At 38.3% G+C, this 64,979-nt stretch overlaps 3 protein-coding genes across 3 annotated transcripts; 2 read left to right on the forward strand and 1 right to left on the reverse strand.

The window, feature by feature from the left end:
• The first annotated feature begins 18,539 nt into the window (after nt 1-18,539).
• On the forward strand, nt 18,540-29,389 carry kbtbd3 (kelch repeat and BTB (POZ) domain containing 3). Its single transcript, XM_053647621.1, has 3 exons — nt 18,540-19,011; nt 25,188-25,353; nt 27,707-29,389. The coding sequence occupies exons 1-3, from the start codon at nt 18,785-18,787 to the stop codon at nt 29,141-29,143; spliced, it is 1,830 nt and encodes a 609-aa protein (XP_053503596.1). The 5' UTR covers nt 18,540-18,784; the 3' UTR covers nt 29,144-29,389.
• A 5,469-nt stretch (nt 29,390-34,858) lies between these two features.
• LOC128621675 (sarcolipin) lies at nt 34,859-36,404 on the reverse strand. The gene is made up of 2 exons (XM_053647624.1): nt 36,274-36,404; nt 34,859-35,266 (listed from the first exon to the last, which is right to left on the reverse strand). Exon 2 carries the CDS (start codon nt 35,219-35,221, stop codon nt 35,123-35,125), a length of 99 nt encoding a protein of 32 aa, XP_053503599.1. The 5' UTR covers nt 35,222-35,266; nt 36,274-36,404; the 3' UTR covers nt 34,859-35,122.
• A 7,369-nt stretch (nt 36,405-43,773) lies between these two features.
• On the forward strand, nt 43,774-58,743 carry tomt (transmembrane O-methyltransferase). The gene is made up of 6 exons (XM_053647622.1): nt 43,774-44,221; nt 44,404-44,484; nt 52,580-54,281; nt 56,151-56,415; nt 57,114-57,310; nt 58,270-58,743. The coding sequence occupies exons 4-6, from the start codon at nt 56,154-56,156 to the stop codon at nt 58,588-58,590; spliced, it is 780 nt and encodes a 259-aa protein (XP_053503597.1). The 5' UTR covers nt 43,774-44,221; nt 44,404-44,484; nt 52,580-54,281; nt 56,151-56,153; the 3' UTR covers nt 58,591-58,743.
• The last annotated feature ends 6,236 nt before the right edge of the window (nt 58,744-64,979 follow it).

Here is a 64,979-nt window from a genome sequence, read left to right on the forward strand (position 1 = left end):
GGAAAGGGGGTCAGACTCATAACATCAACATCTTTCTTGCTGCTTTTACAACCACTCACACGCGTCTAGAGCTGTATGAGTTGATGGACAAATTGGGTGATTGTACAGTGACACAGACAGCGTGATCTTTATGTCTAGAGAGGGTGACTGGGAACCACCGTTGGGCCCCTATCTCGGCAATTTAACTGATGAGGTTGGAGAGGGTGATCACATTATCGAACTTTGTTCAGGGGGCCCGAAAAAATACGGTTACCACACTGCTAAGGGCAAGGTTTGTATGAAAGCCAAAGGTATCACACTCAACATGGTAAATTCAAAAGCCATTAGATTAGAAACACTGACTGGACTTGTTGACCACTACGTCGTGGGGGCAGATAATAGTTGTCATATACTGGCATACACAGACACTACTGTATGTAATAAGCATTTCACACTACACAATAGGTCAGTCCTTAAAAAGTTTAAGGTTGTGTACAACAAACGCGTGCTGCTCCCTGATTTCACAACGCTCCCATATGGCTTCTGACAATCTTTTTGGACATAGGGGTGTGCGAGACACAGATGGTTTTGATTTCAGATTACAACACCAGTTTTCATGTGTTATAAGCGGACCTTCAAACTCGGGAAAGTCATTTTTTGTAAAAATGTTGTTGCAAAATGCTGTACAGTTGATTTCTAAAAAAAATGAAAATATTGTGTATATTTATGATTGTTGGCAACTGTTGTATGATAAATTGTTGAAAATGTACAAAATAAAATTTGTTGAAGGATTAGACTCAGACTCTGAATGATGATGCTCTGTTTCCAGCCAACACGGTTAATTTGTTGATCCTTGACGATCTGATGAAAGAGGCCAGCGGGAGCAGCGAGGTGGGAAAAGTGTTCAGCCAGTATGTACATCATAGAAATCTTAGTGCTATTTATATAGTGCAGAATTTATTTTGCCAAGGGAAATACAGCAGGACCATCAGTTTAAAAACAAATGATCTGATGTTGTTTAAAAACCCCAGAGACGCCAATCAAGTCCGTGTTCTAGGAAGACAAATGTATCCCGGTAACACAAAATTTTTTATGGAATGTTATCAAGACGCAACCAGCAAGCCTTTCGGGTATCTGCTGATTGATTATAAAAGAAAAACACCCGAACACTATCGGCTCAGAACAGATTTACTTTCACCACACCCTGTGGTATATCTCCAGAAAAGAAGAGAGCGAAAATGTTGGTCAGACTTTGTAGAAACCTGCCGCTTTTAAAAATATTATTAAAAGCAGCACCTAAACAAAGATGGATTATTTTACAAACTGCCACAGACGAGCTCATTGCGACATTGTGTGAAGTAGCTCTTAATGTTCTCTATGGTAATATACCTCTCACATCTCAACAATACCAGAAACTCAGAAAAAGGAAAAGTGTAATCAAATTTTAGCGGATAAGACGGTTGGTGTTAAAAGAAAGAGACGTGTAATAAACCAGCAGGGGGGCTTTCTTCTACCGCTCTTAAGCGTGGCTATTCCTTTCATCTCCAGCCTGATTGCTTCTAGATAACAGGGATGGAGTATGCAGAGAAGATGTTTTTAGTCCTGCAGCATCAGTTGGATAAACTAAAGACTAGTGCCCCCGTGATTCTATTCAGCAGGTTGTGGAGAATAATTTGGACATAGCTATAAGAAATATTATGCAACGATCTGTCTTAGACAATTATGAAAAGCCGAAGCTGTACACAAGCGTTTTACAGCAATTTTTAACAGTCGCTAGACAAGGGGACCGTGAAAACAGCACACTGACATTAACACTTCTGCAGACTGAGCATCCCGAAAAAGAAAAGCTGTCTGCGCCGCTCGGCGTAAACAACCACGACGGTTTAGATAATGTAGTGGACGATATTTTGAAGAATATTTCGCAGAGAACTGTAAAAAACGCTCGCTACATTTTAGATAAAATATCGAAAATGAAAGCTGTCACATCTTGGGCCAAGTCAGATAAGTTGTGTTTAAAGGTAGAACAATCCCTGGTTCACATATGCTCGATTTAGTTAAAAGCATCACGGCTTTCTGATTTCTGATTTCTGATGGCCGAAGATCTGTCGGCTGGCTCGAATTTCCGGAGGCTTTTGCTCCTTTTAACATACCAAACACAACGGTACCAAACCATTCTGTCAGACACGCAATTAACTCTTTCAAAACTAAATCAACATCGCCTATAACCAACTCGTCTAAGAAGCGTAAAAAAAAGAAAATTCTGCCGAGCACACCATCAGCACAATCAAATTATTCAGATGGCCCTGTATTCAAATCACCCACTCTTGACACGAGTCAGTGGCTACGTTTTTAATCCACGAGTTTCTAATGTTTATGATCTTGTTATTATCTGTATTGCTTGATGGGACGTATGTATAATAATAATAAAGAGTCAAAAGAAGAACTCTCTGTTCTTTGTTTTTATTGAAAAAATCTAGTGTAAACATTACACCTGTCTGAACACAACGAATAAATCTGAAAACATTTTCATTACAAAGACCTTTTTTTAGTTTTAGTTTTTTCATAAATGCTGACACCATCTTGTCATTTTTAATAAAATCGCCGGTATACATCTTCAACACACGGTCATAATCATGCCCCTTCACCATGTGATAGAGAAAAAACACACAATGCTGCCCGCAGGTCTCTGATGAAAAATCTTGGACTTGTACTGCTGAATGTTGAATCACTCTAGAATTGCGGTTTAGAAAGTTTTGGATATTCTGTGGAAAACGATTGTCATCTGGTTTATTACCAAAGCTGTCAAAAAAACAACCCACGCCGACCTCGTTTATGCAGATGGCTAGCCAGTGTTCACCCGGGAGTCCTGAAGGATGCGTGTTGATTATCACCATGGATGGTAATTTTCTTAAGGGGGCTTTTGGTAGGTGGTCACATGGGAGTACGCAGAGAAAATGGGTATTACACGAGATCTTATCCATTATAGCCGTAAGCTGGATGGTGTCCATTTTGCCTATTAATAGTAATCAACCAGGATCTGTCTGCGATTTGACACTTCGATGATGCTGTCAAATAGGCATAAACAATGAAGTTAATCGTTCGGGGTAGAAGCTGTCTAAAACGTGCTTCTAGTCTAATATTTCCAGACTTGATAAGTGATACGTGTTGACTGCAGTCTTCGTCCGGCATGAGATTAAATGCATAAAGGGTATAACCATGTAGAAAATCCGCCCTATCAATAGATATTTACAGAAGCCAGCGCTAACTGGTAAAATTCGCGCACTGCAGATCCACTTCCATATTCAGACTGCAGAGGTTTAGCGGGGTGCTGCTGCCCATCCAGATAAACGGCCAAAAGTTCTAGGTCGTAAATTTTAAATGCGAACGGATTTTTATTATAGGAGCCTGTAAACGCATCATTATCAACCATAGCCAGAACCACAGATTTTAGTGGAGTTCCTAAAAATAAGTTTTCTTGATTACAAACATGTGAGCCTACAGGGATTGAGAAGTTTTTCACATATACTCTGTCGATGGGGTATTTGGCCAGCGTTGAGAGCAATGCTTGTGCGTGCCCCAATCTCACACCTGGTGATACAGATGCTTTTTTCACAAACAGCAAAGCTGATATGATTTTTAGTTTATAGGCCACAGCGTCGCTCCTCATCAAACACAATTCATCTTTTTCCACGTCATGCGAATTTTAATGTCCACACTGTTAAGCATTAGTTTTTCTTGAAAGAATATGTCGCTGTGAATGGGGGCCAGGAGTTCAACAACACTGCTGGCATTGGGAAATGCAGCTCGTTTGGTCAAACCTCTATTGCCACCAGCGGGGTCCGTTACGTCCATGTGGCCAGCTGTGTCTTTGTAAAAGAGCCCTGCGGAGAAAAGCGTTTCAAGAGCGTCTTTACCATAATTGGTGAGACACTCTATTATGCATCGATAAGAATATGTGTTGGAGCTTTGTGATATGAGACGGTCTCCAAGCGACACGTCACTTGTGAAAATATTGTAGGTCTGGCATAGTGGCTCCCACAGTGGCTCTGTCTGCAATGTCTGTACCATCTGCATTAGTGAATTTGACTTGTAAAAAAACAAGGGTGTTGTTTAGGTCTTCATAATCCTCTCCAGTCCCTGCTATAAAAAACTCCAGAGGTGATGTTTATGATACAGCTGACAACAGGGGTACTTCTATATATGAATTTTTTTCAATAACGGTTTGAGTCAACAGCACTGTGAATAGATCCAGTTCGGGTTTTAAGCATTCTTCTCCCATGTTTTGTAGTAAAGACATGGTCTAAAATATTGTTTTAACGCAGGTCTTTGGTCTTTTTGCTGTAGAGCTGATTGCTGTGTTCTTGTGTTTGCGTTTTACAACTGACGATTTCTTGGTGTTATGTTTTCTTTTCTTCATCGTTTGGCCACTCCTCCAAACCCCTGGCGGTCTAGATGCTCTTCTGCGAGCCATCAGCACTAGTCTGGACTTGTCTTGAGTGATGTTATTATTATTATTATTATTATTATTATTATTATTATTAAGCGTATGCGATAATGTGTTGCTAATGTCACTTAGTATGTTTTTTGCAGCTGATTTAAGATGCGGCTTGGCTCTGCTAAAACCACATTTAGCAACGGAATAGCCATCCTAAGAGGCCTCTAAACACACCCCCTAACCCAAATCCATACTTTAAATTAAATGTAAACTCAGATTAAATGTAGGCATTAGGCCTATCAACCGGAGTTAGGAAAACTGTGGTTTCTGCTATTTGAGCCTGGGTCATGCTCTTAGAGACACACAGGCAGCAACAGCAAAACATGACATAAATTAACAGAAGGGTGACAAAGAACAGTAGAGTTTTCCAGCTATATCACCACCAGGAGCCTAGCCATGCAACTATCCAATCACTCTTAACTTGATCAATAGCGTTAACCTGATCATGTAACTCACCTAGGTCATTAATGTATCGTGTCAAATTTAGACTAGGGTCAAAAACGTTGTTGTGCTAAGATATAATCTAAAGCGACCCGATTCTGCAAAATCATCATTTAACGTGATTGCAGTGTGTTGGATATGATGCCTAAGGATTATTAGCCAATTTCTCGACTTCATGAGATACAGTATCTCACAAAAGTGAGTACACCCCTCACATTTTTGTAAATATTTGATGATATCTTTTCATGTGACAACACTGAAGAAATGACACTTTGCTACAATGTAAAGTAGTGAGTGTACAGCTTGTGGAACAGTGTAAATTTGCTGTCCCCTCAAAATAACTCAACACACAGCCATTAATGTCTAAACCGCTGGCAACAAAGTATCAGCAGGATCACTGAGGTGTAAAGAATGCTAGGTGGGTTCCAAAATCGGCAGCACCTTGCGTAAGTCAGATTTCAAACCATCAGCCCACTGACTAACGGGCGCACGGCTTCCAAGAACATCAGAAATGGAAGTCATTTCATATCCCCCATACAGCATGAATAACAGAGCATAACGCTTAGTGTATTCCATTACAAACTTGGTTTTATCTTGTTGACACTCAAAAATTTAACAGCAACACTCAGTACTGTCCACAAAACCACGAATGCGCTCAATGATACCCTTCATACATTTCTGTACCCCACTGACCGACGCGACTGACTGTTTTCCTTCACATACCTCGTAAAAATCAGTCAACTTGTCCACTTCAATAGACAGAAATATTTGAGAGCATATAGCAATAACATCCAGTGTGTCCCTGTCTCTCTCTCTCTCTCTCTCTCTCTCTCTCTCTCTCTCTCTCTCTGACCCCAGCTATCTCTCTCCCTGCCTTTCTAACTAGATCTCTCTCCTTGCATCTCTGACAACCAACCACATTTCATGTGTATAATGTTAGTGTATAATGCCTGCTTGCTTAGTGCTTATGTAAATTTATGGAATTTGAATTTTCTATTGGTGATTAATATGGTGCCCCGGGCACTTTCTCAATTGCCCATATGGTTAAGCCTCCTATGACCTTAGTCCAAGATAAGTTGATATTTTTTAGATGGATCTGATGTAGATGGACTCTGCTTGCTTCTGTTAACAAATTGGTTATCCTCTGGTTGAGCTTGGTTGAGCTTAAATTGGTTAAGCTCAGGCATTATCTGTTGCCACAGAAAATTCAGCTTAGCTAAAGCTGCAGAGAAAACTCAGCATATTGTGAAGCGCAAAATAAAGAACTGCAAGCCAGAGTATCTTCCTTAACAAAGTTGGACCATAATGAATCATCAAACAAAATTAAAGAGAGATAAGCTGTGCAGTCAAATAAGATTTATCTTGATTTGCAGTCTCTGTTTAGAACTCAGGGTGATGATTTGTCAGTCAATGACATTGTTGGACTAATTGATTAAACAATTAGTGCTGTTGAAGTGTGTGTAACAAAGAGAAAAGCTCAGGGTGGAATAGAAGATATTGAAAATAATTTCCACCGGATCTCCTGTTGTCCAGGTACAAACCGTCATCAAAGCCCTTGGCCCTGAGGCAATAGAGACACTCGCTCAGAATTTGCCATTGGCACGTGTTAACTTTTCTGAGTTTAGGAGAGCTTTAACTAAAAAAAATGCAACTCTATGACATGTCTTTAACTGAAATCACTCAACTTATGTCACAGATTTTGACTGAATCAGAGTTTTGAAACTGCTGTTGATATGCCTGAGTTCATGCATGCCAGCAAAGACGATTTGCGAGAGGGAGTTCTAAGATTACTAAAGAACATTATTGGACCAAAGGTTGACTGGTCTAGAGTCACTAGTTGTGTGCAAAAAAAGGAAGAAACCGTAAGTGAATACATAAAAAGATTCTGTCAGTTAGCTGTTGCATACAATGGAATAGCCAATAATCCTGAGAGGGTACTAGATGATAAGGGACCACTGGTCCAGCTCTGGTTTGATTGTCTTTCTTTAGAATATAGAAATGCACTGTTTATATTGAGTTTCTTAGATCTTCCTTGGTCTAATGAAACCCTGCAAAGCAACTTGGGCAGGTTGGCTACTTGGGAAAGAGACTCTGATGTTAAAGCAAAAGTAAAGATTGCAGCAGCATCCTTTGAGGTAAACACAGAGAATAAACAAATCTGTAAAACTACAATGCATTGCCTTAGACTTCATGACTGCAGCGCAAGACAGCACGTTCTGACCTATTGAATGATGCTCATGATGTTCTACAATAAAGAATCCTGCTGAAGATTTACCCGAACCTCCTGGTCTTCGCTTCTGAGTTTCCAACAGCAGCAAGACAAAATACCACTAAAAAAACAGGAGAGTTTGGGAAATCATACACCAAAGTACAGACGACGACATCACTGTGTTAGCTCAAAGACGATGCACAAGGGTAAGCTAACCTGTTATTTACAGTCATGGCCAAAAGTTTGCGATCACTTTACATATATAATATATAGTATAGTGATTGCAAACTTTTGCCCATGACTGTAGCTTATAGCAAGGGGTTTAGGGTCTCAATCGCTGTACGTACCTCTGTCACAAAGCATATAATGAAGTTAGCTGCCAATAATACATATTAAAATGTGTATTCTGTGTATTTCAGATCTCTCAATTTATGCAAAGTCGCCGCCACAGACGTCTGTTTGGGCCTTCAACCGAGCTTCTGAGTGGTGGGATTTGATTGTTCCCAGTTTCACACACTCAGTGGAGAACTTTTGAATGTCCGAAAAAACTTTAACCTACCTATGCAATGAACTGTGTCCAGCAATTGAGAGACAGGACACAAACTTCTGAGTGTGTACCTCTAAAGAAGAGAGTGGCCATCGCATTGTGGAAGCTTGCGACTGACTCTGAGTATGAGGGCATCTTTTTGGAGTAAGCATAACAACTGTGTGCTGGTGTGTTCAGGAGTTCTGCGCTGCAGCAGAGATGTTTAAAGAAATGGCTGCCTATGGGTGGGGGCTCCCACAGTGTATTGGTGCTATTGATGGATCACACATACACATCGCAGCAGCACAGGACTATCACTGTGACTATTTAAACCATAAAGGCTGGATCCACATCATCACCTTCAAGGTGATGTGGATGGAAAGGGACTTTTCTGGAATGTTTTCACAGGACTGCCTGGAAGCCTGCATGATGCTTGGGTTTTGATACTGTCCACACTGTGGGAGTTTGCAAGCAGTGGAATTCACATACCAGCTTACACCAAGAACACTGGTTGGGTGAATGTTGGCTATTATATCCTAGGAGACTCTGCCTATCCTTTGCAGAACTGGCTCTTAAATCTATTCCCTGACACTAGACAGCTGACAGCAGAACATCAGTTCTACAACATGAAAATCTGCAGAGCATGTGTAGTGGTTGAAAATGGTTTTGGTAGATTAAAAGGAAGATGGTGTTGCCTTATGAAAAGAAATGACTAATGTTAAACTGGTGAAATCTATGGTGCTGACATGCTGTGCTCTACATAACCTTTGTGAGAATCATGGAGAGGCCTATGAGAATGAATGGGATTCAGCTTCAGCAGCAGAGCCTGTGGTGGCACTGGCAGGAGGAGGGCAGGGATGTACATGAGGGTCTGAAGTGTTACTTGAATAGCTAAATATCCATATATTCTGTCCTGTCAAGTGTATTGATCATGACTAATAATCTTTCAAAGTATAAATGTCTCCCCTTGCATTTTTATCAAACAGGTTTTTATAATTTTGGTATTTATCATTTAGAGTTATCATTTGGTACATTACATGATTATGAAATATGAAATCATTAAGAAAGTACACATGTTTGACAAGTGGTATTTTTTATTGAACAAAATATATACACATATAAATACAAAGATATAAATGATAAAATGTAAACACAGCAAACTTAGAATGTGCAAATGTATGAAGTGCAAAAAAGTGTGCAAAACAAAAAAACTATTTATATAAGGCATGTAATAGGTGCGGGTCTCTCCGGAGGAAACCCTTGCAGCACGGGGAGGGGAGAGAACATGCAAACTCTGCACACACAGGGCCGCGGGGGGAATCAAACCCCCAAAGCTGGAGGTGTGAGGCGAACCTACTAACAACTAAGCCATTTTTTTTTCAATTCAATTCAATTTTATTTGTATAGTGCTTTTAAAATAGACATTGTCTCAAAGCAGCTTTACAGAAACATATAAACACAGTATACAGATTTTAAATGTGCGAATTTATCCCAATTGAGTGAGCCAGTGGCGACGGGGGCAAGGAAAAACTCCCTAAGATGTTAAGAGGAAGAAACCTTGACAGGAACCAGACTCAGAAGGGAACCCATCCTCATCTGGGTAACAACAGACAGTGTAAAAAAGTTCATGATGGATTTATATGCAGTCTGTTTGGCCTTAGAAGCAGCCAACAGCGAGAACCTCCATGTAGAATTGGAGTAATGAGAGCTCCATCCAGAGGTAGGACATCTAAAACGGATCAGGCCGGTCCGGAGAGCAGAAAAGATCAGGATCTCTGGTATCTCCATAAAATCGTGTGTGGCTTGACAGAAGGAGAGAGGGAGGGAAGAGATTGTTAGGACTGTGCTTAGTGTAACAGAAAGTCTAGTCAGGGTAGGCTTGAGTAAACAAATACGTTTTAAGCCTAGACTTAAACACTGAGATTGTGTCTGAGTCCCGAACACTAATAGGAAGACTGTTCCATAACAGTGGGGCTCTATAAGAGAAATCTCTTCCCCCTGCTGTAGCCTTTGCTATTCGAGGTACCGACAAATAGCCTGCATCTTTTGATCTAAGTAGGCGTGGCGGATCATATAAAACCAAAAAGTTTGCATAGATATTGTGGCGTGAGACCGTTTAGTGCTTTATAAGTTAATAAAAGTATTTTATAATTAATGCGTGATTTCACTGGGAGCCAATGCAGTGTGGATAAGATCGGGGTGATGTGGTCGTATCTTCTGGTTCTAGTTAGGACTCTAGCAGCTGCATTCTGGACTAACTGGAGTTAGAAATGGAGGTGACGAAAGCATGAACTAATATTTCTGCATCATGTAGTGACAATATATTTCTTATCTTAGAAATATTTCTGAGATGAAAGAAGGCTATCCTAGTAATATTATCTACATGAGCATCAAATGATAGACTGGAGTCAATAATCACACCAAGTTCTTTTAGATCAGAAAGATTACTTCTAGCTACACGTGGTCCTAGTACAAGTTCTTCTGTCTTATCAGAATTAAGTAAAAGGAAGTTAATAATCATCCAACGTCTAATGTCATTTACACAATCCTCAACTTTATTAAGCTGCTGTCTGTCCTCTGGCTTCGCTGAAACATACAGCTGTGTATCATCAGCATAACAGTGGAAGATAATTCCATGTTTATGAATAATTTGACCTAGAGGTAGCATATATAAAGTAAAAAGCAGTGGGCCTAAAACAGAACCTTGTGGAACACCAAATTTAACCTTTGTATGCGTAGAGAAGTCGCCATTTACATCTACGAACTGACAACGATCGGTTTAATAGGACCTGAGCCAGGAGAGGACTGTTCCCTTAATGCCAACAATATTTTCTAATCTATCAAGGAGAATAGTGTGATCTATAGTATCAAAAGCTGCACTAAGGTCGAGTAACACAAGCAGCGAGACACAACCCTGATCAGAGGCCAGTAGTAGGTCACTTACTACTTTAACTAACGCTGTCTCTGTGCTATGATGAGGTCTAAATCCTGACTGATACATTTCATGAATGTTATTCCTATGTAAGTACGAGCATAGCTGCTGTGTACAACCTTTTCTAAAATCTTGACCAATTGATATTGGTCTATACCTGGACAGTTGAGAGGGGTCAAGGTCAGGTTTTTTAATCAGGGGTTTGATATCTGCTAATTTAAGTGATTTAGGTACATAGCCAGTGCTAAGGGAAGAATTGATTATATTTAAAAGTGGTTCAATTACTCCTGGTCAAATCTGTTTAAAGAAACATGTAGGTACAGGATCGAGGATAGAAGTTGATAATTTTACTGAAGGGATTAATGAAGCTAGTTCGGTCTCTCTAAGGCGAGTAAAACATTCTAAACATTGATCTGATATTGCTACATTATCATATACAGGGTTAGTTATAAAACTGTCTGGCTTTAATTTAATAGCCTGAATTTCACATCTAATATTTTCAATCTTACTAGTGAAAAATTACATGAAATCTTCGTTGCTATGTAATGATTGAGTGTCTGTTTCTGTAGGGGTTTCATTCCTACTTAATTTTGCTACCGTGTTGAATAGAAATCTCGAATTGTTTGTGTTATCTCCTATTAAGGTGGAGAGAGAGACTTTTCTAGCATCACTAAGAGATTTTCTATAGTTCTGTATGCGCCCTACTTGATCACATATCAATCACATATGAAAGAATTGTAAATTAACATCCCCTAAATGATCTACAGTGTGTTCACACTGTAGTTGCAGGATATAGAAATAATGCATTTATGGTGGAATTCATGATATTTCTTATATTATTTCAGGCATTCAAACAGTCATGAGTGTTGACGGTGCTAGCACCAACGGGGAACTTGAGGCATCATTAAAAGGAGAAGGAGCTCTTATTAAAGAACCCTGATCACTTGTAGACAAGAAATCTGAAACAGAAAATTTGTCGCTTTTAAGTTTTTTAACTTCTCCCTACACTGTTGGTAGGTTGGGTGGTAGCCGTGTGCGGCCAACAGCTGAGACAGTTCCTGAAAGACTTTTTCATTTTGCGTCGCCCCATCCAGCTCTCGTTCGATCCTCTCCTCGGCTCAACCCAAAGAAAAGGGTTCTTCTAATAAAAGCAAATATGCAGGGCCAGTTAATCCATTAGGCGTCATAGGGTGTCACCATATACCACCGCCCTACTGCCGCCCCACTGAATCCGATTAACAGTACTGAGCCACATTTAAGGTCCTCATGTCTTTTACCTCAGAAAAGTTTTTGTTTGGTCAAACTGGTTTGTTAGCAATGCCGATGTAAATAAGCAGAATTGTGTGCAAGGCTGTATTAAGTGCAAAATGACACTCATCACCATGATTTTGTTTATTTTTTAATAAAATTTTAAAGTACATCATACTTATCAGTCATCACCGTTGGTGTGTGTGTGAGTGTCAGTGATGATGATTTAGTTTTTTTGCGGCATTATGGTTGATAATGATCAGTGTATAATTTTTATGCTAATGCTGCTGACGTATTACCGGCAGTAGCAATCAAGATTGTTAGTTGAGATGCAAAATAAAGTGACAAAACCATCGGGAGCTCAAGTTCGAAAAAAGAAGAGGTAAAGCATGAAAAAACAAACATAAGCTTATTACAATTTATAAGCTATATCATTTGTCATTTTTGTGGTGTTAAATTATTTAGATAATGGATTTACAATGAAGACTGGGATTGGTTGACGTCTGTCCAACTCATAAAAACGATAATGGTTAAGCACACCACGGACTGAATTTTGCTTCCATGATAAGATGCTGTTATAGATGTGCAGTATCTGAATGTTTGACTTTTGTTACTAAAAAGTTCAAACCTATTCAGATGGCTATTTATTTATTTATTTTACTTTATTTTATTATTTTTATTATTTAAGTAAATAAAATATTACTGAGTATGAGAAATGAGAGTATTTTGGGGGGGGGTGGGTGGGCGTGGTTGAGGATGAATCTCGCCTAGGGCAGCAACCGGGCTAGGGCCGGCACTGTATATATGCATTTGCATAAAGACATTTTTCACATTTATGATTTAATATGATATGAAATATTATTGTTTACATTAAAATGTAAAATATGATAATAAAGTGTGAAAAAGTGAAAATGAAACCCCAATTCCAAAAAAGTTGGGACAGTATAGAAAATGCTAATAAAAACAAAGAGGGGTGATGTGTAAATGTACTTTGACTTGTATTTAAACAAAAAATGTATGAAGACAAGGTATTTGATGTTTTACCTAATAAACTGCATTTTTTAAAGATAAACATTTATTTTGAAATTGATGCATGTAACATGTTCCAAAAAAGTTGGGACAGGGGCAATTTAGGGCTAATAGCGATGTGAGAAGGTGAAATAAGAAGTTGATGTGAAACAGGTGAGGCAATCGTCTAATCATAGTATATAAGGAGCCTCCAAAAAAGGCCTAGTCCTTCAAGAGCAAGGATGGGTCGAGGCTCACCAATCTGCCTACAGATGCGTCAGCGAATAATCCAACACTTTGAGAACAACATTCCCAAAAGACAAATTGGTAAGATTTTGGGCATCCGGTCAAATTTCGGTGCCAGAATCGAGAACAAGAAACCAGAAACAAGATCAAAGAACATGAAACAAATCGAGGAACAAGGTACAAACGCTTGGTATGGTGATAACACTCAATACTTTGCAAAGTCATTGTGTTCAAACAGTCTCTTTAAACTGTGGTTGTGAATGGTGTGAATTTGATGCAGGTGTGCGTGATTAGAATGAATGTGAGTGTTGTGGGAATTGCAGTCCAAGGCGGCCATGTTTGTAGGCCACAGTGCAGGATGGGAAATGTAGTCACTGGTTTGCTGTGATATGACAATAACGTGTTAATAATGTGTTTTCAATATAGTACAAGGTGAATTAAATTTTCAAATGACTTTTTTTTTTTTTTTTTTTTGCATTTTCCATACTGTCCCAACTTTTTCGGAATAGGGGTTGTAGGTGAGAGAGATATTTTTGGTCCTAAAATTACAGTGCTGTGAAAAAGTGTTTCCTGATTTCTTCTATTTTTGTGTTTATCTCATACTAAATAGTTTTAGATCTTCCAATGAAATGCAACACAAAACAAAGGCAAGCTGAGTGAACACATAATACAGTTTTAATTTTTCTATTGAAAGGAAAAAAGTTATCCAACACCAATCAGCAATGTGAAAAACTTATTGGCCCTTAAACTTAAAATCTGGTTGTGCCAACATTAGCAGCAATAACTGCAACCAAACACTTCCAATAACTGGAGATCAGTCTTTCACTTAACTAGGACTAGGACTTACTCCTATGCTTTGGATTATTGTCTTGCTGCACAATCCAGTTGTGCTTGAGTTTCAACTTATGGACTGAAGACCAGATATTCTCCTTTAGGATTTTCTGGTGTTTCCCTAAATTATTGCAAGTTGTCCAGGCCCTGAAGCAGCAAAGCATCCCCACACCAACACTCTTCCACTATCATGCTTGACTGTAGGTATGATGTTCTTTTTGTGGAAATAGGTGTTTGGTTTATGCCAGATGTAACGGGACTCCTGTTTTCCAAACAGATCCACTTTCTACTCATCAGTCCACAGAACATTCTCACAAAAAATTTGAGGATCATCAAGGTGTGTTTTGGTGAAATTCAGACGAGTCTTAATGTTCTTCTGGGTTAGCAGTGGTTTTCACTTCGCCATGTAAGCATGGATACCATTTTCCCCCAGTGTCTTTCTGATAGTCATGAACAGTGACCTTTATTGATGCAAGAGAGGCCTGTAGGTCCTTTGATGTTGTCCTTGGCTCTTTTGTGATTTCCGGTCAGACACTTCTGGGAAGGTTCACTACTGTACTGAGTTTTTCCATTCAGAGATAACGGCTCTCACTGTGGTTCTTTGGAGTCCCAGAGCCTTTGAAATAGTTTTGTAACCCTTCCCAGACTGATGTATTTCAATCACCTTCTTCCTCATCTTTTCTGGAATATTTTTTCATAGTTATAATTTCATAGTCATAATATTTGCCATACTGTGTTACTAGATAAGATCTTTTAACAAACTTCATGCTGTTGAAAAAGTTCTATTTAAGTGTAGATGTGATTGAACAGGGTTTGCAGTAATCAGGCCTGGTTGTGTCTAGTCCAGCTGAACACTATTATTAATGAAGTGTCATAGATTTTGGGAATTAGTAACTACATGGGCAAATACATTTTCACACAGGCCCAGTTGGTATTGGATAACTTTTTTGTTTCAATAAATAACATTAGCATTTAAAAACTGTATTTTGTGTTTACTCAGGTAGCCTTTGTTTTTATCTTAGATTTATTAATATGAGATATACAGTGCCCTCCACTAATATTGGCACCCTTGGTAAATATGAGCAAAGAAGGCTGTCTTCATTGTTTAAGCTTTTGATATTTTGTTAAAAAAATTCACAGAAATACTCTGCTCTTATGGATACCAAACAATTGCAAACACAACACAGGTTTATCCAAATAAAAAAATCTTTGTTAAATATAGGTGTGCAGAAATTATTGGCACCCCTATGAATTCATATGAGAAAAATATATTTGAAGTATATTCCTATTGATATTTTACATTTTTTACAACAGGGTGACTAGGAACAGGACATTCTTCAATGTGGTTAAACAAAATAGCACAAGCATTGAAAATGCCCATTTCCACCATCAGGGCAATAATGAAGACGTTCCAGTCAACTGGAAATGTTATGAATCAACCTGGAATTGGATGTGTGCCATCCCAGTCCCCTGACTTCAACCCCATAGAAAACCTGTGGGGTGAACTGAAGAGGAGAGTCCACGAGCATGGACCTCGAAATCTGAAGGATCTGGAGAGATTCTGTATGGAGGAACGGACTCAGATCCCTCGCCATGTATTCTCCAACCTCATCAGGCATTATAGGAGAAGACTGTTATCTTGGCAAAGGGAGGTAGCACAAAGCATTGACTAAAAGAGTGCCAATAATTGTTGCACACCTATATTTAACAAAGATTTTTTTGTTGATAAACCTGTGTTTTGTTTGCAATTGTTTTGTATCCATGAGAGCAGAGAATTTTAGTTTTTTTTTTTTTTTAACTAAATATCAAAAGATTAAACAATAAAGACAAATTTTCACAGCATTCTTTGCTCATATTTACCAAGGGTGCCAATAGTAGTGGAGGGTACTGTGCTCAGAAACAGAAGAACTCAGAATGGGGGCAAATACTTTTTCACAGCACTGTAATTAAGTACTGTATTTGTATAAAGGTGTGAGTGCCTAGTAAAGCTGATCCATTTCCTCTGACCACACACACACACACACACACACACACACACACACACACACACACACACACAGAGACACTTGTGCTTGTTCTTCCTCTTCTTCCTCAGGTTTACTTTTCAAAATACACACGCACCAGTTAGAAACAGAAGTTCAAATAAGCAAAGAGATGGGATTGGACTGCCATTTAGGCAATTTTAAATCACGTGATCAAATTAGGCACATCCCATTGGATATTATAACTCCCAGCCCTCTCTAAAATCAGGAAAGCATGGCTTTTAAATACCTTTTAAATACCATAGCATTAACACGAAATAAGCCAATATAGCATAAATAAAAGTGTCGATGTAAAGTAATGCATTACGTTTAAATAGAACATTTATTTGGTTTTCACTGTGTATTTATGAAATGCTGAAGTACCGTATGGGACAGCTTAAATGGAGTGATGTATATGCTGGATTCAGCAGTGTTTTGGCAGATCACAGTGACGTCAGCGCCCTGGCCCACCTGCACAGCGGCAGTTCCGCCCCTGATGATGTCACTTCCTACCCCGGCAGTCCGCACGCGAGCGCTACCCCGGCTGAGAGACCTCTGTCTGTGGTGCTGAAACGGTAATGACGAGCTGTTCTTTGAAATGTACATTTTTCCCCTTCATATATAAAACAACGTTTGTTTGGGTAAAAAAAAAATGACTGCTCTGTGTTGAGACGCTGAAAAGATTGCAGAAACGTCTGTTTTTCCGCTCCACGCTTTCCCACAGTACCGAGCATACCTTACCGAGCATGCCTTACCGAGCATACCTTACCGAGCAGCTGCTCAATGGTTAATAATATGCGCTAATGTCGACACGGGCTTTTTATTTACCTTGGAATGATGGTGAAGTCAGAGAAAGGCTTTCCTAAGCTCAGTGACTATCATATAGACGCTGTATGTAGGGCCTATTGATTTCTCCACGATCGCTTACGTCTGCCAAAATGCCATAAATGTAAATGTTTAGAGTCTAGACATTTACATTTATGGCATTTTGGCAGACGCACTTATTCAGAGCGACCTACATTTATCTCATTTATATAACTGAGCAGTTGAGGGTTAAGGTCCTTGCTGAAGGGTTTAGATAAATCTGATGCATCCGAGTTAACTCTTTAGTGTTTGTTTTTTTCTTTCCGATGACCATACGAAAGGTATCGATTTTCGGCAGATGATATAGTTTATCCATACTGGCTTCTTGAGCCGCACATTAAAAATCTGACACGCCTATGCCACGCTCCTACTGTACCGCAAACTGTATGTGTTGCTTTGCGGTTCTTTGCGAGTGGTAGGCTACATATTTTCATACCCTGGCATTATTTCTGCCCTAATATATTTTCACAAATTTGTATTTTGTTTTTTAATATTTAATTTAAAACTTACATTTATATTAAATTAAATTACATGAAATAGCCTATGTTGGGGTTAGAAGTTTTCAAGCCGTTTATTCTCATTGCGAGCCTATAAAAGTAAGCTTAGGCATTTACTAAATCAGCAATTTCCCCGAGCTTTGGCAGACCGCTGTAAAGTTGAGTTTATATTGGACATTTGCTGAACATTCGAGTTTCTCTTTCTATGTCTCAGGAAATAAACACACAAAAAGGACAAAACTTGTATATTCTACCTCCGGCAGTAAGAACCAAGTACCATATTTAAAAATTTTCTGATGTTAAAGCCAGCGGAAGCCAATCTTTCAGAAACGCAGATCATCCACGCTTTATAGTAATGGAGTCAGTAAGGGGCCGTCTAAAAAGTGCATGACCTGGGCAACTGTATAAGATTCTACCAACATTATTGTCGTCTACTTTGCAGGATATCCAACTTATTGTAGTGTTAGGTACATACAGCATGGGGTAGGATGTAAGATTCACTACAAGTGCAACATTCTCTCTCTCTCTCTCTCTCTCTCTCTCTCTCTCTGTATATATATATATATGTGTGTGTACCTCACACAGTACAGTCAAATAGTTACTGAATTGTATTTATTTATTTCTTATTATTCATTTAAAAACGAAAATTAAAAAAATAAAAACTGAGTTTTTAAAAATCTGTTTGCTGTAGTTGGTAGCAATAATAGACTACTAAAAATAGAAAAATAGCAATCATGTTGCATTTGGTTTTACATGTGTGCCTCATACAGTCAAAAAGTTATTGAGTTTTTATTAATTTTCTTTTAAAAATAAAAGTTTTTTTAAACTTAGAGTGTAAAAACTGAGTTTTTAAAAAATCTATTTGCTGTAGCAATAATAGACTATCATAACGCATTTGGTTTTACATATATAACTCATACAGTCAAAAAGTTATTACATTTGAATTATTTTTTCTCTTTTGCAAAATTAAAAAAAAACATCATAAAAATGTTTTTATTTTAAATTATAATAAAATAAAAAAATATTAAAAACTGAGATTTCAAATTCTATTTGCTGTACTTAATAGCAATAATAAGCTGTATCATAGTACATTTGGTTTTTACATGTGTAACTCCTATAAGCAATAAGTTATAGAATTTTTATAATTTTTCTTTTGTAAACAAAAAACCCTTGATTATTTTCAAAATAGAGCTGTCTTTGATAACAAGAATGGAGTGTAATATAGTGTGAATCATAACATTTGAGTGAGTAGACACCACTGTGGGAGGGGTTACACACTGATATGTAATGCTCCATACCGCATTACTCGTTAGCAACATTAGCCTCGTACCTCCAGTGCAGAACCTAAGAAGTGAACTAGACATATAACAATTTATACTGCATATATGATTAAACTGAACAATTTAGGTTTTGAAGCAAAATTAAGAACTGGTGTAGTATAAAATCAATTTTTCCCTTTTTCCTCCATCTCTTTCCTCAGAGGCTCCATGCTGATGGATGAAGAGTGTGTGTCAGTCGCAGACCAGCCGGTGTTTAACAGCGTCTCAGAACAGCGTTCGGTGCTGCTGGTGTGTGAAGGTCATGGTGATCAGATCCTCAGCGTTCTACGCGCGTTTCGTGAGAAAGGCATGCTCTTTGACTTCCACATTCATGTTCAGGATGAGATCCTGCCGTGCCATCGCTGTGTCCTCGCTGCTTGTAGTGACTTCTTCAAGTAAGAATTTTCTGCAGAACCTGTTAATAGAAACATCTTACAATCAGCATTAGTGATTATCCTAAAAGTGGTTGTTTATTGCTGGGTTAGGGTTCAAATGTCTCAGAGTAGTTTATTAGCTTTTATTGGTGTAGAACATGTTCACAACACAAATAATGATCTTGATATACAGTGTCCTTCACTAATATTGGCACCCTTGGTAAATATGAGCTGTGAAGGCTGTGAAAATTTGCCTTTATTGTTTAGCCTTTTGATCTTTTGTTCAAACAATTCACAAAAATATTCTGCTCTCGTGGATATCATACAATTGCAAACACAACACAGGTTTATCCAAATAAAAAAATCTTTGTTAAATATAGGTGTGCAACAATTATTGGCACCCTTTCAGTCCAATACTTTGTGCTACCTCCCTTTGCCAAGATAGCAGCTCTGAGTCTCTAATGCCTGATGAGGTTGGAGAATACATGGCGAGGGATCTGAGACCGTTCCTCCATACAGAATCTCTCCAGATCTTTCACATTTCGAGGTTTACGCTGGTGGACTCTCCTCTTCAGTTCACCCCACAGGTTTTCTATGGGGTTCAGGTCAGGGGACTGGGATGGTCATGGCAGGAGCTTGATTTTGTGGTCAGTAAACCATTTTTGTGTTGATTTTGATGTATGTTTTGGATCATTGTCCTTCTGGAAGATCCAACCACGGCCCATTTGAAGCTTTCTGGCAGAAGCAGGTTTTCATTTAATATCTGTTGATATTTGAGTCCATGATGCCATGTATCCTAACAGAACATCCAGGTCCTCTGGCAGAAAAACAGGCCCAAAACATTAAAGATCCACCTCCATATTTAACCGTGGGCATGAGGTACTTTTCCATATGGCTACCTCTCTGTGTACCAAAACCACCTCTGGTGTTTATTACCAAAAAGCTCTATTTTGATTTCATCTGACCATAGAACCCGATCCCATTTGAAGTTCCAGTAGTGTCTGGCACACTGAACACGCTCGAGTTTGTTTTTGGATGAGAGTAGAGGCTTTTTTCTTGAAACCCTTCCAAACAACTTGTGGTGATGTAGGTGACTTCGGATTGTAGTTTTGGAGACTTTCTGACCTCAAGACACAACTAACATCTGCAATTCTCCAGCTGTGATCCTTGGAGATTTTTGGCCACTCAAACCAGCCTCTTCACAGTGTGTTGAGACAATGGCATGGTGGCTTAGTGGTTAGCATGTTCGCTTCACACTTCCAGGGTTGGAGGTTCGATTTCCGCCACAGCCCTGTGTGTGGAGTTTGCATGTTCTGGATGGATGGATGGAACTTCTTAAATATTGCCCCTTATGGTGGAAATGGGCATTTTCACTGCTTTTGATTTTCTTATAGCCACTTCTCATTTTGTGAAGCTCAACAACCTTTTGTTGCACATCACAGCTATATTCCTTGGTCTTACCCAATGTTATGAATGATGGGAATTTGGGAATTTGGCCTATGTATTACCTCATATTTATACCCCTGTGAAACAGGAAGTCATGGTTGAAGAATTTTCCTATTCCTAGTCACCCAGGTGTTCTAAACATTTTTTTTTTTTTGGAATATCAATGGGAATGTACAAATGAATTCATAAGGGTGCCAATAATTGTTGCACACCTATATTTAACAAAGATTCTTTTTTTTTCATAAACATGTGTTTTGATTGCAATTGTGTGATATCGATGAGAGCAGAGTATTTTGTGAATTTTTTTAACAAAAGATCAAAAGTTTAAACAATACACTCTAACAAACACTGGGTTTAAAAAAACCCAGATTGGGTTATTTTTAGCCCAATTGCTCAGTAAATATAGACAGAACACAATTTGTGCTAAACTAAACCATCAAGTTGGGTTGTTAATTTTAACCCAGCAAACGGGTTGTTTTTCAACCCAAAGTATAGTCTCATTTTTACAAAAATGCTGGGTTAATTTTATTTCATAAATGGGTGAATATTTTCAGGGTTATTTTTACCCTTTGAAAATGTAAAATATACCACATTATAAACAAATATGTCAACATTCTATCTGCTTTATTTATACACAAGATTTAAAAATCCCAGGACATTTATCGTAAACAGTATGGGTATGACCCTGGTGGCCTGGTGAAATTCCCCCATTGGCCCTTCTCTATCATGGCCCCCTAATAACCTCCAACCCTGAATTGGCTACATCACTCTCCTCTCCACTAGTAGCTGGTGTGTGGTGGGAGTTCTTGCGTAATATCGCATCATACAGGTGGAGGCTACACACTAGTGGTGGTTGAGGAGATCCCCCCTCCCCATACTATGTAAAGTGCTTTGAGTGTCTAGATATCTGTATAAATGTAACTATAACAAGAAGGTGTTCAGAAATGTATTTCTAGAGCTGCTAAAGTGGTGTTTTATATATACTTTGAATTAAATGACTCTAATAAGTCATATATTTAAGACATAAACATCAGATTTTGATCAGAGACATTTAAAACATCCAAATAACTGAGTAACCAACTTACGATCCAGTGGTGTTACAAACAAGTATGCCAAAGTTAATGAAATAGCGGTACATTTAAAGTCATGTAAACTGGACTATTACACATTTTTGCTTTTTCTATTGATACGAACCTTCACTCAATCATGTGTTAATTTTTAACACACCTGCATCTAGTTAAGGAGAACACATTTTGTGTTGCTTTTAACACAATTAGTCTGTTAGTACATTTAAAAAATAACACAAAAATAACACAGATTTGTTGTTTATACTTTTTCCCCTACAATTATCCTAAAATGCAGTTTGTTTGTACGCTAAAATTCTACTAAAATGCTCACAAACTAAACAAACAAGTGCATGAAATTCAGGTGACATTTATTAAAATCATTAAAACATTTGTCAGATGTAAGAATTGGAGTTGATGCATCTTTTTACAAATCTCCCTGCCATCTAGGAAGACAAGAGACCCGCTCCCTTCCATTTGAAAAACTGTAAAAGAGCAGAAAGAGTGTTGGCTACACGTTAGCTACAAAATATGGACAAATGCCTGGGCTTTAACTGAGAAATTGTGTTACAGAATCCAAATTGTGTAATTTTGAAAATGTGACCTCCACTCTCCTAATGAGCAAAATAGCGCTGTAGACTCACTAGGAAAATCTAGCTAACTTGCAAACATTTATTTTCCTGACTTTAGTACCTTACCGCCAGTTTTTTTGCACAAACAAATTAATTCAACCAACATTACAGAGATAGTGGAAAGCATTACAACCGAATGTAACCCCATCCTCTCTTTTTGTCATGTTAACCTTGTGAAGAACTTTTGGCTTCAACATTACTGAGTTAGCTAAGTTCCATTAGCCACTGACTGTCTGCACCTGTTACCCAGCATTAACGTTCACCCAATACATGAAAAAACACGGCCCTAACCCATCCTCCTAATGCTAATTACTACAGCTTGTCTTGTCCAAAACACTTGCTAAATATAGTTAACGTTAACCCAGTCTCTGTATTACATCATGGTGAACAGCTGTAATGCTATGTTATCGTTAACTTTCAAAAAGGGAATGTCTAAAATTACCGCAAGCTGTTGGATAAAGTAATGTTATTACCTCAGGTGAGGGTCTAGGTTGGCATCACTCATCCCAGCATCCAGCTGGCAAGCCCTAACTTGGAACCTCAGATACGGTGCAGACCCAGAGAATAATAGAATCACCTCGGTCCATATTTCACAGTCAACATAAAACACATGATGCTAGTAGTGTACAGCCAACACTAAGGAAGCAGTACATGATGTAAACTGTTGAAACCGTTGTGATAGGTAAAGTTAATTATCACTTGCTGAGTTAATGTTTTACAATGAATACATTTTCGAGAGTGCCCTGCCTAAATATCACAAACTCGGAAAGGCATTTTCAGCAGCATTAATGCTAAATAGTGATGAATGCTAACTTATCTGTGGTCATTTGGTTTCCTGGACTCGAGGACTCCACTACACTTTTCACAGTGAAAAGGTCAGAGCAATGAACATTCACTTTGAGGCGATTTCAGAGTTGGATGATGATGTTGGCACCGCAGTCCACAATGTGATTGGACAATAATTTAACATGTAGGGGTCCACTCACTGGTCCAACGATGGTATCCAGTGACGTGGAAGAAGGATTCCCATGTGTTCCTGTCTTTTTGAAGCGAGGTGAATATATTTAAATTTGTCATTCCAATTCTGCTTGACTCTCTCTTAAATTAAATCTGACTCCAACCATAAAAACCTCAATGTTGTATTTATTTCTTAGTTATTTGTATTTTGGTACTTTTGATCTTCTATACTTGATTAATTTTATTTTATTCTATAATTTAAATTGTACTCGTACATTCGGATTCCATGTCGAGTCTCGTGCCGGCCGTGTGCGCAGATCTCACGGTCACAAACTCGCCAGTCTTGGTCATTAGCCAGAGGTAATTGACTAATACTATTTAGACGACCGCCCCATGCTTACCCTTTCCTAAATAGTACTTTATTTAGTCCCCTTAGATAGTAACACTTAGTTATAGTAACGTTATCTCTAGTCAGAGGTCATGACCACTAAAATCTACAGAGATAGACCAATAATATCTAAGTAAAATTAGCTTTATATAATCATGCCATAGTTTCCTATGTGCATGTTAGCTAGAAGAATATTACAGTAATCAGAGGTTTAGACTTCATCCTATTTAGACTTGGTCCATCAACTTTATGTTGTCCTAAACGGGAAATCCCTATCAAGCCTGTACAAACTAAGTACACTTAACTTTGCTTAACTTGTAGGCCTGTACTAACCTGGTCGCAGATTTGCTGTAACAAGGATTTACCGTAATCTACTAGAGACAATAATTTCAGAATAATTCAGAATATAATCAAGTCTAATAATTCATATAACCAGGTATGAAAACATCCAAATCCAATACTACTTTTAATAATAATAAGAAAGAATTACATTCAACATTACATATTCAAAACATAATGATACAACCTAAGAGAGACAACACTTACATACCTGGTAAAGCAAAACTACACACAGTGATCATGTGGGAGATCTGTCTACAGATTCCCCGAATCTTTGGCCAGCTCTCCCCTAAATACCCAGATGTTCTGTGGGTCCACCAAATGGTGCTGTTTGCGATTATAATTTGATGTCTGTGGAAGGATGTACAATATTTACATAAAGGAGGTAATTTCAGTGAGGGACCCTACAGGGTATGCCTTTAACGGCATGTAATATTTTTATTTGAACTGCTGTTGAGGGAATGAGATCATATTTTCCAGTCGCACTGAGACCTTTTTTGTAATATAGCAAACATGTATAGTTGACGTCTTGTTCACATTAAAACATGTTATGCAATCCATATAGATCTTGGGTATGTTTAAGGTGATCTCAGTACAGAGAAAGAGAAGGGTGTGAGGAGAGTCTTAGGCTCCACTGAGCCTGATGTGCTATCTCAGGTGAGGATGCTAATTCTGTGGGAGAAAGATTGAGTGTTCATTCTCGAAGTAGTCCTTTGTCCTCAGAGAGTAGTTCTCTCTAGGTTCAGACATCTTGGTACCAGCCTTACAAACACGTGTTAGTCACTCGTGAATTTTTGTTCTTTTTTTCTTTTTTCTAACATATTTATTGTATAATTTATCAAAATGTGTTGAAATAGTAATAACACGAAAAGTGTGTAGGATATTAACCCATCCTTTCTGAGTGTATTTCTCCAAGTAAATCTAACAGTCTGTCCGTGTGAAAACCGCTACCACAGTCTGCAGTGAGTTGACTTGACCCAAGGAGCTGGGCTGATGCGTCGGGGTGTGGGAGGGGTGCATTGTTCCAATGTCAGTGAAAATAACCCAGCCACTAACCCAGTGGTTGGGTTACACAAAACTACCAAAAATTACCCAAGACTGAGAAAATAACCCAATTAAATGACCCAAGGCTCAACCCAGCAAGTGGGTAGGAAAAATAACCCAGCATTTTTTAGTGTAAAGACACAGTCATAGCCTTCTTTGCTCATAAATATGAGCAAATAATAATTATTGTAATTATTATTAAAGTAAGTATTAGTAAGTATACACTCAATTGCTTTAAATAGCATCTAAGTGCAAAACATGATTATTAGTAAACAGCGCTTGATTTATTGTCAAATACATAGATATTTTGTCATTTTTCCATCACAGGGCCATGTTCGAGGTAAACATGCGAGAGTGTGATGGTGGCTCGGTCACACTGAGTAATCTCTCCCTGCAGGCTGTTCGCAGTTTTCTGGACTTTGCGTACTTGGGCCAGATGGAAATCATGGAGGAAAACGTTGATATGCTTTTCCAGCTAGCATCTTTTCTACAGGTGACACTTTACAAAGTACAGAGTATTGTGTGAAAGAGCTCTGTCAGAGCCACGGGTTGCGTCACCATTAGGGATGTGATGGTGAGGAAATTTTCCCACTGGTTAATCGACGTGTGACAACACCGCTAATACCGGTATCACCATGGGGGAGGTGGGGGTGGGGGGGTTACTTCATGATAAGCACAACAAAAACAAAATGCTTATATTAAACAGAGAACTTTTGAAACGAAATCTTCTGCCATCGTCTTGTCAGTCAGCTCACCTCACTTTCGTCACGGGCTAAATGAAATCTGACTCCTGCTGATCTGTACTGCGACTCTGACTCATTCGGCTCATGCTGAATTGAGCAAACGCGCTTAGTTTTTAATTGTAGTGTCTGTTCTCTAACTGAACTAAATTATTTTTTATTACTATAAAAAAGTGAAACGACAGTGGGGGCGGTGCCACAGTGATGTAATCAGTGTGGCCAGTGGGGGCGCCCCCACGGGCGGATGGCAAGTGATGTAATAAGTGTGTGGCTGAACACCATGTAACACCGGTAACACAGACTATCTCAGCAAGCTTAGTCACTTCCCAATCCCACTCAGCTAGTTCAGAGTCAGATCAGTGGTGCATGCTGGCTCAAAGAGGCCAATCTGCATAATCCAGTTTTCCGACACTGCTGATACTCGGAAAACCGAAGCGTGAGCTTGATGCTCGAAGCGCGAGCTCGAAGCGTGAGTGCACACTTTTGGGTTTTCAGTGACACTGACTTTGTTTACTTTCGACACGTGCATTTGTTATGGTTTATGTCTTGTCTCTGCCCCTGTATTTTCTTTGGTTGTTTCCCATATCTGGCATCATTGTTCTCAGCTGTCTTCTGTTTCACTCCTGTTTACGTTTGTTATTTAAACCCCTCATATCTCTTGTATGTTGCGAAGTATTACATGAGTTTTCCGTATACCAAGCATTTGTTTCTCGCTTCATGTGTTGTTGTTTTGATCTTGTTCTCTCCCTCGTTCTCAATTCTTATGTATGCCCATTTGCCGATCGCCTGAATTATTGCATGTTTATGACCACATCTATGTTTAACGATTTGGATTTGTCTGCCTGTCTCTCATATAATAAAAGCTCTTATCTGCACATGCTCTTATCTGCACGTCCTAACCTCCATTACGTCCATGATGTGACAGACTTCAGCTGAGCCGCCAGCTTGTGCACATGAATGCAGTTTTTAACAATCATCTTTAAATAGTGTATTATGATATACAAACTTATTATTCTGCACATTTATTGCACGGATTTCTTTATACTTTCAATGTTAACAGTGATAAGAATTAAAAGGTGGAAATGTAATGAGTAGCCTGTATGTGGGTGTTAAACAACATTTGACATTTTTGTGTACAAATAAAACAGCCTAAACATTTTTTGCTTTAACTATGGAAAAGATGTCTTGTTGACTACTTTTTTTCTTAGTTTGTATATTTAAATCTTCAGCATTACCATTTGAGTTTTTCTGATTTTTATGTACAATATCATCACATGTTCTATATAATATTATTCCATTAAAAAGTTTACTACCTGTAGCTGTATGTTTGAGCGACATTTTAATTGATGAGGAATTTCAGCAGGTGCCATGATTCCCTTCATTGTCATGCATTATAATAGTTTAACATGTGCACATGTTCGTGGAAAAATATATTATATGTATTTCTTTCTACAACCATTGATCAGAAACTCCCTGGGGCAATCAATGAACACAGAGAAAAGCAGATTTTTCAGGAACTTCAGAAATAACAAATCATTTTTCAAAATGCATTAATATGTAAACATGTCAAGGTGACTTTTTTATGTTTTATTTTGTATTATATTATTATTTTAATTCCAAATGATTAAGAGGCAATATTATAAAACTGATTATTTAATGAGATTACAAAGATACATATTCATACTGCCTTTTCTCCTCTGTTCCTCACTTTCACACATTTTCCATTATGTGAAAAACCTAACAGTCAGATTGGACTTAATTTTATTAATTGAACAGTTTAATGTCCCTTTGGCTGTGAAGTCATCATTTTACATAGACTTAAGTTTGGAAAAACTTTAATCTATAAAATGATTCATCTCTAAAAATCAAAAGCTTGTCCTAACACACAACTATTTTTATTCACAGGCATATTTTATATGTTTTATTTAATATATTTTATTCCTTAACAACATCATAGTGTCCCAAAGGTTATTTATTGTCCACAATGCTGTTGCTATTTGCCTAGAATAAAAAATATATTTCCTGAGTATTTTGTGCTATTTAGTACAGTTTGTTAATGTTTAATTATTTAATTGTTAATATTTAATAATTACTATTTGTTTGCAGGTGAGTGTGCTCTCCCAGGCCTGCAGTGATTTTTTAATCCAGACGCTTGACCACTCTAACTGTCTTCACCTATTGGCCATTGCTGAGGGATACGGCTCGTCCTGCCTTCTGCACCATGCTACTGAGTTTGTGATGGCCAACTTCCATGCACTTTCCTCTAGTCCAGACTTCCTGGAGATGCCTGCAGGAATTCTGCGGCACTGCCTAGTCTCAGATTCACTCAATGTGCCAGACGAAGAATGTGCACTGCGATCCCTGATCCAGTGGACTCAACATGACCTGCAATTTCGGTGTAGTTTATTTCCTGGGCTCCTCTCGCACATCCGACTGCACCATCTTGCCCCTGCCAAGCTGGAGGAAATGGGCCAGTCTGAGGCACTGATACTGAAGAGTGATGAATGTTACAGAGCAGTGATGAAAGCATTGGCACAAGTGACAGAGTTTAGTGGCCTTTTCCCTGACGCTCGTCCATCCACAATATCCAGCTACATCTATGTGTACAAAACAGAGGAAAACGGTGAGACGCGTCACACATTCTGCTATGATGTGGCAGCCAACCACTGGCACCAGCTGCCAAGCTCCGAGCTTGCTGACCTCCCTGGCTCATCCATTACCAGTTTTGGAGAGAAGCTGTTTGTCATTGGAGGATGCCGAGGCAAATGTTGCAGGACGGTGAGACTTCACATTGCCGAGACAGAGCATGAGGCTACGAGGGAAGCATGGTGCTACTGTCCTATCACAGGAAAATTTGTAGAAATCCAGGCCATGCAAAGTCCACGAACCATGCATGTCTCTGTCTCTGCCCTGAATCACATTTATGTCATTGGTGGTAAAACTCTTGGAATGCATGGCCTCCTAGATGTGGAGTGCTATGACCCACTAGGGTATACATGGAAGTCTGTGAGTCCATTACCACGCCGGATCTACTTCCCAGAGGCGGCAGTGTGTGGTACTATCATCTACACTCTAGGCTCTGAGCTGGAGACCTCTGATGCTTTCAACCCATCACTGGACTGTTTTTTCCGCTACGATGCTGAAGCTAATCAGTGGTGCCAGCTGGTAACTGAGTTTGGCCAGTTCTTTCATGCCACACTTGTTAAAGCTGTGTCTATTAAGATGACACTCTACCTGTGTGATCTGTCCACATATAAGGTGTACAGTTTCTGTCCAGAGACTCATGTGTGGAAGAGTGAGGGCTCTTTTGAGTGTGCAGGCTTTAATGCAGGTGCTGTAGGAGTGCAGGAAAAAATCTACATCCTGGGAGGGGATTATTCTCCTGACGAGATCACAGATGAGGTGCAGGTTTATGACAGCAAGCAGAGCGAGTGGCAGGAGGTGGCGCCGATGCCATGTGCATTAACTGAATTTCACTGCCAGGTGATCAGCTTTAACCACTACCGAGATCCATGGAGATCTGAACCTGCTGAGATGCAATAAACACACAAACACACAATAAGTGATGCAGTTGCTCAGACACTCATGTTCTTACAGGCACTAAACAACAATGTACATTTATGTTTGCAAACACATTTTTCCACACAGACCTGTATGTGCAGTCTCACACTTAGACTAAAATAATAATATAAAATGCTGTAGCCTTTAGCGGAAGTGCTAGCCAGAGAGTAAAATGCTTGCTTTAAGACTCCAGTAATTGCAGCCCATTTTTGTGTGTGTGTGTAGTTGAAAATAATTCTTTAAGTACATGATATACAGGCTCATGCTTCTGCCATGACCCACATAAAAAAAATCCAAAAGGCATTTGCAGCAGCAGTCGGGCTCATTTTTTTCATTGATGAGCTCCACGGTTGCTGCAAATGGCTGTCAGATATTTTTTAAGGATTCACTTACTTTACCATGCTTTTTAATTTCATTGGCTGGTATGGGTCAAAATGTTTGTCAACAATGGAATATACAGTGCATCCGGAAAGTATTCACAGCGCTTCACTTTTCCCACATTTTGTTATGTTACAGCCTTATTCCAAAATGGATTAAATTCATTATTTCCCTCAAAATTCTACAAACAATACCCCATAATGACAACGTGAAAGAAGTTTGTTTGAAATCTTTGCAAATTTATTAAAAATATAAAAACAAAAAAAGCACATGTACATAAGTATTCACAGCCTTTGCTCAATACTTTGTTGAAGCACCTTCGGCACCAATTACAGCCTCAAGTCTTTTTGAGTATGATGCTACAAGCTTGGCACAAATATTTTTGGGCAGTTTCTCCCATTCTTCTTTGCAGGACCTCTCATCAGGTTGGATGGGGAGCGTCGGTACACAGACATGTTCAGATTTCTCCAGAGATTTTCATCTGCTTTTCATCTCTTTTTCATCTCCTTTTCAGGGTCACTGGGAACCTGGAGCCTATCCCAGGGAGCATCGGGCACAAGGCTGGGTACACCCTGGACAGGGTGCCAGTCCATCGCAGGGCACACTCACACACACACTCACACACCCATTCATACACTATGGACACTTTAGACATGCCAATCAGCCTACCATGCATGTCTTTGGACTGGGCTCTGGCTAAGCCACTCAAGGACATTCACAGAGTTGTCCTGTAGTCACTCCTTTGTTATCTTGGCTGTGTGCTTAGGGTCGTTGTCCTGTTGGAAGATGAATCTTCGCCCCAGTCTGAGGTCCAGAGCGCTCTGGAGCAGGTTTTCATCAAGGATGTCTCTGTACATTGCTGCATTTATCTTTCCCTTGATCCTGACTAGTCTCCCAGTTCCTGCCACTGAAAAACATCCCCACAGCATGATGCTGCCACCACCATGCTTCACTGTAGGGATGGTATTGGTCTGGTGATGAGTCTTGCCTGGATTCCTCCAGACATGACACTTGCCATTCAGGCCAAAGAGATCAATCTTTGTTCAATCTTTGGTCTGAGAGTCCTTCAGGTGTCTTTTGGCAAACTCCAGGTGGGCTGTCATGTGCCTTTTAAGGAGTGGGTTCCATCTGTCCACTCTACCATTCAGGCCTGATTGGTGGAGTGCTGCAGAGATGGTTGTTCTTCTGGAAGATTCTCCTCTCTCTACAGAGACACGCTGGAGCACTGTCAGAGAGACCATCGGGTTTTTGGTCACCTCCCTGACTAAGGCCCTTCTCCCCCAACCGCTCAGTTTGGCCGGATGGCCAGCTCTAGGGAGAGTCCTGCTGGTTCCAGACTTCTTCCATTTACGGATGATGGAGGCCACTGTGCTCATTGGGACCTTCAATGCTGCAGAAATGTTTCTGTACCCGTCCCCAGATCTGTGCCTCGATACAATCCTGTCTCGGAGGTCTACAGACAGTTCCTTGGACTTCATGGCTTGGTTTGTGCTCTGACATGCATTGTTAACTGTGGGACCTTATATAGACAGGTGTGTGCCTTTCCAAATCATGTCCAATCAACTGAATTTACCACAGGTGGACTCCAATCAAGTTGTAGAAACATCTCAAGGATGATCAGTGGAAACAGGACGCACCCGAGCTCAATTTTGAGCGTCATGGCAAAGGCTGTGAATACTTATGCACATGTGCTTTTTTTGTTTTTTATTTTTAATAAATTTGCAAAGATTTCAAACAAACTTCTTTAAAGTTGTCATTATGGGGTATTGTTTGTAGAATTTTGAGGAAAATAATGAATTTAATCCATTTTGGAATAAGGCTGTAACATAACAAAATGTGGGAAAAGTGAAGCGCTGTGAATACTTTCCGGATGCACTGTATATCACTGTAAACCATGTGAAATATAAACACTTCCACATGCACTTTTATATTCATTAATTGATTTTGTATTCATTTATTATTCAGCAGGGGTCAGGGTGGCAGAGTCTATCCCAGAAACACAAGGCAGGAATACACCCCATCATACAGCGCCATGCGCACATGCTTACTTTTATATACTTTTAAAAATTGAAAAAAGTTGTAACGTGCAATACATGTATATTAATACATGTATTGCACGTTACAACTTTTTTCAATTTTTAATCCTTAAACAACACCCTTAAACCTCCCTGCTCTGTATCACAATTGGTCCTGCGCTCTGACCCCCTTTTTTATTTGATTATAGGCACTTTTCAAGATACCAAGGACACTGTACATTGGAGGACATAAAATAATTTAACATTTGTCATTTGTCTTTGGATGTATTATATATAGATATATTTGTGTTTGGATGTTACATCCCAGTAAGAGTGAGCAGACTATCAAATCAGCTGCTAGATCTGAAGAAATTATGTGGTCTCGTGGATTCTGGGCAAAACAATAATTAATTAGCCTTAACATTTTTCAGCTCCATCTGCATGAGACAGTGAAATAAAAATAATGGCCACTTGGCCCAGTGAGGAGTGAGTCTTTGAGCCCTCATGTCACAACTGCCTGGGACCATACCCCTCCCCCTTAGGAAAATAAAAACCCCTAAACCCCTACCACCCACCCAGAATATGTTCTGGTTATTCAATTCCTGCTCCTGTTTGTATTTGTCTCTGATTCATGGACTAAAATGAGAAAGCTTTTCTCTGGATCAGTCAGTAAGTTCTAAACTTACCATGCTTGTTTTTACTTTGCAATGTATTACGATTTTGGATTATTCCTGTAAGGTATATTGCTTTATGGTATTGATCTTTGGACTGTCTCTTGTATTATAAGCGTGGGTGTTGATTAATAAAATACTGCACATGGATCCTTATGCTTCTCCTGTGTCTCCCTTGTTACACCTCCAGTTTTCTGTGGTTTTAATAACATAAATGTGAAATATTTGAGCTTACTTCCAGACAATACTCCGCTGCTACTTGATGAGGAGGCGTTTCTCATTACCACTAAAATCAGTTATCCCTGACCAAGACCCACTCCAAAGCTCTCCACTAGGATTAGGGCAAAGATGGATTAAGATGATATAGACTAAGACCTCTGGTAAAATAATGTTTTGTGGGAGGGTTTTTGGCAGCCCATGACCAGGTTTCAACAGGGCCATTTCTAGACATCTGGAGACCCTAGGCAAAATTTATGTTGGAGGCATAGAATATATTGATAAAGTGTAATCAATATGTTTAACTAACATTTGGATATGTTAATAAAGTACAATCAATATGTATAACCAACATTTAGAATTATTACTTAGAAGCATAATCTAATAATCAATATTAGTTAACAAGCATAATCTATATGCATAATCACTATTTAGAAACATAATCTAAAATCATAGAAAACTTTTTTATAAGTTAAGTTATATTCTGTGTGTACTGAGCCAAAACTGTGTTTCCAATCAAAGCCCCCTTTTTTTTTGCAAACCAGTGTCAAAATAACAGACAAGACTTCCAGAATAAGAGAATCAGTCAGGAACTAAAGCCAGAAAATCATTAAGGTATAAGGGTGAATTTTGGGGCAGAGTAAAAATCATATCCTGATAAAACTTTTCAAAAAAATCCAACTGACAGTGCATGCGCCACATGTAAGATATCACATAGGCATAAATAATGAATAAAGGAGATGGAGATTGCTTTGTTTTTAGAAAGAAGAGTTTAATACCCCACCTACAGATAAATTTACTTTTTACGTTTTTTACGTTTCAGAAAAGTATATAAAGGCATGTTTGTGTGTGTATAATTCAGACTTTCTGCAGACTGTCTCACTGTATTGTTTCAATAAAGTTTAATTGCTATTTGGCATCTACAAACCCTCTGTCTCTTAAGTTTTTTGTTAGACTGGAAAGATTGTTTTCCATGACATAGGCCCTGTGCTCCCCTCCTCCCTGCCACCTTTCCGTCCCACTATTTTTTGGGATAACCTACTCTATACAGTAAAATGAAAAGAAAAAATACAAGATAACATTACATTGCCAATAAATAATTACAGATGAACCCTCCCTGACACCACTTCAGTAAATGAACATTAGTGACTTTATGTTGTTTTCCTAGCTGGACAGGATTTCCCCCTCCTACTGAACCAAAATAGACTATAGAAATAGTCATATTTCAGTGCAACATCTTAAATATGCACTAGGCCTATATACACTAATCAACTCCTGGTGGAAGTGAAAGAGACAAACTACTAAGCAGAAAGAATAGTTAATTCCTTCATAAAATTGTATATTTATTTTCCAATAAATATAACAGTAGTATTTATGATTTGAAAACTAAAATGAAGTATTATGTGAGAGCAGTAATGTAAACATCAGTGGAATTTAGAAGATGTACAGACAGTTGAGGTACTTTTTTGAAACATTAAAAGTGTGTCTGCTCTTTGATTTTGAATACAAACTTCTTTACTTTTACTTTTAGTATTTTGCTCCCAATCCCGATGCAATATCATTGTACGCGTGAATTCAAAGTGTCACGTCGATGACACTCGCGCGCTTTTGAATTCAAAATAAACTGGCAAATGATCTATCCCGAAATGACGCTGATCGACAAAACAAGGCCCAGTTAATTTGTAGAATACATTACAATCACTCCAAAATAGATAACAACTCAAACACTTGCATCACGAGCTACACTTTCTATAGATGCCCGTTTAGCCTGTCGCTCAGCAGCACCTCAAGGATGTGTTTATTTTGGCACCATCATAAGTCAACAACTTAAAGTCAGTCAGCTGCAGAAAAGTTGCATTTTTGCAGTTTGTTCATCATACTTTACCTCTTCATACATTCAGAGGGTGGGACCCACTTTTGAATGGTGACATTAATTGGTTTCACAGCAGGTGAGTGACAATTCATCTACATCCAGTGGACAAAGAGCCTAGTCTTTTGATGCCTGTCTTGATTGGTGGACTAGAGTATATGGATGTTACGGTTATGGAGGTCCCGCCTCCAAGCCAGAGGCCCTAGGCAATTGCTTACTCTGCCTATAGATAACACTGGCCCTGGGTTTCAAGCTAAAATATTCTAATAAGTGGGGAATTCCTGATTCACTGCTGTATGTTTGATAGTGTGTGCTGTATTCTGTACATGACCTTTTCAAGTAAAGATACTTGGTGTTAAAAGGAACAATACATGAAAATGGTGATAGAAATAAAACATAATCCATTATTATTGAATGAAGGAATGATGGTTATCTTGATAATATGTGTGACTGACTTTGACTTGTTAATGACGCTAAATTACGATTTAATATTAGTTATAATTCATTGTAAATGCTGCTGTGACTGAGACACATTAACACTTACACGTTAGTTCTTTCCCTTTTATTGGAAGCACAACTTTATAAGTTAAGCTTACATTTATCAAGTTAACACATTCTTTGGAAATCCAAATGGTTCACAAGTTGTGCAAAAGTACACAAAAGCAAAAAAGGGGGTCAAGGGTCATTGAATTATTCTTCATATCACATGATTAATGTAAGCAAATCATAACCACAACAATTGGAGCTCAATCATCATGCGCTGATCATGGTGGCCAGCTCTTCCACATGCTCTCACTCCAGACCAAACAGTTCATGCCTCCTGATAGGTTCTGACGAGCAGCCACATAAGCAGAACTGTGATCAGCACGATCATGAAGTTGAGAAAGAGCTCCTGTGCGGATCGGTCCATCTCTCCAGAAGAGGGGGGGCACAGGTAGGAGGGGCCAGGACAGTTCTAAAACAGAAAGCAGGGAGAAGATGAGGTTTTTTGTCTGACGCAAATTGAACATATAGAAAGAGCAAGATGTGAGTATGAAATGTGTGTACTAATGGATCTGCAAACTAACTGGAGGGTTAAATGAGGTGTCTGGACTCGAGCTGTGCAAACATGGAATTAAGGAAGTTTAAATTGAATTGGATTTAAAAGGAGGAGAAAAAAGACAGAGAAAAATAGATTTAAAAAATAAATGTAAAACTTTAACCCAGAGTAAATCTGGTAAAAGTGAAAACATTCAAACAGTTTTCTGACAGTTAATGTCCAAAAGATTTTTTTTTTGTGTAATTTCCAAAAACAAAATTCCCCTGTTCAGGATTTGTACATCAAAGAGAGTTTGTGCCCCATAAACTACAGGAGCCACGCCCACATTTAAACCCACCAATCATCCTTAAGTTTTAAAACTCTACTCTCATCTGTCCAACTGTTTCACACTGACAGCTCTCTGGCCTCGATTCACACTTATATAAAGCAAACACATACATATGCACATACATTCCTGAACAATGCTGCTGTTGTAATAATAGTGTTTGTTAAGGCCATGTAATGATAAGCAATAAATAATACTGAATAGCCAACATTCATATAGACTCATAGTGAACATTTGTATTGTATATTTAAAGAATAATAGCATAATAAGTGTGAATACTCGGACACCAACCTCCCCAATTAATTTCACAGTAATTGCAATAATAATAATAATAATAATAATAAAAATGAGGGGTTTAAGGATATAAAAAGTTGTTGGAAATAGACTCAAGATTTTTGTGAGAATTTCTGCAGGCCAAATAAACATAAACAGTGCCAAAGCTAGAAAGTATGCTGATTTTTTAAGCACAGACAGAACTTTGTGTAGATAATGACTGAGACATGAAAATCCATCAGCAAGATGTACTAATGGGGATCTGGTAACTAACTGGAGAGTTAAATCAGGTGTCTGGACTCAAGCTGGACAGGTGACTGCTTACCTGTTGAGAAGCTTCTTGGGTCAATGAGTCGTAAAGGAACAGAATTCTTCCTCTCGCTTGTTTGGTTCTTTTGTTTTTTCTTATCTCTTATCTTGTGCAGAAGTCTGTGTCGCACTGCGCTCCACAAAATTTCTCTCCCTAAAAGTACTCTGATGATGAAGCACCTCCCAGTTCCTCATGTCACTGAGAAATTATCAAAGACTATTGCCAAGAGGAATTAAGTTATCTCTCTCTCTCTCTCTCTCTCTCTCTCTCTCTCTCTGTGTGTGTGTGTGTGTGTGTGTGTGTGTGTGTGTGCATGCTTACATATTTATAGTATTATACTTGGACAGAATTTAACTAACAAAATAAATCTACTGCTGATTTCCTTTTTTTCTGAAGAACTGATGGTAGTAGCACAGTGATGTCTCATCTAATTATGCAGTCTTCATTAAAAAGAGAGTGGCGTTACCACTGAAGTTGTTGTAACAGCAACCTAAAGCCATTTAAATTATTCTAGCACAGGAACACAATAACATTGCACAGAAATATACAGTACTGTGCAAAACGGCACCCTATTTTTTTTAGTACAAACTTTGTTATAGATTTATATTTTATAACTTCTGTGGAATCAGTACAAAAAACATTTTAGATTCCCAAACATTAGTTTTCCAGCACAAAATTAAATGTTACAGAAAAATGTTTGTGCATCAGTAAAGAAAGCAGCGTATTACATAAGAGACACTTTTCGGACAAAAAATATTATGAAGGCTGCTGGGTTTCGCTGCAGAAATAAGAAGCGAGTGCAAAAGTCAGTCTCCAGAAGAACCGTGTCTGGTTCTGCAAGACGCTCAATAACACTTACAGCTCACTTCCTTATAAAACTGCACTATTTTTTTTGGGGTCGTCAAACCGAATATCGGCTTTATTTCATTTATTACTGTTTACTGCTCTTTATAGTATTTTTTTTTTTAAATGTAGAAACATTTAATTTAATTATTTTTGAAGGCATCTTTGCTCTGCAGCATTTCTTTGCACGTGCCTAAGACTATTACACAGTACTGTACATAAATAAAGTACAATTTTTTTTTCATCTCTTTCAATCTCATGCATGTCCAAAACCTTTTCCAGTTAAAGAAAGCTGCACTAGCAGTCTGAGGTCTTCATTTTCTACTGTTCCTAATATATATATTTTTCGTCACAACTGCTCTTCATCTTTAAACTACATTTTATTCTAATCTGATAAATATCAGTAACAAATTGAGTTATGATTGAACATGTAACAGGACAGTGTTATTGCATAATAAATACAGGGCATGCAACAGAAGAAAAGCGTGGGACATGTAGGATTGAGGGATTTTACCAATTTGCATACTCAAATAATCTGGATTTTTGTAAGAGTAAAAGTTTTGTCATTTCTCTGTTGTTTTTGTCTAGTGTGAAAGGTGAAATGATAATATAAAAGTTTTATGTTTTAAAACTAGTTATAGGTTACTGAAAAATGCATTATAATAGTTATTATTCTTCTTCAATGACTTTGGACATTGAAAATTGCTTGTGAAATGTTGTAATGTTGCTTTCAGATATGTCCTGTGGTGGTTATTGGTAGGTGAAATGCATCAGGCTAAATCTTTATCATCTCCTGTTTCTCTGTTCTATATTTAACAGTTGTTGTGTCATGTTCAAGCTCAGAGAAATATTTGTCTTCATAAGAGATCTTAAATTTACAACATGATTCACTGAGCACATATTTTAAATAAAACCTTAACCATATTTGAAAAAAATAAATAAATAAATGAAATAATCTCTGATAGAAAGACAAGCGTCACCAGGACAGAGAAAGAATTATTATCAAACAGAGAAGATTATTAAAATTTTCCTTCACGTAAGATCTCTAAACACAAGCACATACGTTATAAACACATTATAAACAAATGTAGAAATGACCAATCCAGAATTTATCATTATAAATGAATGCAGTCTTCCTGGTATGGAGAGTAAACTGCAGTCTTTAGAATGATCCAGAAGGTTTGGCAGCTTTGCCAACAGCTGTTCACTTCACTGACCCAGATAAAGACTGAAAATAGACTTTACACGATTCCTCACTGTCAAACTCCAAACAGAGCTCATGCAAATATTCATCAGTTTTATGTTTATATGTTTTATTCTGTTTTGTACTTAGCTTGTTTCTGTTGTTATATTGTTCAAGGATGTTGTTGGCATTTTCTGATTGGAGCTTTAAAATGATGACCCTGTACATATTTCCATATTTGGAAGTGAAAGTGTATCATTGTGCATGTTGTTGTTTCCATCTCTGCAGTAAATGTAGGACAGTGAGGAAGTATAAACACACACAGCTCTGCCCTGGTAACAGATCTCAGCACGACCTCACTGTAATCTCACGTACACAATCTGGCATGCAGACACAGATGCAGAAGTTGCACGTAGTTCCTGTAACATTAGTCAGCAACAGAAAAAGTTTGTGTGTCAGAGAAAATCTGGAGATACAGGAAGAGGAGACACATAAAACATTCCACACATACTGTGCTCCTGTTACAGTGGTGTATACTTTTAACATGTGATCCTTGTAATAATCTTATATATGATGGGGTAATGGGGAGTTGATGGGGGTGACAGGAGTGTTTACAGAGCATGGTCTAAAACGAAGGACGGGAAGTGGCAAACGAATGACTGTATTTACACATGACCCGGAAAGAGCCGGAACGTCCCGGATTCCGTCTGGAAGTGAAGGTGTCAGCTCTTTGTCCACAGCGCCAAGTGGTTTAGTAACCTGTTAATATTTTTACTAGCCAAAACATCACCATCCAAAATATTTCTACATACAGATTACTAATCTAAAATATAAATAAATAAATTTAATTATTCTTATTATTACAGCAAGGAGACAGTGTGTCCAGATGTCTGTCACATAATGGAGGTTAGGACAGATGCAATTGCAGTTAATAGCTTTAATGACGTCTATAATATCCAGAGGGCAAGTCAAAAGAAATAAACAAAGACAGGCAGTGGTCAGGTGATCAGGGTAGAGCAGGTAAAGCAGAAATCAAAGTCAAAGGAGTAAACAAAGTCAAAAACCTGGTTAACAAATACTAGATTAGGGCTTAGTCCACAACAGATAAAAGCTCATCTGCGCACATTACTTCACAAAGATATGGTGCCTGACAGTCTATTTTATGTGTGGTGTGATTGTGAGCGTAATTGGGAAAAGGTGTCTCTGATTAGACCTCAGGAGAAGGTGACATGTCTGTGTGTAGTTTTGGGAGTTGTAGTCATTGGCCATGTTTGTAGTTTGTGGTGCATTCTGGGGATAGAGTCCTTGGCATGATGATGTCAGACATTCTGGGAGGTGGATGCAAGTGTAATACAAAACAACCAAAGCAAAAAATAAAAGCATAATCATGAACTAACAAAAAAAGAACAGGAGTAGGAGCAACTATGAAACTAAATGCAATCAAAGATATACACAATACTACAAATGACACACAAAAAAACAGAACCTAAATTCAATTCAACTAAATTTTAATTGTATAGCACTTTTAACGATGTACATTGTCAAAAGCAGCTTTACAGAAATGAACAAATCCCAGATATAAATGTCTAAATATTTTTATTTATTTATTTACATTTATTAATTAAATAGAAGTGCTAATTAGGTGCGACAGGAAACAGGTGTGTGTCATCAGTGAAGTGTTTGACATGGTCATGTGATGTGCTGGGTGATGGGTAATATAGTTCTTGTAGGCCATTTTGTGGCCAAAACTAGCAATAACACCTGATACCAGAGTACTTCAGGCCTGTTTCTGTTTCATACTCAACACATACTTAATACTTAAGCGTTACACATTGAGTGTAGAAAGCCATATTTTAAAAAAAAATTATGAATTTTTGCTTTTCACTCAAAGCTTTCACACCCATTAGTCCATTTATCAAGGCTGAATCAGAGTAAAAGTGATTATTTTGGTTCGGTTTCTATTTGGTTTGGTTTGACTCTGCACATAATTAAACAAACTTAAAAGCAGGGGGAAAGGTTTTGCCTGAGGTGTGTGTAGGGCTGAAATCTCTTCACAAATCTCTTTCATTCACTGGTAAGAGTTATGGCAACAGAAGATTTAAAATTTAAAGAAAAAACACCCCTTTACCAAGTGTGCAAAGAAATCACAAAAATCACCCAATCAGGAAGATTCATTGGTACAAATATCCAGAACATAAGACTACAGTGCCATAAAGAAATCACAATACACGGTTCTAGCAGTGAATTGAAGATGAATGAAGAGAACAAACAGCTTATCTGGTTTCACACAGCATGTGTCAGAATTTTAAAAAATGAAATATATTTCAGACTAATTCATAAGCACAGCTATGAGTGCAGCACCCGTCTATCACCATAAGTAACCATTCCTAACACTTCAGTGGACTGTTGTAAAATGTTTTGAATTCTTTCTATTGATGTGTCAGGGGATGGGACAAGGGGGCCATGTGGAGTGAACATGACGTGGAATTAAGTTTGAAGTCCTGGTCACGTGCTGGAAAACACTTTCAAAAATGTTTTGATGACTTCTGTCAACACAATCACAACTCTATATGTGACCTCCACATCAGAACACTCAGAAAACTCAGAAACGTGACTCCATTCTGAGATCCATTGCTTTCAACACACACACACACACACACATACACTCAAAGGCTTTTATATAGGATACCGTTATGACCCATAAAAGAAGTGAAATTCACCAGATGTTATACTTTCTTTCAATTTTTTTTTTTTACTCCTTGAATAACTGTCTTTTAAAGTGACCTGGACAGAAAAAAAACAATATGTAATTTGTGGACATAAAATCATTTTCTAACCTGGAGCTGCAGAGGGTTTCAGGATGAAATCAGTTTATCATACAATTACAAACTCACAATCCACATTCAAAATTCTCTCCAAAATTTGGTCTTGGCCAGTTCTCACCTTCCAGGCAGCTCTTCCCTACCACATACTACAGCTACCAACTGTGAAAGTTAACACCTGAGACCTGACATGTGACCGGGACACATGAAGCCAGCCGCATCTTTTCGACCTGCCTCTCATACTGCATCACAGGGCCGTGTAATACACTCAGAGCAAAGTCCCATCTGCTCTCTTTCATATACATAAGCTCAGTGTGACAGGGAAGAGTGAGTTTGCCCCTCCCACCGAGAAAGTAGGGAGCTCCTGGGAGCGGCATTATTCACATACTCACATGCATATTTTATGTACTGTGCAAAGGTCAGAGACCACTCTTTTGTTTTAAATCAAATGGCCATTTATTGATGCATCCATTTTCTGCACTCCTTATCCGACACAGGGCATGAGGCTGGACGGATTGCAAACCCATCACAGGGCACAATCTCACACACACACAATGGACAATTTGGAAATGCCAATCAGCCTACACTACATGTCTTTGGAGTGGGGGAGAAAACCCCGAAGCACAGGGAGAACATGCAGGCACCGCGCACACAGGAATTGAACCTCCAACCTTGGAGGTGCGAGGCAAACGTGCTAAACACTAAGCTGTGCCCCCAGTGATCCACTATGTACTGTATGTTGTAACCCTAACCCAGATTAGGATATTTCCAGGATATTTCTATAAAGAAAAGAACCCTTCTTTATGTTCTTTTACCCAGGATGCAGGAAATGAAGGATGTAAAACTCATCTGCTTGCTTATTAGGTGTTGTTATGCTTTGGGACATCCTATGAAACCAGTAGTGTGTAATTCTCACTAATTTAATGCAGGTCATAAAAACCCTCCATTAGCATGCTTCAAAGACTTGGTTTACTTTTTACTTGTTTTACAGCCTGCAGCTAGCACATTAGCTAAGCTATGCACACATATTTATCAGTTGATCAGTGCAAGATCTGTTTTAAAATGTAAAAATAAATGTATGAACAGAAACAATGAGAAACAATAATGACAAGAAAATTTATTTAATAGAAAATCATAGAAAACTTTTTCTTTTTTGTAATATTGAAACATAATATTGACCTGCATAAATACTGTATGGCTGTTTGATTAAAAAGAATAATTAATGTCTTGTACATTTTCCCATCATTATTGGTCAAGAGGTCCTCACTGCAGCCTGTAGCATGATTGGGTTAGATCCACTACGTTATGGATGTTGTAACACATATGTGCCGATGGCAGAGAAAGTATGTCGGTACGTAATTCCTCTACAGTTGGGGTTAGGGTTAGGTTCAACACAAGACTTTTACGTGGAGGGACAATGTTGTGTATGTGGGTTTTTTCCCTTCTTCACATGTTAATGTTTCACATGATTCATTTATTGTATGTATTTACTTATTTATTTATTGATTGCATATGATCACATTGTTCACAAGATGTCACGTGTTTAATCAGGTTAACTGATTAACATCACGTGAAGGGTGCTGTGGTGGACCACATGTAGAGGGAATTCAACTTGATAGAATTGGTGCACAGGGTCACCTATGCACATAATAAAAACAGTAAATACAAACATTGCAACACTAGCTGCGTTTACATGGACAACAATAATCCACTCTTAACCCGATTAAGACCATACATTGATTAAGAAACTACCATGTGAACAGCAATTTTTACTTACCTTAATCTAATTAAGGTCATAATCAAATTAAGTTCTAATTGAATTAAGACAGGTGGAGTTTTAGTCACATTATGGACGTGTATTACAGACGTGTAAATACCGTAATCACATTATGAACGTCGTGTGGGAGTTTTCACCGCATTTTGCGACAGGACACGATCACACACGGCAGTTCTCAACATTTTACGTCCCAAACCGCATACTTGCCTACTATAGGCCTGTTTTGGGGAAAAATACATGTATCTCGGCTACTATATAGACGGCAAGTACACGGTTTGAGACGCAGCCCACGGCTTCAAGCAGCTGTCTATTAGCACGTACAGCATGACAAATAATTAACTGCATTTAAAGCGTTCATAAAAAAATTAAATAAAAACACCCAAAACTGTGTACGGTCCCATAACGAAGACCAACTGTATGTTGATACGTGAAATTCTGGAGGGACGTCGGACGGCGCGGCGCGGTGACGTAATGACGCGGGCTGCTAATTATGTTCTATAACGTGTACATGACAGGAATATTCTAAAAGTGACTCATGTAAACACCTTAATCACATTGTTATCTTACTCAGAGTAAGGTCAATAATTAGATTACTGCTGTCCATGTGAACGTAGTCATTGAGAACAAAGTACCGGCAAAGCCAACTATAGGCCTACAACTTATGTAGAGATAGTTTGTGCAGCGTAGCAGATGGAAACAGTAAGTAAACGCCTATATTTAATAGGTTGTATTTAACAATCCATTCAACTGATTGGTCCGCACACAAACTCGGTTATGACGTAGACTGAAGTTATTGGACAGCCTAGAGGGGAACTTGTTTTAACTTTGTGCAGCCGAGAAACCTGAAAAGAAAAAAAACGGAAACGCAGATGGACAAACGGTACCTGCCATTTCTCACGCTCGTGCTGTTGCTCGGCGTTTCCGCCGGTAAATCAGAGCATATTAAATTAGACGAAGTAACGGCAGATGTGGTTTCCGATTTTGTCATGTCGGTGGAATTCGACAGCACGCGCTCCGTGTGCAGGCCCGTACCGCGTGCCATGACTCTGTGCCGTGGTCTCGGGTACGCGCATATGCGGCTTCCCACGCTGCTGGGTCACGAGAGCGCGCGGGAAGCGCAGCAACAGTCGGGCGCGTGGTTGCCTCTGGTCAATAAACGGTGTCACCGAGACACCACCCGGTTCCTGTGCTCGCTCTTCGCCCCCGCGTGCCTACTGGAGCTCGACTGTTATGAACGCTTTTGTCTTCCCGTGGCCGGATGCGTTTAACTGTAGCCGCTTCCCCGGATTTAATTCAACACTATGCGTTCCTGGAACTGACGACACCAGGCGCGTGGAGGTTATTGACGTCATCCAAAGTTTTTCCTAAAGATCTCATTTGAAATAGAGAAGACGCTCTGCCTTTCGTGTCTAGTTTCACACCGCAGGCTTTATTTAATGTGATGATTTCACTGATGGCATTTCTCGAACAAAAGTACGTGGAATTCTGGGTAAACAGGTGTGTTTCTCTCCACTGTGCAGGTACGGTACTCTGTGACGCCTGCAGCCCAGAATCCGAGGCAGAGAAGGAGATCAAGGAAAACCTCTGCAGAAGTTCGTTTGGTGAGTGTGTGAGATCTGTGTGAATTCAGCGTTTAGATGGTGTTACCAGTGGAAAAGTGAAAAGCAGTTCTTTAGGCATGTCTTTTAGGACTCTAAATGTAAACCTTATTGTTCACTTTGGTATAGATCAATCTTGTTTCCAGAACTTTTGTGGCTCATGTCTGTATTTCTTTGCCTTCTGGCCTTCTGATTCTTACTGCTGCGACCTGTACCATGAAGCCGGTTTAGGTGACTAGACAGGTAAATTTCAGTTTAGTGCCAACCCTGGGGTTTAGGTAACATGAAAGTGGCCCGGTGTTAATCGCCAAAGTAACGTGCTCCACAGTAAACCTGCTCTGGGGCAGGTTATGTTCTGGGTAAGAGAATTCAAGCCCAACTTGGAAGGATAAGCTGTGATCAAAGTGACACACAAGTGGCGCAACTAATTCAATTTGGTGTCTGTTGCAACAACAACAACAGTAATAATAATAATAATAATAATAATAATAATAATAATCTTTATTTTATAGAGCACCTTTAAAAGCAGCTTCACAAAGCGCTGTACACAAAACAAGCACACAGGAAAAAAAAAATAATTTATAAGTTAATAATAAATGTAGACATCAGCAGTCACATGCAAGTTTAAAAAAGTAAGTCTTAAGTAGAGCTTTAAAAATGCCAAAGGTCTGAGCTTCTCTAAATTCAGGAGGAAGAGAGTTCCAAAGTGAAGGAGCAGAGACAGAAGTCCTGTCACCCATAGATTTTAGGCGGGTTTGTGGAATAGTTAATGGATTACACTGTGAGGAGCGCAGTTTGTGATTTGAGGTGTAAGGGATTAATAAAGCAGATAAATAATGTTGAGCCAAGCCATGTAATGCCTTGTATGTCAGCATCATGATCTTAAAATGGACACGGAACCTGACCGGGAGCCAGTGTAAGGACTCCAGAACAGGAGTAATATGATTGCATGTCCTGGTTCCCGTCAGGATCCTGGCAGCAGAGTTTTGTAAACATTTGGAGCTTATTGAGTGTGGATTTAGAAACTCCGGTTAAAATGCTGTTACAGTAATCTATATGAGAGACAATACATGAGTTTATCAGCTTTTCAGCCACAGAGAAGTTTAGCACAGGGTGCAGTCTTGCTATATTTCTGAGGTGAAACAAGGATGCTTTAACAGTGCTCTGAATAAAAGTATCAAATGTAAGACTGGTATCAAAGTCTCCAAAACCGAGCCATCAACCAACAGAGACAGTGGACCAGCTTTGACAATTTGCTGATGGGAACCTATAAGCATAACTTTGGTTTTCCTGCTATTCAGACACAGAAAGTTATTGTTCATCCATGTTTTTATCTCAGAAATACAGTTAGAAAGAAAACAAACATCAAGGTTTTCACCAGATTTTGAGTGAATGTAGATTTGGGTATCGTCAGCATAAAAGTGATAACGGAGGCCGAGCGATCGCAGCAGATGCCCAAGTGGAGATAGATAAATATTGAAAAGTAAAGGGCCTAAAACTGATCACTGAGGAACACCAGTGAGCAATGGCTTCACCATTTCTTTGTAATCCTGTAGACGTCGCAGAGCAACTTGTAAGAAGGGCTCTTCACAGAGAAAGACATTTTAGGGATAGACAAAATCCCCTGGCTTTCCCTGATACTTACTTGCATAAAATATATAGTTTTTCCACAGATGGAATCTCATATCTTTGTCAATCTTGAGCCGTACATTATATGTATTGTGTTGTGTTTATTTTATTTAAATTTGTTTTGTGAATGGTATGTGGTTGCATTATTCCTGTCCTATTATATTTTCATAAATTTATATTTATTTTTTAAATATTTTTAATTAAAACAATTTGCATTTATATTAAATGAAATTACATAAAATATGTTGGGGTTATAAGTTTTCAATCTGTTTATTCTCACTGTGAACTTTTAAAAGTTAACTTACGCATTTATACAGTGTTCTACCAGCAATTTTCTCGAGCTTTGGCAGCCGCATTGGTGTTGCTTTTTTCGATTAGTGTAGGTTTAAATTCCTAATTTTTGCATAATACTATCTTGCTGTTAGACTGGGAGTAAAAGGTATTTGCCCCATCCTGATTTCTTCTGTTTTTGTGTGCATCTCATTCTAAATAGTTTTAGATCTTCAAACGAAATACAACATAAAACAAAGGCAACCTGACTAAACACACAATACCATTTTTATTGATTTATTTATTTATTTTATTGAAGCAAAAAAAAGTTATCCAACACCTATCACCAGTGCCCCCTTAAATTTAAAATCTGGTTGTGCCACCTTTATGGATGAGTCGTTGCTGTGCTGTGCACTTCTGTGAAGGTTCACTACTGTGCAGAGTTTTTCCATTCAGAGATAACGGCTCTCACTGTGGTTCTTTGGAGTCCCAGAGACTTTGAAATAGCTTTGTAATCCCAGACTTATGTATTTCAATCACCTTCTTCCTCATCATTTCTAGAATTTCTTTCAATTTTGGCACAGTGTGTTACAACTTCATGCAGTTGAAAAAGTTCTATTTAAGTGTAGATGTGATTGAACAGGGTTTGCAGTAATCAGGCCTGGTTGTGTCTAGTCCAGCTGAACCCCATTATGAATGTAGTTTAATAGATGTAGGGAATTGGTAACTATGGGGCAAATACATTTTCACACAGGCCCAGTTGGTATTGGGTAACTTTTTTTTTTTCTTTCAATAGATAACTATCATTTATTTTGTGTGTACTCAGGTTGCCTTTGTTTTATCTTAGATTTTGCTTCAACTTCTGAAATGGTTTAGTATCAGATGTACACAAAAACATAAGAAATCAGGATGGGGCTTTTGTACTGTATGCTGCTTTTTTCCATGTTGAACACTATTAGTTGTTCGGTGCCAATGTCACGCTTTTATGTGCACATGCTCGTGGACTAATCATAGCTTGAAGGCCTGTTGACACCGGGACTTTTTTGCAGCGTGTTAAACGGTCCGTTTTTCAACGCGACTTTTTTGTTCACACCCAGTGTGAAGTGCAAATTCACTCCCTGACGGTAGATGGCGCTTATTGAAAAGCAGAAATACCCTGGTACACAAGGTGGTGCTGCACAACTTTCCGTTTCTGATGCTCGCTTATCACTGAAGAAGAGACCCAGTATTTGCATCTTTAAGCCGTTCACACACTTTTTGCAAACTCGCTAAAATGTAAAAAAATGTGAAATGTAAAATCTTTGCAACAAATACTTCTTTAAAGCTAAATCCTCAAAGTTCTCATTTTAAATGGTATACTCTTTAAATAAGTAATGATTTGAATTGTATCAAATTCACAGCAATAGCATTCACGTACTTATGGGAAGACCCAGATTATTATTATTTTTTATATATAATATTTTGGGAGGGGAGGGGTATAAGGCAACTATTGTGCCCAAAAATGTTAATGTTCCTATACATTGATGAAGTGTAGATTATGAATAGTCTTTTTTGTGATCAATATAATAATACAGCGACTCAATAATGGGGCACATGGCTATTTGAATAAAAGGTCAAGAATACTTTTATTCATAAATATGTCAGGTGCAAAATAAATACAATGGACTATCAATCAGCAAATTATCATTTACAGGGAAGAGACAATAAAACAATGCTATTTAGTGTAGAAAACAACAAAAAAGAATTAAATGGATCATTTATAATATATGCTTGCATTTCGGTGTCGTCAAAAAATAATAACATAAATACACTTTATAGTTTTTAGTGTTTAATTTTGAATCTGGTGCTTTCAAAGGACTGCTTGTTTGTGTGTAGGCAGAAGGATTTATTAGCAGTGAGCTTTTAATTTCAGGTAAGTCACTTACGCGCACGCTCTCTAAAATGGTGGGTTCTTGCATCTTCTTTGTCTTCTTTTTCAGCTTCTTTTTCGTCGGTAAGACAGTTTTGTACTTGAGCACCATCAAGTCATACTTTTATGTAACTTCAGGGACTCCAGACACATGAACAAAAGCGCGAATCTCATCAGACGGCCACTTTAACACAGCGCGTCAAAAAAAGAAAAACAAACACTAACCCCGCGACGTAAAAAAAAAATTACTCTTTGATGCCATGCATTTTACGGCTGGGTGTGAAGACTTCCGTTGACAGCAATTGGGGCGTTAAACGGACTGTTTTTTCGCGCCGCAAAAATCGTCCCGGTGTGAACAGGGCTTCACTCAAACACCTTCATCTGCTTTCAGCAAAATAACAGGAAGTCGGCTTTGTTTGTTCTATAAATTTAAGTGTGTGTGACACTGGGGGAAAAAAGTATTGAACACGCTAACTGAAATGTATTTAATACTTAGTGGAGAAGCCTTTGTTTGTAATGACGCTTCAAGACGCTTCCTGTATGAAGAAATTAATGTTCCGCAGTATTCAGGTGTGATTTTGGTCCATTCTTCTAAACATATTGTCTTTAAATCTTGTTCAGTTGGATTAAAGTCAGGTGATTGACTGGGCCAAACTAACACCTTGATTTTTTTCTCTGAAACCAATTGAGAGTTTACTTTGCTGTATGCTTTTGATCGTTGTCCTACTGGAAGGTCCACCCACGTCTCATCTTCATCATCCTGGTGGATGGCAGCAGCGGTGGTGATGGTGGTGAAGAAAAACTCCCTAAAATGATATAAGGAAGAAACCTTGAGAGAGAACCCGTCCTCACCTGGGTAACAACAGATAGTGTGAACGTAAAAGTTCATTATGGTTTAATATGAAGTCTGTTTGTTGAACTAGTCCACTGTTCACTAAAGGAGACCTGCGTGTAAAACTGCATGTTGTAATTACAGTCCCAAGGCCAAAGTAGCAACCGTAGTCACAGTAACCACAGCGAGAATCTCCATGTAGAATTGCAGTAATGAGAGCTCCATCCAGAGGTAGGGCATCCGAACGGATCAGGCAGGTCTGGAGAGCAGAGAGGATCAGGATCTCTAGTATCTCCATAAAATCATGTGTGGTTCAACAGAAGCAGAGAGGGAGAGGGAGGTAAGAGAGGGAAAAATTAAATAAGACTGTACTTTGCGTAAAGGAAGGTCTACTCATGGTTAGCTTGCGTAAACAAATACGTTTTAAGCCTAGACTTAAACACTGAGACTGTGTCTGAGTCCCGAACACTAATTGGAAGACTGTTCCATAACATTGGGGCTCTATAAGAGAAAGCTCTTCCCCCTGCTGTAGCCTTCACTATTCGAGGTACCGGCAAATAGCCTGCATCTTTTGATGTAAGTAGGCGTGGCGGATCATATAAAACCAAAAGGTCGCTCAGGTACTGTGGCGCGAGACCGTTTAGTGCTTTATAGGTTAATAAAAGTATTTTATAATTAATGCGTGATTTCACTGGGATCCAATGCAGTGTGGATAAGATCGGGGTGATGTGGTCGTATCCTGGTTCTAGTTAGGACTCTAGCAGCTGCATTCTGGACTAACTGGAGTTTGTTTATGCTCCGACTGGAACATCCAGACAGTAAGGCATTACAGTAATCTAATCTAGAGGTGACGAAAGCATGAACTAATATTTCTGCACCATGTAGTGACAATATATTTCTTATCTTAGCAGCATTTCTGAGGTGAAAGTAGACTATCCTAGTAATATTATCTACATGAGCATCAAATGATAGGCTGGAGTCAATAATCACTCCAAGGTCTTTAACTGCTGTACATGATGAAACAGAAAGTCCATCCAGAGTTACTGTGAGATCAGAAAGATTACTTCTGGCAACACGTGGATCTAGTAGAAGTTCTTCTGTTTTATCAGAATTAAGTAAAAGGAAGTTAATAATCATCCAACGTCTAATGTCCTTTACACAATCCTCAACTTTATTAAGCTGCTGTCTGTCCTCTGGCTTCGCTGAAACACACAGCTGTGTCTCATCAGCATAACAGTGGAAGATAATTCCATGTTTACGAATAATTTGACCTTGAGGTAGCATATATAAAGTAAAAAGCAGTGGGCCTAAAACAGAACCTTTTGGAACACCAAATTTAACCTCTGTATGTGTGGAGAAGTCTCCATTTACATCTATGATAACGATTGGTCAGATAAGACCTGAGCCAGGAGAGGACCGATCCCTTAATGCCAACAACATTTTCTAATCTATCAAGGAGAATAGTATGATCTATAGTGTCAAAAGCTGCACTAAGGTCGAGTAACACAAGCAGCGAGACACAACCCTGATCAGAGGCCAGTAGTAGGTCATTTACTACTTTAACTAACGCTGTCTCTGTGCTATGATGAGGTCTAAATCCTGACTGATACATTTCATGAATGTTATTCCTATGTAAGTACGAGCATAGCTGCTGTGCTACAACCTTTTCTAAGATCTTAGAGATGAAGGGGAGATTTGAGAGGTCTATACCTGGACAGTTGAGAGGGATCAAGGTCAGGTTTTTTAATCAGGGGTTTAATAACTGCTAATTTAAGTGATTTAGGTACATGGCCAATTACTCCTGGTCAAATCTGTTTAAAGAAACATGTAGGTACAGGATCGAGGATACAAGTTGATAATTTTGCTGAAGAGATCAATGAAGCTAGTTTGGTCTCTAAGGCGAGTAAAACATTCTAAACATTGATCTGATATTGCTACATTATCATATACAGGGTTAGTTATAAAACTGTCGGGCTTTAATTTAATAGCCTGAATTTCACATCTAATATTTTCAACTTTACCAATGAAAAATTTCATGAAATCTTCGCTGCTGTGTAATGATTGTGTTTTTTTCTGTAGGGGTTTTATCCCTAGTTAATTTTGCTACTGTGTTGAATAGAAATCTAGAATAGTTTTTGTTATCTCCTATTAAGGTGGAGAGAGAGAGACTTTTCTAGCATCACTAAGAGATTGTCTATAGTACAGTAGACTCTCATTCTATGCTGTTTGAAATATTATCAATTTGGTTTTGTGCCATTTACGTTCTAATGTCGAGTGGTCTGTTTTAAGGTACGCGTTTGATCGTTATACCAGGGTGCTAACTTTTTCTTTTGAGTGGAGACACTCTATCTAGTGTGTAGCGGAGTGTTGTGTCTATGCTTAGAGACAACTCTCCGCTACACGATAGATAGTATCTCCACTCAAATGAAAATTAATGATCCCATAGAACTTGATCAGGCTACTGAATGCTTTCAGTCGCCTGATCGAGTTCTATGGGATCAGACGGTGATCCAAATCTAATTGATGTCTCTGGGAGGTTATTCCCAGTATTTCATAGGCTTGTCCAAATGAGTTGTAGCAAACTTTAAACGAGCTTTGACATGCCTTTTTCTTTATTAATGGAGTCTTGCAGGATGAGCGTGAGCAGTGGAGTGCATTGCCTATTGTTTTCTCTGTGACGATGGTACCTGCTGCCTCCAAGTGTTTCTGGAGCTCTTTCCGAGTGGTCCTTGGCTCTTGGGCTACTCTTCTGACTATTCTTCTGACTCCCTGGTCAGAAATTTTGCGAGGAGCTCCTGTGCGTGGCCGGTTGAGGGAGTGATGTTTCTTCTACTTGTGGATAATGGCCCCAATGGTGCTTACTGGAAGATTCAGAAGTTTTGAAATACGTCTGTATCTGAGTCCATCAATATGTTTCACAACAATAAGGTTGTGAAGGTCTTGGGAGACCTCTTTGCTTTTACCCATCATGAGATATTTTCTTGTCTGACACCTTGGTAACGAAAAGCCTTTTTATAGACCATCAGTTTACTAACCCAGTTGATATTATTTTGCACAGACGGGGTATAATTACTTCCGGATTTCAGCTGGTTCCTTGCCTTACCTTGCCTTGGAGAACTGTTTTTTGTTAGCATGTTCTCTTTTAAAATACTTTTTTCCCGTGTCATTCCACTTTATTACACATAACTTTTTATTTATGGACCTTAATGTTGTGAATTCTTTATATTTCCAGATTTCTTGAGTTAATTCTGATGTCTGATGAAAATTTCATGTGAATAACCTTATTGGAAATATATTTACTGAAAAAAATGTTGACGCGTTCAATACTTATTTCACCCACTGTGTGTGATTTTATATATATATATATATATATATATATAAATATAAAAATACAATTTTATTGATCAGCATAAACAAAGGACACTGCCTATTTTCAGTTTCTGCTCCTCCCCAATCAGCATTTAGGCTTCAGCTTGGCTCCTCCTCCCTGGAGGGGACAGACCTGTGAATGGAGCCTCAAGGGCGGAATTGAGTCCTATGTTGGGAAGGCACAGAGCAAGAACAACAGGTGGCAATGCAGCAGAACACTCTCTGGCTGACAGACGCTGGTAACTGCTCATGTCAGGCACTGGATGGGCGGAGCTTAGGTCCACTTCTGGCATTGGGGAAAATGGAGGATGGACGCATTGTTCTCTTCCAACTTGTGAAATGGCCTCACCATGAGAGAGAGCTGAAAAAGTTCATCAGGAAACTGCGCAAGAAGCCATGCTGAAGTTCCTACTGATAAATGCGAAAAATTGTTTGTGGTGTTGTCTGTTAGCAGCACCCTAAGTTTTAGTCATGGTCAGTATTTTTGAAAAACATTTTTCTTCAACACATTTTGCTTAAGTTGAAAGGTGAGGCCTGGTAGTTTCTGATGTCAGGTGAAAAGAAAATTGGTTATATAAGCTTTAAGGAATTAAACAAGTTTATTAGAAGGCAGATTTACACCCAATTTACTGCCAGCAGGAGTGGAGCTAGCATTTACTTGATATTTACTAGCAAACATGGTGAATGGTTTTAATTATAGATGATTGTAATTAGCCTAATGTTAACTAGCTTCCTAGTGCTTTGATTTACTTACGAAACATAATACTTACCCTGTGCTTAGCTTGCTTGTTAGCTAACTTAGCTAGTCACTAAACACCAGAAGTTACTGCTAGAGAGTTAACATTAGCTGAGCTAACTACACAGCAATGTTGAGACACGTGCACTTTGGAATTTTTGTGTGTTTAACTGTGTTAATAGCTGCACTATATTAATTAAGCTAATTTCATCTGGACACTATTTTTAGAAAGTGTTTAATCAAAGAGCTGGATTTTTAAAGTGTAAATAATTGACATTTTCTTTATATTTACATGCCAGATTAAAAAAAAAATCTAATATTAGGTTTTAATTTTAGGTGGTCTTTCTATTTTGTTACGATTTATTCACAATCTGATGCACTGTTGGTCTTGATGTAAAACAAGTTTAATGCATTTCCTCATGTGATTTTATGACCATGTGATGTTTTATGCTAACATGAATACTCGATTTAAAGGGAGAATGTTTTCCTCATTAATGTCTCTATCGAAGTTAAAATAACAACTTCATCTTCAACACTGGGCAATGAAGGTGGGAATACATCCTGGTCGAAACCCCAGTTTGCCGTAGGACACAATACACGTTCACGTAGGGCCAGTTTATCTTCGCCCTCTGGCATGTTACTGGGAGGTGGGAGGAAACCAACATGGACATTGGGAGAACATGTGAAACAGTAACCTGAGCTCAGGGTGGGACCCTGAAGCTGTGCGGCTATGAAACCCTCTACTGTACACTTCCTGGACTGAGTTTAAAGGAAGAAACATTCAGCAGTGCACCTGATTTATAATAATGTTTTCTGTATAATCAGTTCATTGACATGGTGTGATAAAGCCAAGGGGGGTGCGCGCTCAGAGCTGCTTAGTGTAAGCGGAGCACAGGGGTTAATTAATAATTCAGAGCAGGGAGCTCATTGGCTATACTGTCTCCAATCCACCACATGCACAATGAAATATATTCAACTTCTGATCAGTTCACCCATAGTCTTCTCATCTGAAAAGCAGAGGAACCCACACAGGAACCGTGACATCAAGCTGCAAGGTGAGTTGCAGCTGCAGGGGTGTGTGTATGTGCTGTGTATCTGATGAGCATCAGCAGTGTTTATGTTTCAGTGATAATTCAGTCAGGTTATAGTGTTCATCAGTGTTCAGTGAATTCAACTGTTCTGAGGGCAGCTGCTACATCATTCTTCCGGGCCTGTATATTTTACTTACCATATCTCTGACAACATTGTTCACCTGTCAAGTGGTCAGTTTTGATGGACTGACCTAAGATGAGTGTGTATTTGATAATAGTGTCTCTGGTTACTGAGGTATAGAAGGTTCTGGAAAAAGATTATATTAAGAAGAATTAAAGCTGTACTAAGTCGGTTTAAATTAAAACCTGTTCACACAGAGTGTGTGTGTTTTTAATGAATGAATCCAGTCACATGTTCTCTTATTTAAGGCAGGAAATTCTTTTAAGTTCCAATAAAAAGCTTTATTTACACCCTAATCAATAGAAAATACATTTAAAAAAAATGACTCACTGAGTAGATAAATAAAAAATATTATTTTAAAGTTAAAGTCCCTGTGAAGTGCCTTGAAACATGCAGTGTCATTCAATGTGTTGATCATTTCCACTGAAACAGGAAGTCAGGGAAGGACATATTGAATGGCTCCTCCCCTTTTAAAAATAATCCACAGAGCATTTATCTTCCCTCCCAGTTAGTGGATGCAAGCCTGAGCAATAAAGTGAATGAGTTCAAGCCATTTTCTTCTCATCCAACTTTCAGTTGGAAAACTGAATAAACCTTGTGCGTTCAAACAGCCAAAGACACATTTACAACCCACGCTTGCTGATATGATTTCTCTCACTCAACAATGGCAATGTGATTTATAATGTTTGGGGTGGGAGAGCATTTGCTTGGACAGAAAATCTGATGAGAAGCTGAAGTGGAGAATCAGAATTGTTGATCCGTATTAGTGGTAGAGACTGTAAATTTTAAATGCATAATATCATCTAAAAACAAATTTTTTCATCATTTTGGAGCGCAGTAGCTTATAGATTACCTTACGGCTAACATATTCATATTGTGTTTTTTATCAGTCAAATAAAAATGTAGAATCTTGGCAGATGACATAAATCAGTATGATGATGGAGTTTTGCTGTTCAATCAGATTATAATTCATTCATATTCATGTACAAAATATTAATTTACATTTCTGTAAAACTTCTGTCTTTATTTGAAATAACTGTTTATTTAGGACACTACTTTATGTCCTCTCTGATATAGAAACACTACATAGTATGACCTACTCATGAGTAGATCTAAACAATTACAGGAATGTATAGTCTGAGGAATCATGGTTTATTAGCATGCTAGCATTATTTACACATGAAATTTCAGCATCCTGTTAAAATAGAGAAAAATATCTCAATCACATGATTTAGAATGATTTCACTTAAGTGCGTTTAGAGAAAGAAACTGTCGAAGCCTAGAGGTTTTACACTGGTGTGTGGGTGTGGGTGGAGTTGTGTGCTGCAGTTTCACTAAATAATAAATAACATTTCATGATGTCATTATCGTCATGGAGGAAGAGAACATGGGGGGAGGGTTGGTAACACACTCAAACTGGTACAATGCTAATATGCTAACAAGCAGTGCTGCGTCATATTGGGGCAGGTTTCCCAGGACAGGATCGAGGCTGGAGAGGATATGAGCATAGGTTTTGTCCTGGGCCATGGTGTTCTAGAATGCTAACAGTGCTTTACATTAAATTCTTTGAGAAAGCTAAGCTAATGCTACTGGACTTGCACAAAATAGGACAACCATTTTTTGCACATGCTATCTACTCATGCTACTTGTTGTAACATGTGAAGAAGAATGCTGAACATCTTTTGGTATTAAACTGCAGCAGTGCATTGTAGGAAATGGTGTCTGCAGCCATTGCTCTGGCCTTCGTGCCGTTGCTGCTCACGCTGATCATCCGGTACCGGTTCTTCTTCGTGCTGTTCTACCGGGCCGTGCTTCTACGCTGGGTTCAGGACTTTATGACAGGCATCAGTAGGGAGGAGAGAGTGTATGAGTATGTCCTGACACACGCCACACAAGGAGATCCTGACAGCATCCTCAACACCTTCGATCTCTGGTGCAGCAACATCGAGTTCATCAGCCATATAGGACCTAAAAAAGGTATAGATCACTCACACACACACACACAAGTTGTCCCAAATGACGTATTATACACTATGCACTGTCTACACTACCGTCTAGTGTATGAATTTTAGAAGGGTAGTATCGTCTCAAATGGAACACTAGTGGTTACTAACCGTAAGTATAAACTGTTTCCCGGTCGATGGCACATGACGTCAAATGTGACATAATGTGACGCTGCTAGCTTTAGCAGATACCCAGAGTCAACAAAAATTTATTTCCTCATTTTACTATTTATGTCAATGTTACCTTTCATGCCCAACATGACCTTAGTCACCATCAGATGGAGCTGTAATCGTCTCCACAGGCGAATTTTGCTACAATCCAAAGTCCATGACTGCTGGAAATGTAACATTTAAGGAACATAGTGCCCCACAAAGGCAAAACATAGGAATTATGCCTTGATTTAGTGAGTAATTTGTACTTTGTGAAGTTTTCTGAGCAAATTTCAGTGCCTGGTAGCCCCTCCCCTCTTCAGCTACATAAGCAAAGTTGTGACCGTTGAGTGCATTAAGTGTCCAGCAGTCCACACTTCGTTTTATGCACTTAAGTATGCATAAGTATGCAATTTGAGACACACCTACAGTCAACTACATCAGCCATATATGACCTAAAAATGTATAGATTATACACACACAGACAGAAATGGATGGAATAACCATCTTCCCATGTCTCAGGTTTGATTCTGGACCGTCTGCTGAAGGAGCTTTGTCCTCTGACGGTGTTGGAACTGGGGACTCACTGCGGCTACACCACAGTGAGAATCGCACGCTCTCTGCCTCTTGGTGCTCGGCTCTACTCAGTGGAGATGGATGAGAGGAACGCACGTGTGGCCGAGAAAATCATCCGACTGGCCGGGTTCGATGATGACACGGTGAAGATTCATAAAATTCAGTATTGTTAATTCTCCTGCTAAATGTTAATTCTCTAGTGTTTAGAGCAAGCAGTGATGTAGTCTGACAAAATTTTAAATATTTCAGTCAGGATGTTTGAGCTCTGTAATAAGAAATTCAAAAGTATAAATGAAAATGGTAGAAGTAAAAATTGTGTACATGCAAATGTAATTAAGTGTTAATCACACAGTAGAGTTCAAGAGAAACACCACGCTGTAGAGTTCAAGAGAAGTTTAAACACCACGCTGTAGAGTTCAGGAGGAGTTTAAACACCACGCTGTAGAGTTCAGGAGGAGTTTAAACACCACGCTGTAGAGTTCAAGAGAAGTTTAAACACCACGCTGTAGAGTTCAGGAGGAGTTTAAACACCACGCTGTAGAGTTCAAGAGGAGTTTAAACACCACGCTGTAGAGTTCAGGAGGAGTTTAAACACCACGCTGTAGAGTTCAAGAGAAGTTTAAACACCACGCTGTAGAGTTCAAGAGAAGTTTAAACACCACGCTGTAGAGTTCAGGAGGAGTTTAAACACCACGCTGTAGAGTTCAGGAGGAGTTTAAACACCACGCTGTAGAGTTCAAGAGGAGTTTAAACACCACGCTGTAGAGTTCAGGAGAAGTTTAAACACCACGCTGTAGAGTTCAAGAGAAGTTTAAACACCACGCTGTAGAGTTCAGGAGGAGTTTAAACACCACGCTGTAGAGTTCAAGAGAAGTTTAAACACCACGCTGTAGAGTTCAGGAGGAGTTTAAACACCACGCTGTAGAGTTCAGGAGGAGTTTAAACACCACGCTGTAGAGTTCAGGAGGAGTTTAAACACCACGCTGTAGAGTTCAGGAGGAGTTTAAACACCACGCTGTAGAGTTCAGGAGGAGTTTAAACACCACGCTGTAGAGTTCTAGGGGACTGAATCTTATGACCCTTCACCCCTGTCCTGGTGCAGGTGGAGCTGATTGTGCGACCCTCTGATGAGGTGATTCCCCGTTTGCGTGAGGATTTCGGTATTGATCATCTGGACTTTGTGTTCATGGACCACTGGAAGCGGTGTTACCTGCCGGACCTGCAGGCTCTGGAGGACAGCGGGCTGCTGGGTGATGGCTCCATGGTGTTGGCTGACAACGTGTTGTTTCCCGGTGCTCCCAGCTTCCTGCGCCACGTGCGTCACTCTGGCCTCTATGAATATCGCGTGCACCGCGCCGCGCTCGAGTACATCCGGGGAATCCGTGACGGCATGGCCGAACTCGTGTACCGCGGCATCAAGTAAAGGATCAGCATCAAGCCACTCAGCTTATTTATTTTAAAATAAAGACACTGAGCACTAGCTCTTATAAACTACTGCTACAGGGAACAAAATGTTCATGGGAACACCCAGAAAAATGAAAAATAAAGATTAAACTGCACAAAATGTAACATGCAATTTAAAAAGCACTGTTGTTTTGTGTACAAAATGTTCAGAATGTCAGTAAAATTCACTTTTGAAGGAAATAACTCTCCATCATACAGTAAGATCCAACAGCAGACTTGTCCTTGTCACAAAAATACTGATTTAAAGTAAGCTGAATTTTATGAAGCAAAGTTATGTAATGAATGTAAAATCTCTATTTCATTTATTTTCACCAACAAACTTTCATCTCATATTAATGCTACCAACCTTCTAAATCACTTAGCTAATATTAGCATAGCTAACAATAAAAAAAAAAAATTGCAAACAGTATTTCATGGAAAGAAAACAGATTAATCATCAGCTCATCAAACATTTACATACAATTCATGGTAATGAAACTTTAACATTCAAACTTAAACATTCAAAATCTGGATTCATACAACTTTTTTTTGTTTGTTTGTTTTTGGGTTTTTTTAGATTATTCTTTTATATTTAACTTTTCCAGACAGGACGTGGTTAAAAAAACTTTTATTTGAAAGAGGCCTGTTTCTATAAAATCACAGATACAAAAATGAATAAAACTGAAATTGTTTACATTCTCAGAAACCATGCAGGAAATAAATTTACTGATAAAAGTTTTGTCTTGGAACAAAACTACTGCAGCTCTGTGGGCTCACATGGAGCCTTCTATTGCTTACACGTCAAACAAAAATATATTTAAGATAGAAACGAAGCGATAGCTTTGTGTGTTTAATGAATTTGAATATATTCATTTAATGAATATATTTTAGAGTTGTTTGTAAATAAAATTGTTTGTAAATAATTATAAAAATGGAGGACAGATTTTAAAACCACAGTTGTAGAATAAATTGGTTAACTCAAATATGTGAAGTTGCAGAATGCTACATTTAAATGATATCCTCAAAAACAAATTCTACATTTAAATTTAAAGGCTCAAAAACAAAAATAAAATTAATATTAGAGAAACATTTGCAGGTTCATTCATCTCATCAAATGTCTCATTTTTACTTTAAGTTCCACATATCCATGAAAAATGAAATACATTCATGTTTCAAATGCTAGAATAAATGTTTAAATAATAATAATAATAATAATAATAATAATAATAATAATAATAATTTAAAGAAACACACCAAACAGCAGAACACATCATCTGTTTTAACCCATATGAATTTTTATTTTAATCATCCGAGTCTGTAATACATATAAAAAGGTAGACTAAATTGCATAGATTTGAATCTGTAACATGTTTATTTTTTTATGGTTTTCATCTCGTTCTTACAGCAGCATTACACTAACGTTCATTTTATACCTTTTTCTTTTTTAATTTCTATAAACATTTAAACAGATTTTTTTTCAAACTGTGTGCATCTTAGTAAATACTGATATTAAAAAATAATTTAAAAATTTCATGGTTTAAAATGGTTTAACATTTCACGGTTTCATGGCTTTCTCAACACCATATCAAATTTAGACAGTAATCTCAAATGTCAATTGTTTTCATACACAAAAGATGAAATATTTTGCTTTTTATTACAGATGTCGCAATTCTAATGTGTAAATCATCCCTACTTGAGTGTTCAAACAATTTAGCAATTAACAATCTGAATAATAATTCAAATAAAGCATTGCTGCAGTAATGACATCTTGTGTGGTAAGGACACAATGTTAATGGTACATGTTAATAATGTAACCTTGTACTGTAGAGAACAACAGTAACAGACACAAACAGGTATTACATGTGTCAAAGATAGTAGAACATTGTAGTAAAGACTGGATCAAACTGATTTTCATGTTTCAAAAATATTATGGCCTAAACATTAATACTACTACACAAACACATACCCATAGCATCTCACCACAACTTTACATTTGTGTACCAAGCCCAACTATTTCTCATTTCAGACTGAGGAGTAATCTCATTGCAACTTCGAGGCTTTTGGTACATGTATGTTACTAATTAAAATGAGAACAGAGTTCCTTCCATGCTGAGTCAGTAAGCATCATGTGCCTTGAGGTCACTGGTTTTGGTTCTGGCACTGGCACAAGCCCAACACTCATGTGTGTGTCAGATCACATCATCCTTCAGTGCCCATTTAATTGGCCACCAGCAGGTCCCAGAGCAGCAACAAGTAAGTCATAACCAGCTTCATTCACAGATAAGGCTTCTGGGGATATTGGGGTGTATGTAGCAGCAAATTGATTTAAGGACTGCAGTATGTATATTGTGCTTTGCCCTCTGGTTTCTTTTATCCATCCTCCACTGTCTTCAGATTCTTCTCTCTTTTCATCAGTGGAGACACGCTCTTTATCTGCCCATTTTCCTTTGTTTTTTGTAGCACTCTTTTTCCTTCCAGAGATGCTCTTCATATGTGTCTGGGTGTTTTCTCATTTCCTCTCTGCATTTCTACATTATGGTAGATGAATTTGGTCTCATCTAGGACTGCAAAAATTATGTTTATATTTAATTTACAATAGACTTAATATTTGCAATATAATATAAACCTTGAATTTGTCTCTACCACGACACAAGGTCTTCACCACAACACCTAAAGCTGCTGCAGGAAAGATATATTGCAGAAATGACATAATTTTTGCTAATATTGCAGATAATTGGCAGCTAGCAAGGTCTGCTACATAAGTTTTGACTCTTAGCATCTAATATACATAAATTCAGCAGTAATATAAATGCATTTTTAAAATGTAGTTCAAAATACACAATTCCTGGACACACAATAAATACTTTGGAAGAAAACACCATCTTTACCTTATTTTCCTGGATCATACCTTCTGTTTCCATAGAAACTATATTTGTTTGGCTTTGAAAAAAACTTTTACTATGATATTTGTTAAGTGTGGGACAAGTGCATTTGGATAAATAAATAAAAAAATCATATAAATGATACATAAACAAACAAAAAAAGAACTTTAAGATGTTGTAAAGTAATATTTATATAAAACAATTTCATTTGAAACAATGTCATATTGTAATTGAATTAGCTCATTTTACATATCTCAACATTGAGAAGTAATTATTTTTTTTATATCAATGTGATTATTAAACAGGATTTATATTTATGAAGCGTCATATGACAAATATGAACATAAATCTAAAATTTCTCTGCTGGGACTAAAAATGCAGAAAGTTGCAGAAACACCCTTTAATTAAATCCACATTATTTGTTCATATGTTGTTTCAGGTTATGTGTTACCCATAATGCACTGTGCACAAACCTCAGTTTGTGTGTGTGTGTGTGTGTGTGTTCATAAAAACTGTGTAATAAATAATAGTGTAATGTTTTCTTAGTGTTAGTCAGACTTTAGAGTAAATTATAATCAGAAGGCGGTGTAATAAAAAATGATCCATTTGACTGCACACTGCATCCTCTTGGAGCTGCAAACACACCATTACATTACAAATATTTTACGGACTGAAAGAATGTTACCCTAAAACACAAAATATTTCAGTACAAATAATATAAATATTCAAAATAATATTTTTATTTACAAACACTATGTATATAAACGTAAAACCTACAGATATTACAATCCAACACTAAGCTGGAACTCAGCAACACAGCCCCACCCTCTATAAGCACTTTGGTTTCACTGTCACATGCCAGGTAGTCGACGAATTGAACTCTGTGTGCATTTGTTCTCACACTCCAACACTTGTCCTTCACTAGGTGACAGTGTAATAGACTAAAGACACTCTGTTCACGTGATGGGTGTGTTATTGAAAAGTATCCAACGGTCGCATCTGATTCTCGTTAAAAAGTCAGTACTCACTCTCTTTCTCTTCCACCCCCCCCCACCCCACCCCACCCACACACACACACAATGCAGCACAGGCAGACAAGCAAGTGTTCCTCTGCTATGCTGCAACAAAATATGAGGTTCAGATCATCCACTGGTCCTGGTCCTGGTCTGCTCCCTCCATATCCACCTAAACACACACACACACACACACACACACACACACACAATTTTAATGTGCACTATGCTTGATCATGTATGCTTTAACAGATCAGACACTAATGGAACACTGTTGGTATAGACGAGTGTGACAGTGTACACAGGGTCAGAGTTTATTCTTCTCAAAAGGAGATGCAGTATTATTATAAATCATGACAAATGATAGTGATCAGTTTTAGTTTGAGAGCATTTAAAGCGCCGTCAAGTTTTCTGCAGTACAGAGACAATGCGGCACCAACTGTGAGTGTGTATATGTGCATGTGTACTGTATAGGTAGCCTAAAAAAGTAAATAACATTCCCCCTCAACTCTGAACTCCTGCTCAGGAACTCGGGATGGTCTCTTCAACATGTCCACTCACAACATCAGCAGTAAACACAGCAGTAATCCTTACCTTTAAATGAGTTATACTGTATATACACACATTAGCTTTACATCAATTAATATACAGACATTCATTTGTTAAATCTGTAACAAAAAACTGGAAAATATACATCACTTAGTACATTTAGCTTGCTAGCATGTAGCTAGCAAAAGACCAACAGGGAGGTGTTTATGGTTTTGCCCCGACTATGTAGTGCAAACACAGAGGTTTAAAAAAGAAAAAAAAAAAAGATAGGAGCTCTGACTTCCCAGCTAATGCAGCATAAAGTACTCAAAAAGAAATCTGACCTCGTTTATCTCGCCATCATCAGGAAACTCATTATAAATGTTCATGTCATCCATGTCCTGCATGTCCTCATCCTCCTCCGAGTCCTCCTCACTGTCCTCTTCATCTTCATCATCCTCTTCTTCTTCCTCATCAAATGTCTGCCAGTGATAACAGGAAATAGTGAAATGCCATCATGCGACACAGTTGTGGTCGGAAGTTTACACACCCCTTGCAGAATCTGCAAAATCTTAATACTTTTAACAAAATAAGATTGATCATAAAAATCCCATGCTATTTTTTTATATAGTCCTGTCCTGAATAAACTATTTCACATTACAGATGTTTACATGCAGTCCACAAGACAACACAATAGCTGAATTTATAAAAATTACCCCGTTCAAATATTTACACACTTTATATTAATTCTTAATAAACATTAAAACTGCTCAGGACAAACAAGAGACTTGAACACTCACAAAACATAAAAAAGGTTGTGGATATTCCAGGTAACAACACAGTATTAAGAATTAATAAAAAAAAATGAAGAAGTAGTATGTAAACTTTTGAACAGGGTAATTTTTGATAAATTCAGATATCTTGTCTTGTGGACTATATGTAAACATCTGTTATGTGAAATAGCTTAGTCAGGACAGGACTAAATAAAAATAGCATGGGATTTTTATGATCAGTCTAATTTTGTTAACAGTATTAAGATTTTGCAGATTCTGCAAGGGGTATGCAAACTTCCGACTGCAACTGAATTTTGTGATATTTGTACAGTGTAGTTTTAACTTTAAAGAATCAACACATTCAAAATCCCAGCTGCTTAAGCATCACATAATCATCACCATCATGATAATTACACAACACAGTTAAATGATTTTTTAAAAAAAGTTAAATGTCCCCTCAACTTGTCATTTGTCACTACATGCAGAACACAGAACTGAGTACTGAGAATGCAGAACTGAGAATGCAGAATAAAGTTTTTATTTGCATTTCTTTCAGAATTGTGGAATTAATTATTATTCATTTATAAGAAGGCATAAAAGGCAGAACTATCGGTATCAGCCAATATCACTCTGAATATCGTTTATCCATATCGGCTGAGATATTTAGTATCTGTGCATCTCTACTGGAGACGACATATTTTCCAGTTGATCACACGTCAAAGACGATTGACAGGGCCTGAGAGATATGCTTTCTGCGTGGGAACTCACGGAAGAGAACTTCATGGCCATTACGACAGACAATATCAGAACTGCACAGATCAATGGATGGACACAGCAGCAGTGTTTTGGACACCGGCTGCACCTTGCTATCGGTAAGTGCACATCAGCTTAACAGACACAATGCTATAATATTCAATCATCTAATTTGGCATATCTGAGTGGTGACTGGCTGCTGTATTCTTTCTGTGTTTGTATGCGTCAGAAATGATAATGTCTGTGTTTTAAACTACTTGTGTTTTTTATTCTCATTTTCTTTTATGTGCTGATGTTCTTGTTAAGCACTTTGTTACATGTGTTTAAAAAGGTGCTATATAAAATATTTTACTTCAGCACACTAAATAAATACTGTGACAAGAGTAAAAAAAACTTCATATAGCACCTTTCTAAATGTTA

The sequence above is a fragment of the Ictalurus furcatus genome, chromosome 17, assembly GCF_023375685.1.
Source record: "Ictalurus furcatus strain D&B chromosome 17, Billie_1.0, whole genome shotgun sequence".
Lineage (NCBI taxonomy): Eukaryota > Metazoa > Chordata > Actinopteri > Siluriformes > Ictaluridae > Ictalurus > Ictalurus furcatus.

Excerpts from the sequence above, each read along its gene's own strand:
- kbtbd3 (XM_053647621.1), top strand. The coding sequence starts at position 18,785 with ATGCTGATGGATGAAGAGTGTGTGTCAGTCGCAGACCAGCCGGTGTTT. Across the intron at positions 19,012-25,187 it reads GCTTGTAGTGACTTCTTCAA|GGCCATGTTCGAGGTAAACA; the intron begins GTAAGAATTTTC and ends TTTCCATCACAG. Across the intron at positions 25,354-27,706 it reads AGCTAGCATCTTTTCTACAG|GTGAGTGTGCTCTCCCAGGC; the intron begins GTGACACTTTAC and ends ATTTGTTTGCAG.
- tomt (XM_053647622.1), top strand. The coding sequence starts at position 56,154 with ATGGTGTCTGCAGCCATTGCTCTGGCCTTCGTGCCGTTGCTGCTCACG. Across the intron at positions 56,416-57,113 it reads CCATATAGGACCTAAAAAAG|GTTTGATTCTGGACCGTCTG; the intron begins GTATAGATCACT and ends CCCATGTCTCAG. Across the intron at positions 57,311-58,269 it reads CCGGGTTCGATGATGACACG|GTGGAGCTGATTGTGCGACC; the intron begins GTGAAGATTCAT and ends GTCCTGGTGCAG.
- LOC128621675 (XM_053647624.1), bottom strand. The coding sequence starts at position 35,221 with ATGGACCGATCCGCACAGGAGCTCTTTCTCAACTTCATGATCGTGCTG.